Genomic DNA, 60,948 nt, shown 5'->3' with positions numbered 1-60,948 from the left:
AAATACATTATATATTGCTATTTTTTATGATTACTTAGGGTTCATGTTATGAGAGATATTACAAAGGCAAGATTTTGATTTTTACACTTAAATTCAAGGCAATTAAATTATATTAAGTAGTGTGTTCAGCTTTTATTATGATACCTTTTACTAAAAGCTCCAGACATATACCATGCCACATAATGAACTGTATACTTTAAATCACATTCAAAATATCCGGGTACAAATCATACAACTCAGACTCAATTCATTAATTTGAATAAAGTTTATTGATTAGAGAATAAAGATACAGTTAAGAGCTTTCTGGTGCATATAAAGAAAATGTAAGAAAATTAGAGAAAAATCAAAAGATACATTTAATGATTTGGTTTTATATATATATATATATATTTTTTTACATGCTGTCCTATTTGCTACATTTGAAGTCCGATATGCACCTGGAAAATAAACGTAAAAAAGATGTATCAATAAGCAATCACAATGCATTCAGTATGGCAGCATTTAGAATATTTTAGATGTATCTCTTGTCTGTACATACAGTGGGGCAAAAAAGTATTTAGTCAGCCACCAATTGTGCAAGTTCTCCCACTTAAAAAGATGAGAGAGGCCTGTAATTGGCATCATAGGTAGACCTCAACTATGAGAGACAAAATGAGAAAAAAAAATCCAGACAATCACATTGGCTGATTTGGAAAGAATTTATTTGCAAATTATGGTGGAAAATAATTATTTGGTCACCTACAAACAAGCAAGATTTCTGGCTCTCACAGACCTGTACCTTCTTCTTTAAGAGGCTCCTCTGTCCTGCACTCATTACCTGTATCAATGGCACCTGTTTGAACTTGTTATCAGTATAAAAGACACCTGTCCACAACCTCAAACAGTCACACTCCAAACTCCACTATGGTGAAGACCAAAGAGCTGTCGAAGGAAACCAGAAACAAAACTGTAGACCTGCACCAGGCTGGGAAGACGGAATCTGCAATAGGCAAGCAGCTTGGTGTGAACAAATCAACTGTGGGAGCAATAATTAGAAAATGGGAGACATACAAGACCACTGATAATCTCCCTCAATCTGGGGCTCCACGGAAGATCTCACCCCTGTTGTGGGTCTTTTGAATTTACATCTCAAAAACATGATTTTATCAAGGCATAATCCTATATAACAGCAAGTCCGCATAGCCGGACGTTAAGGGTTAATTTGTCTTGGTTGAAAAGTCGAATGACCATCCAGCTAGAGAAATGTAAACGATGGGTGAAGGGATTTTTTTTTTCCTCCTAGAGACAATATACTATTTGAAGTTCTACAGGTGGTCAAACACCATTATTTAGACTTCGATGGCAGGTAAACATATACAAGGTCTGGACATGACAATAGAGGAACCAAACTGATTGTCTGAGAGCTCACACGGAACTTTGCAAAGTGTAATGAAACAACAAACCTGTCGAACTATCACAATATGCTATTGTCCACCAAGGTTGAAAGTATACATGTCTGTTTACCCTGACTCCAACACAATAGCCAGGTAAACAGAGGGCCTTTCCTACCTATGGGAATGTTTAATTCTGAAACAGAAGTTAAATTCAGGACATTTTAAAGCTAAAAATTGAATGTATATAACCACAAAGATATTACTACAAAAGCATAGTATCTAGAGATGTTATAAAGAATAGGTTTCACACACCACCAAATATTCAGCAATGGGAATTATATATCACTAACTTGAGTATTGAGATGATGAAAAGTAAGATATATTGTAAGTTAGCCTCAGCTGTATGTCTTATCAGGAAACAGACAAGATGGTATTTCAAGAAGGAATAACTGAATATACATATATATTCCATGGTCCCTATTTAGAATATTATAGGTATGATCACTTATATATCTGGAAAAAGACGTATATTTAATTCCTGAAATTACCTTAAATTCCACCCGAGGTATGAGTCATCTCAAATACTCAAATTGTTCTATGGTACAAGACTGCCATCTGGCGGGCAGGTGAGAAATAGCTTATGTACACACATTTCTCAACTAGCCAATCAAGAAGCCTGGTGGGAAGGTATCTTAGAACAATGGATTAGTTGGTATAAAAGCCCTTGTACCTTTCAAAAAAAAAAACCTCATCAAAAGAAAAACCTGACTGAAGAAAGACCTCATTTGAAGAAAATCGGAAGACATCTGAAGAGATCTCTCTATAACCCCTCTTCCACCCTTTCAAACTTCCAAACTTTACTAAATTGCTAAACCTCTGTACTCCTTACTTCCTACATTCTCCCATACTAAATATCTATCACTTGCCCTATGATATAATTTTAAAAGGCGCTCCATTGCCAGCTGATCCACGGGAGAGTTTCATAGTCTGAATTCCGGGTGTGGTGAGACTATTAATTTAATTTTGCATTGCCTATCTTCTCTGTTGTGTGGAATCATAGAATTACCTTAGTGTATTACAACTATATTGGGTAGTTATATATATGTAGAGAGATCCTGTTTTACTGTTAAAATTGTTTGGTGCCATATTATAATTTTTTTATATTTCATAATTTATTAAATATTAATAATTAGAGTATATTTTATCAGAGAACATCTTCTTTCAATCCTATGGCCACGGTTTGTGAGAATATAACCTTTGAGATACTCAAAATTATTAGTTATTAATAAATTTAATTTTAATCAGATCATCTAGAAATTTTTATATTGATTTCATTAGTTTGATACCTTATTATTGTGTATTATATTGGTAGGGTATATCTTTGATTGTGTGTATCAATATTCATTTATCACCAGTCTTTTGCGTTTTGTGTTAATATATATATAATTTTTGTACATAAATAAATTTTTATATTTATCTATTATAAGGCAAATTTTGTGTGTATGGTACGAAATCATACTGGCTAAAAGAATTCAAGGTATAATAATAAGTGGTGATCAAATTATCAAGGTGTCCAAATTATTGGTTTACTAAATATTTGCCGTATTTTAATGGCTGGAGGCACTGTAATATTTCATCTAAGGGAAAGGGACACGCCCTTTATAAGTAAAATATATCCTTACATAAACCACCACACCCCGTGGGGTCAAAATGATCACAAGAACGGTGAGCAAAAATCCCAGGACCACACGGGGGGGACCTAGTGAATGACCTGCAGAGAGCTGGGACCAACGTAACAAAGGCTACCATCAGTAACACACTACGCCGCCAGGGACTCAGATCCTGCAGTGCCAGACGTGTCCCCCTGCTTAAGCCAGTACATGTCCGGGCCCGTCTGAAGTTTGCTAGAGTATTTGGATGATCCAGAAGAGGATTGGGAGAATGTCATATGGTCAGATGAAACCAAAATAGAACTGTTTGGTAGAAACACAACTCGTCGTGTTTGGAGGAGAGAGAATGCTGAGTTGCATCCCAAGAACACCATACCTACTGTGAAGCATGGGGGTGGCAACATCATGCTTTGGGGCTGTTTCTCCGCAAAGGGACCAGGACGACTGATCCATGTACAGGACAGAATGAATGGGGCCATGTATCGTGAGATTTTGAGTGCAAACCTCCTTCCATCAGCAAGGGCATTGAAGATGAAACATGGCTGGGTCTTCCAACATGACAATGATCCCAAACATACCGCCTGGGCAACGAAGGAGTGGCTTCGTAAGAAGCATTTCAAGGTCCTGGAGTGGCCTAGCCAGTCTCCAGATCTCAACCCCATAGAAAACCTTTGGAGGGAGTTGAAAGTCCGTGTTGCCCAGCGACAGCCCCAAAACATCACTGCTCTAGAGGAGATCTGCATGGAGGAATGGGCCAACATACCAGCAACAGTGTGTGCCAACCTTGTGAAGACTTACAGGAAACGTTTGACCTCTGTCATTGCTAACAAAGGATATATAACAAGGTATTGAGATGAACTTTTGATATTGACCAAATACTTATTTTCCACTATAATTTGCAAATACATTCTTTCCAAATCAGCCAATGTGATTGGATTTTTTTTCTCATTTTGTCTCTCATAGTTGAGGTCTACCTATGATGCCAATTACAGGCCTCTCTCATCTTTTTAAGTGGGAGAACTTGCACAATTGGTGGCTGACTAAATACTTTTTTGCCCCACTGTAGAAGCTTGAAAAAAAAAAATCTTTACAGCTTTTTTTAAAGTAAATATTTTAAGAATTGCTGACAAGCAGGGTTTTTATAACGGGGTCGGTCATAAACGTCTGGTCAGGCCAGTCAACCGTAATGTACTCTGAGCCACAAATGTGCAGCTCAGACCACATTTCTGCACCCACTCTGTGCTGTGATGAAGTGACTCCTTTGTGCATGTGCAGGAGTGACATAATCGTGATCCTGCCATTCAAGCAGTTGGAGACAGTGAACCAGGAAGCAAGAACAGACAAAGATGGTAACACTAGAGTTCAGTTGGAGTGGTGATAGCACAGTAATGGAAGGCTTCATTTGACAGGTAAGTCTGCCATAATGTGCTAATATGTGGTGCATACTAGCACATTATGTTATGATGCCATTGCAATCAATACCTTCTCAGAAAAGACAATGAAAACTGAGTATCAGAACACTTGTATGGCAAACTGAGAAAATTTAGGTCAGTTCTTCAGCCTACAGACCCAGTCATTGATGGGGTCTTTCCTTATGGAGACAATGAAGTCTATGACTTTTGGTTGGTGAAGATGGTGTTGGTAATCACAAGTCAGATGATGATTATATGTGTTGTGCACCAGAGAAGCTTATAGTGGACAGAAAATGTAACATCTTTATTGCCAATGGTATTAAAAAGAAAATAAGGGATTTTAGTGCAAGTCCTCCACCATCATTCTCTAATCTTTTATCATACTACTTGCCCCTGCTGTGGTTTTCCTATTCTGATCACCACTCTATCATTTCTCCACTCTATGAAGTATTTCCATCTACTTTCCCTTTTATTATGTAAGTTGCTGTACCTGTTTCTCTTCCCTTCAACCCCAGATGATTCCCCCTCTTTGATGCTCTGAGCCATTTCCCAGGCATTAATCATCTTCTCATTATCCTGGTCACCCTCTTCAGAACACAAATCTGATTTCCACTGAGTAGGTGAACTTGTTTGTCTAGATGCAGTCCACCCTCCCAGATTCAACACAGTACCATCACTGCAACTGCCATTGCCCAAGGAATGATGGATTTGGAGCCTTTTAGATTTAACTGTCCCTTTGGAACCTCCCTCTGAGCTTCAAAAGATTATTTCAGCTTTCGCACCTCAAAACAGCAGGCTCAGAACAGTTACCTTATGTTTATTGCTTGCCCTTGGTGGTATACTAAGAATGATGCAGCCGTAGGTGGATATACACGGGTATACCCCATTATTTGCATAAACACATTCACATGGACAGTCTGCTTCCAGTGTCTTATGTCAGTATGCATGTGCATGTTTATGTAAGTACAAGCGTATAACCGCATACAGCCGCATCTGGTACTTGACCTCTTCCCATGACAGTGCTCGGATCTAGCAAACAATCGCCAACCATGAGTATTGCTACATTACAGAGGGTGTGACATCGCCACCTCACCTAGCATCTGACATGAGCCCACATAGAGGATTCTGGTGACAGCTGTGACAGAGAAAGTGTTGGCAAGGTGTGTATCAATGTGTCGGGATGACCTTTGCACAAACACTGTCACTTTGCCATAAATAGGCGTGTTGACAGTGGAGAAGATTTAATGAAACCGCTACAGCTGTGCATGGTAACCAATCAGTTTCTAACTTCAGCTGGTGCAATTAAAGCGGAGCTCCACCCAAAAGGGGAAGTTCCGCTTTAAGGACTGCTCCCCTGCTCCCCATAAAGGATTGGCACCTTTGGGGGGCGGGGTGGTGGGGGAGTGGGTACGAGAATTTGACAGGTACCTGCTCCCAATTCTGGTCGGATCGCCTAGGCCAGGGCTTGAAATTTCCACTCACCTGCTTGCATTGGCGAGTGGAAATTATGGTGGGGGCGAGTGTGTCCCTCAGGGCCGTCTTGCTGAGCAGTTTTGGTGCTCATTCCGGATCTGTCACTGGGAGCCGTCAGACTGCTCAATAGTTGAGCAAAATGAAAGCAAAGGAAGGAGTGTGTGCTGTGTTCTCTGTCTCCCCCTAGAGTGCAGTACCCGGCTCTGTGAGTGAAGGTAATGGTACACTGCAAATTGTTATAGGGCTGTGTGTGTGTGTGTATGTACATGTATTTGTGTGTGTATGTATGTACATGTGTGTATCTATACATGTGTCTGCGTGTATGTACATGTATGTGTATGTTTGTGTGTACATGTGTCTGTGTACGTGTGTGTGTGTGTGTGTGTGTGTGTGTGTGTGTGTGTGTGTGTATGTATGTATGTACATGTGTCTGTACATGTATGTGTGTCTGTACGTGTGTGTGTGTGTACAGGTGTCTGTTTGTACATGTGTCTGTATGTAGACCTACATTTATGGCTGGTTTGGTCAGGTTCAGTATTATGTGGTTATTATGGGTGGTAGAGTATGGGGCATTTGAGGTATTGCTGGGTTGGATAGTAGGTAGGATATGCTTGGTAGAGTTATGGTTTTGTAAGTGAAAGATTTTGGGGGGCTATGGTTGTATGGTGTGCATAGTCTAAGTATGATGGAGTGTTTAGGGGACATTGGAGGCCCTGATGTAATGTGGGTACATTTAACAGTATCATTTCATGAAATAATTTACGAGGGCATGTTTAGGGGCAGAATAAGGGGTGTAGCAGGGTAGGAGTTGGGTGGTGCAACTGGTGGCGAGTAACTCTTAAGGCCTGGCTAGTAGCTCAGGACTTGAAATTTTAAGCCCTGACCTAGGCGATCAGAAACGGAAAGTGTCCTCCCTCCTTCCCTCCCTGTAGTCTTTTGGGACACGTAACAGGTCTCAGAAGACTACAGGACCATACATGAAGTGGAGCGCTACTCACGCATGCGCAGTGGGTACCCAGCTGTGAAGCCGCAAGCAGTCATAGCCGGGTGCCCACACTGAAGATGCCGGCCTCCAGGAATCCAGGACGGCCGGTGAAACGGGCTGCGGGGGACACACCACGGGACCAAGGGACAGGTACATGGCTGTTTTTTAAAAGTCAGCATCTACAGTTTTTGTATATATATATATATATATATATATATATATATTTGACAGGATGAGTGGAACTCCGCTTTAAGCTTTGACAATATAACCTGGAAGTTGATTGGTCTGTATGCAGAGCCGCACCAGATTTTGCACTCTCCTGTTTTAGTAAATAACCTTCAGTGTCTTTTAAAGTTTTAACATAATTTTTCATTACAGTTTGAGGGAAACAACTACATGAGTGTCATCCCAATATAAAATATCAATAATGTTTTATCTGTCAGGTACAGAAGTATGGGAGCTGCAACTGCTGATATAGGTTTAAGCACTTCATGGCTTTAGGCTGTAAATTTACAGTTGAAGCCGTTATACCAAGATCATGGCTGCAGCTCTCAGTAAAGAGTGCCTGTCACTTACCATACTATCACAAGGGATGCTGTTCATCCCCTACTATATCAATAAAGTTGAATTGAAAAATAAAAGAACAGTATAAAAAATATAAATTTGAATAGAATAAATAAGTAAAAAATATCTCCTCCCGTGCTCACGCACAAATGTGAACACATATGTAGGTCCAACAAGCATAAGAAGATGGTGACTGCACATTACATGTGAGGTGTCACTGCAAACATCTCCATGAAAGCTATAATTCTTGTGCCGGACCTCCTATTAATTTGGTAATTAATAAAGACTATTAAAGGGTTGTCTTTGGATACTTAATTTAATGTTCCATAGTTTGAAGCCCTTCCACAGGCTTGCACAATTTTAAAGTGTGACTTGTTAGGTATCTATTTACTCGATGTAACATCATCTTCTATATGTTACCAAAAATTGGGTATTTTATTTTGTTTGTGTGCACCAAAATTCATTACAGTTTATTTTTTTCTTTAAAATGTGCATTCAATAAACCTCTGTACAAATATCATATGAAAAAAATTGTAACAACCACTATTTTATTCGCGAGCGCCTTTGCTTTCAGAAAATATCAAATATTTGAGGGTTCTTAGTTCAGTTTCAGAACTGGCCCAGTAGGCAAATGCTTAAAGGGACAGACTCTGGAGCAGTCAGTGTAGTGCCCATGGAGGGGACTGAGCTGAAGCTGGGATTTACATTGGCAGTGTGTGGCCTCAGTTTGCCATATCAGTAAATGCATGGATTGGGATGTGTTCCCATAGAGGACTGACACTTGTAGCAGTTTTAGAAGCTGACTGGACTTGGAGAGGAGCAGCCAGCATAACATGGCCGTGCAATCAGAGTAAGTTCAAAAGGTTGAACTCACATCCTGCATGTTTGTCCAAGGATAGTAATTCACTAGGTAGCAAACCCTGGGTCAGGATAACTGTTCTGGAACCTGCACCTTAAACATCAAGTCATCAGTGGCTGCCCCAAATTCCTGATTTCACAAGTTCCCTTTAAGATGAAATGTCTGATTTTTTTTTATTATAGCCTGTTTTTTTATTTTATTTTCTTGAAGAAAAATTCTGTTAGTTGTTTAAAAAAAATGTATAGTTATAAACTCACCACATGGATGTTAGTGACATGATTCCTGATTAAGCTTTTCCTTTTCTGTCCCCTTTCAGTATAGCTTTTATTATCTTGGTTCTTGTTGGAAAGCCGCTTAATGAAAAGCCGCTTCTTCCTAGTAAGCCTATGTTGCCTAGTAAGTCTTTTAGGGAGTCTTGTACAATGCCGTCTTCTCCTAGTAAACTGTGGAGCTAAGAAAAAAAAGAAATTATATATAACATTTGTGAGGACATAACAAAATGAGATGCAATGTTATAATGACTTACTTTAACTGTAAATATAAAGTAACCGTATTTGCTCCATTTCAGGCAAAATATGAACTATTAAGTGTACTTACATATTTTAATTTATGTGAATACCAAAGGAATCAGTAAAATGTCAACTAATTTACCAATATTCTTGCACATGGAATAACCTCAACATGGAAAACTGGAAAGCTGTGTGATACCTGGCACTGACTAATTACAGCTGTAGATCCTAGGATAAAATAGGTACAACTTGCAAGAATAAATGATAAAAAGTAACAACAGGAAATATAAATCCCCCGAAAATATGACAAAGTACTAACAAATTGATAATTCATCAAAAACATAGGGCTTACCTTCACTGCACCTTGCATTTGTCAGGTTGTAAATAAAACTTTTCCTTGGCTGAGTTAATGATAATTGGATGCTAATAGAAGGTTCGAGTCTCTGCTTCTACAGAGGCGTAGCGTGAAGTTTTGGGCCCTGATGCAAAAGTTGACCTGATGCCCACCACTACCACTCACCACTTCCACTGCAATCCAAGATACTTCCATTATATGCCAAGATACTCACATTACATAAATAATGACATGCCACCTCCCCTTACCATCCTAGTATTGACATGCCCCTCTCTTCTCCCCATCCTGGTAATGACATGCCCCCCCACCATCCTGGTAATGACATGCCTCCTCCCCCACAATCCTGGTAATGACATGCCCTCCCTCCTTCCACCATCCTTGTAATAGCATGCCCCCTCCCACCACCAACCTGGTAATGACATGCCCCCCCTCCCACCCCCATCCCGGTAATAGCATGCCCCCTCCCCCCACCATCTTGGTAATAACGTGCCCCCCACAATCCTGGTAATGACATGCCCCCCTCCCCTCACCATCCTGGTAATGACATGCCTCCCCCACCATCCTGGTAATGACATGCCTCCCCCACCATCCTGGTAATGACATGACCCCCCCACCATCTTCATTATGACTTTCCCCCACCTCCCACCACCATCCTGGTAATGACATGCCCCCATCCCCCCACCATCCTGGTAATGACATGCCCCGCTCCCCCACCATCCTGGTAATGACATGCTCCCCTCCCCTCACCATCTTGGTAATGACATGCCCCCCATCATCCTGGTAATGACATGCCTTTCCTCCACCCACCATCCTGGTAATGACATGCCCGCTCCCCCACCATCCTGGTAATGACATTCTCCCCTCACCATCTTGGTAATGACATGCCCCCCATCATCCTGGTAATGACATGCCCCTCCTCCCACCACCATGCTGGTAATGACATGCCCCCCCCCACCATCCTGGTAATGACATGTCCCCCTCCCTTCACCATCCTGGTAATGACATGCCCCAATCCCCTCACCATCCTGGTAATGACATAGCCTCTCTCCCCAAATTATCCTGGTAATAACATGACTCCCCACCATCTTGGTGATGACATGCCCCCCCTCCCACCACCATCCTGGTAATGACATGCCCTCCTCCCCCCACTATCCTGGTAATGACATGCCCCCCTCCCTTGCTGCTCAAATTGACAAAATAAAATCTGGGGCCCCTGGAGCCTGCAGCCCCTTGGAGTCCCTCAGGAGGTGTTAAGGGATTTTTAATATATTTTTTCTGTAAGTGTTGGTAGGCCAGGTGCTATGGGGACAGTGTGTCTTTTCCTAGCTGTCACTTGGTGTTCCCACATTAGCGGACACCCCAAAGTGGGGAAGTACAGAAAATCCTCATTAAGTGAATGATGGGGACAGAGCAGTGTCTCCTGCCTAAGTTACAGCGGTCCTGTCCCAGCTCTCAGGCAGTGCTTTCCTCCTGCCTCACTTTGTTTTGTGTGACACAGAGGCAGCTCACTGTCACCCCCCCACCATTGTCAGCATACTGCCACCACACTTCCCTTTCCCAGACTGATCACAATCCTCACGAGTCCACTCAGTTCAGGAAATTCATGCTCACATGGTTTCTCCCCAGCAAATAAGAGTGGGGGGGAGGATGTGGACTGGGGGTCTGGGGAGAAGGCAAACTGGAAGCTTGGAACTGGATTACAGAGCTCAGATGGGGCCCTGGGAGACACAAGGCGGATTGGACCTGGATTCTGTCTCCGGGATTTTGTGGGGGAAAATTACAGCATGTAAGATGACAGTAGGGAGCTGCGGGCCCCCTGGAGCTACACATAGGGTCAGAATTGTGACCCCTTTTGACGGCTGATGCATTGACTATGTACGAGGTGAATGTCTGAGCTGTTTCAGAAGCTTGCAGTCTAGTCATCACTGGGCTTCTTGATTACTACTGTTTTTTTTTTATTTTTGCTAAATGAACAAAAAAAGTCTGAAAATTTTGAAAAAGAAACATTTTTGTTAGTTTCTGTTATAAAATGTTGCAAATAAATAATTTTTCTCCTTCAGTGATGTGTGCTGATGAGGCTGCACTGATGGGCATTAATAGGCTGCACTGATGGGCACTGATAGGCTGCACTGATGGGTACTGATGAGGTTGAACGATAGGCGGCACTTATGGGCCTGCACTGATAGGTGTCACTGATGGGCACTGATAGGCAGCACTGAAGGGTACTGATAAGTGTTACTGATAGGTGGCAGTGATGAGGAGGTACTGACATGCAATAATGATAGGCACTGACAGGCAGCACTGATGGGCACTGATAGGCAGCACTGATGGACACTGATTGTACTGCACTGATAAACAGGGCACTGATGAACAGTGTAAATGTCCCCTGTCACAATCACTGGTTACTGACGCTCCTCTGCTCATGCTGAGACAGAGTGAGCAAAGGACTGTTGATAACTGGCAAGTCTATTTACATTGTGATTAGCTGTGATTGGCCCTTCACCACAATCTGTGATTAGCTGTTTCTGAAGGCCCCAGGGGGCGCATGGGAGGAGCGGTTCAGGGAGGACATCTACAAATGCCCTCCCAGAACTGGACAACCCCTCTGTATCCGTCTTTTGGTTATAGCGTAGTTAATAAAGACACAGGAGTTTTGGATACAGAGGCAGATATATAAATGCAAAAAATGGATTGAAAATCTTAGTCAGGTGTTAGAAAATGAGTACAGTATTATTATTATTATTATACAGGATTTATATAGCGCCAACAGTTTGCTCAGCACTTTACAATATAGCGGGAGACAATACAGCAACAATACAGTTCAATACAAGAGGGCTAGGAGGGCCCTGCTCCTTGGAGCTTACAATCTAGGAGATGTTCTGTTTAGAAAAGACATTCTAAGCAATTTAATTAAACCATATTTCAAAGGCCAGTATCAAAATTTTACAAATTGACTTTTTATTCCAAGAACTGTACAAAGGAAAAGGGGACATCTGTTAGGAATGGAAATAAGGAGATTTTATCATCAATTTAGGAAGAGTTTCTTTAAAGTACCAGTAGTAGTGGATAAACTGCAATGCTCTTTCTGTATGAGTTAGTAAAGACATGAAATATAAAATAATTAAAATAAAGGAATGAATAATATTCTTGCATCTACTAATATTTACCACCTGAGTACCACCAAACTCTGAGAGGTGGAAATCCCTCCAAAATAAGAATATCCTTCGTTTTCAGCAGAACTAGCATTTTAACTCAAAATTTTGGATTTTCTTTTACCTTCACTTTTGTTGACAATGGTAAATGGGACTAATAACAAGGGTGAATCGCCCTAGTGGGGGTCACAGACCATATACAAAACCTGACAGAGGATCTAATCTCTCTATACTCTATCCAAAACTAAAAAAGAAGCACACAGGAAGGGAGCCAAGGCTGTCAATTCACTGAAGGTCCTTCCCCTGTCACCTTTTTACCAGTTGGTATCAGGAAAACTTGTTGGAAATGACTCACGCTGATAACAGAGGAACTAGGCAGTGGAGAGAAATGACACTCAGTGCTTTGAAAGAGGCAAATAAACACTTAACCTCCTTGGCGGTATTCCCGAGTGTAGCTCGGGGTAACATTTCAGTACCACAAACGGTAACCCCGAGCTACACTCGGGAATACCATGCGGCACTGCTCCGGCATTTGTTCTTCACTTACCTTACCCTGCGTTCCCGCGATGTGTCCCCTGCAGCGTCCCCGGCCATCTCCTCCGGCCGATGCCGGCATCCGGCTTCTGTGTCCTGTCCCTGTGACGTCGGGACGTACGGGCGCCGCTGGCGCCGGGAAATTTAAAAATTTTAAAAAATGTCTTTTTTTTTTTTTACATAGTAAAACATTGCTGTCTCAACCAATTTCACATACATCTTGTCCCTAATGCTTTGTCCTGTGCCCTGCCTGCATTTTGTCTGTTCTTTCTGCCTGGAAACTGAGAAATGTCCATGGCATCCAAAAAGTGTCCCTTTAGGTCAACAGCAGTTTAGATCAGCTAGGAGAACAGCAATAGTAAATCAGAACCACATGCAGAATTGAGTGATAATGATTTGTGGGGAAATTCGTCATCAGACACTGAAAACGATTTTGCGACTTTGCTCAGCAATGTGCTAACTTGGCGCTATATTTCACATTTCAGTGTTTTTGGTTTGATTATATTATTGAATTAAATGTATTATTATTATATTAATATTTTTTATGATTATTTATAAAATTATAATTTATGATTACGTGTTTCAAATTTTATCCTACCCGGGATGTTTACTAGACTCTTGTTCGGACAGATTTCAGTGAGTTATTCCTAAGAATTACAGGCCTACAATAAAAAAACTACATATTTCCATGCAAAAAAATGGTACCGCTTTCAGCACCAAAAATCGGAAATAATCATACCGCCAAGGAGGTTAAGAAATATATACTTTGTTCAGATTTCATGAATGAGGTTTACAACCCATTTAAAACAGAACAGACATATATGTGAGGGGTCTGGTTTGTTTGTTTATAAGCATCTAGCACAGCTTTAAAAATGACAATTGAATTATTGACAATTTCGTTTTAGAGAATTAAACAGCACGAAAAGATTTCTAAAGAGAAGTTTGGTTTAGACCAGACTAGTCTTTTAAGTAGAGAGGAGTGTTATAGTTAACCTAACGGTTGGACTTGATGACATATGTACTGTTTTACATTCAATAATAATGATAATAATGTTACTATTGTTAGAGTAAATGTCTTTTATCTCAGACTTACACTATTTGAAAAATATCATATGCAAAGCCAAACGTATAAGGAATGCCTTTCAAACTTACCAGGGAACATAACGAATTATCAACGGAAGGAAATTTCTAAAATAAAGAAAAGATAATTAAAACACTAAGGTACAGTTATTTAGTAAGTAGATTTGTTTTAAGTATTCCATTGTTTCGGGCTGTAATCAACAACATATAGAGTTTAGACACATTTTTATTTTTATTTAACAGTAAAATAGTGAGGTGGTATTTTTGATCTACAGTTCATCCAATATATTATTTGCTGAATACAGCAGAATAGATAATGTGTACATATATAATATATCAAAAGAACATCAAAAGGATATTTTACCTCGGTAAGTTGCAGTAAACACTTTACCACAGGCTTCAGTAAACCACCAAGTGATCCCACTAGTTCTTTCTTAAAATATATAAAAAAAAAGTGTTAAATTCTGTTTTGAGCATTAATATAAGATAGCATTATTTACTGTGTTCCTTGCTTTACATGTCTTGTATATTTTCATAGGTTTTATATTTGTTTTGTTTTTACTGAAACATTTATTTATTGCACTGACTTTGGCATTGTTGGTGCAGTGATGTCTGACAGCTTTTGATACATACGGTATAATACTTGCTGTGAGATTGTTTTATTCCCCCATCAATACAGTCAGTGTTGATGGAAAATTTCTCTCACAATGCTATTGTGTTCTGCTGGTGGGGAGCCTTCTCCACCGACAGTATACAATGATCAGTGCTGGTGGCTATAGCTGGTGGTAGTGATTGAATGAAAATAAACCTGACATGCTGGTTGTACTGAAGTCGATCAATAGATCTTTTGCAGTACATCCAGCCTGCCCATAAATGGAAAGAAATTTGTCTGGTTCCTGCTGAGCCGGCCAAATTTCAGTCTATGATCAGCTTTTGGGAAAGCCTGTTTTAGCAATGACTTATGAAGAATAAATAAATTTCCCATTTCTCTGCTAAAAAATTTTAGTGGAGTGGGGATTGAAAAAAGGCAGTTCTGTCATTGAACCGCAGTTCATACCAATGCGACCTCAAAGTCTTGCGATTTTAAGTTCGACTGTGCTTTGCAACTTCATTGCGATTTGCTGGCACTTCAATGCGACTTTAATGATACATGCAATGCAAGTCACAATGAAGTTGCACAAAAGTAGTGCAGGGCCATTTTTTGGAGTTGCTGAGCTTTGAGCTGAAGCAATTAGAATGGAGCCATTGAAAGATATGGGATGCAACTTGTCATGCAACTTCAAAGTCACAAATCACATGACAAGTCTCATTGGTCTGAATCGGGGCTTATAGAGACTTCTGAAAACTTTAATTTTAGGGATCTGATAGACAGTGAGAGCGGTTCAACCTTCTCATTTTCTGGCAAGAGATTTGCTACAATTCTAAATCATTTCCTTGCCTGTTCTTAATTACACAAGCTCTTTGCATGGCTGGATTTCTGCTTAGTCAACATAGGCCATGACTTTGGGAGCAAGGTTTCTGGGGGCATCAAACAGCCACCCAGAGATCATGATGCACTCAATAGGGCAATCCACTGTATCATAAAGGGCTGTAGACTGCTGCCCTGCATATGACTACATTCTGGTAGCGCTCTCATTGTTGTGACTTTTTTGTAGGTGGAATAGTGTACTGTGTACTTATAATTCATCCACACTGGGACTGTACACCTAAAACTGAACTGCTAATTGCCTAACCTTCTAATCATCTGTTTCAGTTGTTTTTATTCAAAGTGAGACAGTTGTATTTATCTTCTCTACCCCTAGCCTTAAGCTGAATTACACTTTCAGTTTTTCTTCATTCTGTCATTGGGCTTAGAGAAAAAGAAAAATAACAGATTCTTTCATCTGCACTAGCGAGGTGCAAGGAAGATTCCGTAAAGAGAAACCCTGTGAGTGAAGAACTCACTGGAAAAGAAGTCCTCAAGAGAACAAAGCTGCGGCTTAAAAACAGCATTTATTGAAAATGACATACTAAGTACAAAAAAGGACAATGTCCTCCACTCTGCACTATAAAATCATGACGTTGCTATATGGTAAAACACCCACCCGGGCACACAGGTCCACACTCCACACACACACGACACACTCAGATGACCAGTGAAGTGAAAGAATATGAGGTCAAATGACATCTAATTGGAATCAATGGGAGATGGAAGCAAAATGATGATTGAGTGATATGGACATGGAAGTCAATCGGGATGATATGGGGACTGATAGGATAAAACTTCTGAATAGTAAAGGCAGACCCGATCGGTCCTCAGAGGTTGCATATATGTGTATATGGTGGATCCTCGTGATCCCATGAAGGGCAGTCATCAAAAATCCTCATGTATAAATGATAGTCACTGAGATAAATAGTGAAGCAGCACGCTGCTCTCACAGGGTAAACAAAATACCACCCAGTGGATGGATATGGCTGGACAACCAGAACGGTGCACTTGTGTGGAGAGGAGGCAGCAGTTGCAGTTCACTTAAACACAGACCAGTCCCTCAATCCTCAATGAGGCCATATAGATGCATGACAGACCCATATAAGTCCCGTGGGGAATAGTCCACTGAATTATCCATGGATGGAAGCAGTAGTGGCAGTATTGCCTATATATAGCTTATATACAAAATTATGGTGAATCACTGTGTGCCAGTGATAAAAGCACAGACATCTGACATATGTAGCTCAGCCGAGCAGTTGCGATCGATGGGGGCTTCCCCAGTATATTAATGCCTTAGTCCGAGAACGATGTCTGCTCCTCCAACCAAGTGCTGTTGTCTATGATGGTGTCTTCCCACTACTAAGATCAGGATGTGGAGGCATGCCATGTAACCATCCGTGGAGGAGAGGTCTACAAGGTGATCCGGTGTGTCCGCTGCAGTCAGGTGGTGAAACCTCGTGGAGGGACCTGGATGCCGGGGACGCAGGCGCCACAACACTGTGAAGTCAACACGTTTCGCTCACTGAGTCACATGAGCTTGTTCAGGATGCGGTGCTCATGATATTAAAGATTCCCCACCGGAACATTATATTTTGACAGTGGCAGGTTATATGGATCAGCAGCTGCAGCTGATTGGCTGCACCCACTGATCGATTAAAATTTTTCAAAATGTCCCTTCGACAGAAGTAGAATAAGCATTTGGCTTCTGTTGAGGAAGGAAGCCCACACACTGATCTAAATTTCCGACAGTACATGGCCAGCTTTAGTGTGACTTGTGTTGTAATGAGATTAGGCCTTGTTAGTATACTAGAGTTAGTTAACTGGGTGGCAGGAAGTATAAATCTGGTATCTGGTACGTATGAACCCAGTTCTTTGAAATCATCATCATATTCTCAGTTTAGAGCACAAATTTCAACCAGTTGCATACAGTATGTATCCCAAGAGATATTTCAAGCATTTTAGGGCTCATTCACACTATGGTGCAGAGACATCAGTTTTTTTGCATGCCTTCTTCAAGGGCACAACAAAATCAATTGTTCTCTATGTGCCCTGTTCACACCACAACATTTTGTGCAGATTTTTTTTTCACAGACTTCTGCAACGTATAAAAACTAATTGAAGCGTGCATGAACACTGATGTAAACTGATGTCTCTGCAAGTAAAATCTGCATGTCATTTTCCATCAGTTTTTCTGCAAGTGCAGTGTGAACGAGGCCTCAGGGGTACTTCTACTTTTAAAAAATGATCTATTAATAACATTGCATTGCTTTAGCAAATAATAAGCCAGATACTGTACATAATAAACAGTATATTACTTTGTCTTTGTAGTTGTGTGAAAACATATATTGGGCCTGTGGCTTTGCACATGTGTCAAAGGCATCAATTTGAGATGCTCCTGAGATCATTTAGAATTGATTGCCAGGTGCATTGGACCTGCAGTTGACCTCCTGATCTACAGTTGACATGCTTAAAGCATGCTCTGCAGTCCTATAAACCTGTAGGGTTCAAAACCTGTTTGAAGTGAACAAAAGCCCATCCATACAGACCCTTGTACAGAGGGTACTGATGGTAAATGTATACTTGTCAAGTGGTGTACTAGAGGATACAGTAATGATGTGGGAGTTGGTGGGAAATACCTCCAAGTACAGAGGAGGTCACAAGAAATGGACACCTCCAGAAGTGTCTGTTTCAGAAGAAGCCGTAGCTGGGAGTTTCGCTGTATCAGATCGGTGTTCAGAAGCATGAGAAATTGTATAAATAGCTCCTTTCTTCTTAGTAGGCACAGTTTTTTTGTCAGTTTTGTTTAGGAGTCAGTTTAAGGTGAATTGTGTTAGAGGACCAGTGATAAAACCCAAAGAAAATCGCATTCTTTATATACCGTATTTTTTGCACCATAAGACGCACTTTTTTCCCCCAAAAAAAGTGGGGAAAATGTCAGTGCGTCTTATGGAGCGAATATGGAGTGGCCGGTCCGGTATTTCCACTGCCGCCGTGTCAGAATACCGGGCCGGCCGCTCAGCTCTACAGCGGGACCTTATAGAGATGACTGCTGACCTTTGGGGAGGGGGGGGGAGCGGGTACCTGAATTTGACAGATACCCGCTCCCACTTCCGTGGAGTTGTTCTTTCATCTTACCCGTTCCTCTATCCAGCGGCGCGGTCTTCCCGGCTTCTGTAGTGTGGGCATGACAGCCGGGTGCCAAGTGCGCATGCGCAGGAAGCGGTGCTTTTTGTGAATGGTAAGGCGGCACCTGGGACACATGACAGATCCCAGAAGCCGCCGGACCAATCACAAAGCGCAAGTGCTTCTCGCTCATGTGCACTGGGCACCCGGCTGTCCTGCCGAGCGCCATTACAGAAGCCGGGAAGACAGCGCGCGGCTGGATAGAGGAACAGGTAAGATGAAAGAACAACTCCGCGGAAGTGGGAGCGGGTACCTGTCAAATTCAGGTACCCGCTCCCCCCCCTCCCCAAAGGTCAGCAGTCATCCCCTGTACTATCCACAGTCTCTGGTCATCCCTGTGCTGTCCGCAGTCTCTGGTCATCCCTGTGCTGTCCGCAGTCTCTGGTCATCCCTGTACTGTGTCCGCAGTCTCTGGTCATCCCTGTACTGTGTCCGCAGTCTCTGGTCATCCCTGTACTGTGTCCGCAGTCTCTGGTCATCCCCTGTACTGTGTCTGCAGTCTCTGGTCATCTCCTGTACTGTGTCCGCAGTCTCTGGTCATCCCCTGCACTGTGTCCGCAGTCTCTGGTCATCTCCTGTACTGTGTCCGCAGTCTCTGGTCATCTCCTGTACTGTGTCCGCAGTCTCTGGTCATCTCCTGTACTGTGGCCGCAGTCTCTGGTCATCCCCTGAACTGTGTCCGCAGTCTCTGGTCATCTCCTGTACTGTGTCCGCAGTCTCTGGTCATCTCCTGTACTATGTCTGCAGTCCATTAGTTCAGAATTTTTTTTTCCTGTTTTCTGCCTCTAAAACCTAGGTGCGTCTTATGGTCAGGTGCGTCTTATGGAGCGAAAAATACGGTACTTTAATATTTCTAACCTAAAATGTAATTAGAACAGAACCTGCTGAAAAGGTTTCAAGTATAATTTGTAACAATGGACATTTATTTAATTACATTTTGGAGAAATCCTTACCAATGTCTTTGTAGTAATTTCACGCACTCCTTTAAGAACACATCCACTATTTTCCTAATTTAACATAGGTAAAAAAATGGGTTTATGCATAATTATGCATTGTTTTATATTGCATTAATTCTTTTGAAAATTCACAACAAAAAAACACACACACATAAATAACTTTTGGAACATGTTGGGCTCCTTCAACAGCAATATATAATTCTCATCTTTAATAATTTGTTAGCAAATAAAGGATATAATTTATACTCCAAATTTTATGAATCTATGGCTTATTAATACAGTAATCTAATATGTATATTGTTCTTCCTATATTCTTCATCTTTGCTTTCACATGAGTTAGCTCACATGTAATAAACAGTGTTGCCAACCTACCAGATTGAAATTCATTGACATGACACCCAAATTGTACTGGCACAGCCAAGTTTTTACTGATGTTTCCAAAAGTGAAAGAATTACAGTTTTAAGTGCAAATTTCAGTATTTAGCCTACAAACAAGTACAAGATGCAATTAACAATATGATTAAGGTAGATATTAAAGCGGAGTTCCACTCAAAAGAGGAAGCTCCATTTATTTGCCTCCCCCCCCACACCTCAATGGCCATATTTGGCAGCTTTTGGGGGGGAGCGGATACCTGTTTTTGACAGGCACTCGCTCCCACTTCCAGCTCAGTTCGCCGCGGCGAAGTGAGCTGGAAATTCGGCCCCCTCCTCCCTCCCAGTCTCCTGGGAACTTTCACAGGTTCCAGGAGACTCCCGTACTAATTAGGAGGTGCAGTGTGACTCGCGCATGTGCAGTGGGCACCAGGCTGTGAAGCCGCAAGCTGTCACAGCCTGGTGCCCACAGTTGAGATGTCAGTGCCGTGGAGGAGAGAATGGAAGAAGGGACCGCGCGGGTGAGAATATCGCTGGACTCCGGGACAGGTAATTATTTGTTTATTAAAAGTGGTCCCTTCAGTCCATTCCAGTCCAAACAGCGCTGAGAGTCCAGCTCCTGGCTTGCCTTACTCCCGTCCTGCAGACCGACACATGAGGTTCCAGCTGCTCTGCTCAACTACCTTGTACTATGACATCACTTGACACACTCAGGCACCGCCTCCGCCAGACCCTCCCCACAACCGATGGCTCCTGAACACAGTGTAGCAGGCACTCGGATGGTCTCAGGTGCCTCTGGATCGAAACTGCGCATGCATTTACTGGCAGGAGAAAAGTGCCCAAGCTGCCAGTAAAAATACTGATGGTTGGCAACACTGGTAATGCAGTCCACAAGAATACCAACAGGAGTATGGGCTTTAACTCTTTCTCTGCCACAGATATAAGTCCCTGGTAGCACAGCCGTGTAAACTTACTCCCAACTGCTATACGAGCTGAGAGTCTGTTTACAGCTCTTCAGCTGTTGGCGTTCTAGTGAACATGATTCAGGTGAACAGAAGGTGTCACCTCCTTCCCACTACCAGGAGCTGTTGCTCCTGGGGGCCTAGGACACCTATGATAGGTACAAGGAGAGCTTTAGTCAATTCTAGGTTTAGGGCTGTCATTCCCCAGCTGTTGTCAGAGGGGAAGAAGCTGATCATTCATAAACTGCATTTGATAAGCTTCAATTGGGTGCAAAGGTAACATTAGGGGTCTAAGAAATCTCTGATGGCTCTTTAAAGAGGACCTGTCATGTTCATTGTGCTATCACATGGGGGCTTTCAGTCCACATATATGATAGTAATAAAGTTAAGGGGAAAAGGTTAAAGAAATATAAAAGTCTAATAAAATCACTAAAAAAACAACTCTATAATGTCTAAAAATGTTTAAAGCCCCCTTTCCCCACATGCTCAAGTATGAACTTAAAGATGCACGTCAGATGCAACTACACATGAAAACTTCAGCTGAGCTAGAGCTACTCATATTAGGTATCACTGTGCACGCCAGAGTGAAAGCAATAATTCTAGTACCGTTATTCAAGGTTAACTCTAAACCGATGATCTATAAGGGCTTTTTTGAGTGTGGTCCATGAACAATTTGGGCTACCATAGTGTGTTGCCCTTTTGCAGGCACACACAATTTTAAGGCTTGTTGTGTTTGGTATTCATTTACCCAATACAACTCATCTTTTATATTTTACCAAAAAATTGGGTAATGATGTGCAGGCCTAAAATGGGCATTTTGCCATGCATGCATGCAAAAAAAAAAAGAGAGCAAAACAACTCTGGCAGTAAAAGGGTTAAAGTATGCCTTTAATCAGAATTAGATGTAGTTTTTATTTCCTTTTTGCAAAATAATATATGAGATTGTTTGTCAGATTGCAGAAAAATGTACATGTAGTTGTAATATATGGATTCTGCGTCCCTTATGTAACACAATCACATCTCCAACCTTAAAGGGCTGGTTTTGATCTACGAAATGATTCGCTTTACAGGAGAATTTTCCCTTAGTTTACTAAATGTGGTGAAAATTCACTTTGCAAACAATATCTAATAACATGCAAGAAAATATAAAACTGTATTTTCACTTGCACATGGTATGATGATGGGAGTCAGCAGAACCTCATTCATTAAGCTAAGGGAAAATTCACTTGCAAAGTGAAAAGGCTATTTGCCTTGGGTAAATCAAACCTTTGATGTCTGTCAAAGGGGCTTGGGGAATACCTTTTCACCTGCAGGGGCAATCTGACCAATGTATCACCAAAATAATATTGTTTAGAAGTATGATACAATTCAAAAGAACACGTCAGAAGTGATGGGATCCATCCTAACTGGCTCAAAACTTTTCAAAACTTTTTTTTTGTAGTAAATGATCAGTATTCTATCTGTAGTCTAGAGCAGTTATATTTCATGACAGGTTTGTAATAGATTGAATTTGGATAGTGCATGTTTAGGTTCATTTCTGGGACTTGTGGGTTTATTCAAGAAGACATTGAAAGTAAAGAAAACACCCACAGGGAAAAAAAATATATTTTAAATATGTTTTTAAAATATTCTTCCCAAATATATTGACATATATTTGAAATACTACAATTTTGGCCATGTTCAATATATTTCAAAATATATTTATATATATTGAAATGTGTTTTTTATATATTACAAAATATATGAAAAATATATTTTTTTTAAATATATTCTTCAAATTTGTTTTAACATATAAAAAAGTACTTTGAACATATATTTTTTATATATTTGTAAATGCATTCCAAAAATGTAGATTAAATGTATTTTTAAAGACATACTGTATATTTGAAAATGTATTTTGAAAAATATTTTTCAAATATTTTGTAATATATAAAAAACACATTTCAACATACAGTGTGTGTGTGTATGTATATATTTTTTAAATATATTGAATACAGCCAAGATTGTAGTATTTGAAATATGTGTCAATATATTTGGGAAGAATATTTTTAAAATATATTTTAAATATATTTTTCTTCCATGTGGGCAGGCAATCTAGCAACCAATCAGATTTTTACTCACTAGAGTAGATCATATGCATATATCATTGCATGGCATTGCACACATATACTTCACTTTGCCACTCCTAGCACATATTGTTATATAGAGCTTTTCATTGTAAAATGTTCTTACCATGATATCACAAAGGGTTATGCTAAATTCGGATTGAGCATTTTCCTATGAAACAGAAAAAACTATAACTACTTTGTTATTTTACCACTTCTTAAATTATTTTTTTTCCAGTACAATGATCATGGCATTTAAAATACTGATAATAATTTTTTTGTTCACTGCATTTATAGTGCAAATCAAGGTTAAAGTGACCCAAACTTGGCCAAACATGTTTCTAAAATAACAACAATGCTGAAATGCAGGCATAAAAAAGTTTCTTTAAAGGCAAAGTACAAACAAAGCTCTTTTGGCTATACTTCTCCTGTGGATCGCAGGAGTGCAGTTCGCTCTGCCTGACTGACAATCACAGCTGTCTGTTCTGCTTACACTTAGAGCATCGGACCAATGTTGCATCCACCTAAGTAAGTATGATTTAGAGAAAAAGAAAATCCTATACTTCTCTTTTAAGTCAGTCTTACATCATTGTATTTTCTCTGTGGAACCCCTTTAGGTCCTGGGCCCAGGCTGTATATGAGGCCTTAATATCAGTCTAAATTGAGATTATACCATTTCCCTCCCAGCACAAAGCCCGTCCCCTGTTACTCGTCTAAAAATGCCAGATCCTAAAACCCAGCTTCAACTCATTTGCAAATTATACCACCGGGGCAGGTCTTACTATGAATGGGAAGAATAAATGAATAAAAACATTCACTACATCTCAATACATACACATTTCCCCATGTTTTAACTTTTACAAATGTTGCACGTATACAAAAATACGTGTTACTCTGCCAAAAATCCAGTAACGTCCTTACAGGATGTCTCCAACTTACAAGACAACCTCAATGCACTGTTTAATTGGGCAACTATGTGGCAAATAAGGTTTATGTTGATAAATGTAAGATTATGCACTTGGGGGCCAAGAATATGCATGCATCATACATACTGGGGGGGTACAACTGGGGGAATCAGTGATGGAGAAGGATCTGGGGGTTCTGGTAGATCACAAGCTTAATAATGGCATGCAATGCCAAGCTGTGGATTCTAAAGCGAGCAAAATCCTCTCTTGTATTAAAAGAGGTAAAGACTCCAGAGAGAGAGATATCATATTACCCCGGTACAAATCATTATTAACACCTCATCTGGAATATGCAGTTCGGTTTTGGGCACCAATTCACAAAAAAAACATTGGGGAACTGGAGAAAGTACAGAGAAGGGCAACTAAACTTAAAGAGGCATGGAGGAGCTCAGCTATGAGGAAAGATTAGAGGAACTGAATTTATTCTCTCTTGAGAAGAGGAGATTACGGGGGGATATGATCAACATGTATAAATATATCAGTGGTTCATATAGTGAACTCGGTGTAGAGTTATTCACCTTGAGGTCATCACAGAGAACAAGGGGGCATTCTTTATATTTGTATGAAAAAAGATTTAATCTCCAAATACGGAAAGGTTTCATCACAGTAAGAGCTGTGAAAATGTGGAATAGACTCCCTCAAGAATTGGTTCTGGCCAGCTCAGTGGATTGCTTTAAATAAAGACCTGTATTCTTTCTTGGATACATAGAATATAACTGGATACTAACATTTAAAGGTAAAGTTGATCCAGGGAATATCCGATTGCCTTTTGGGGGATCAGGAAGGAATTTTTTCCCCTGCAGGAGCAAATTAAGTCATGCTTTGCTAGGTGTTTTGCCTTCCTCTCGATCAACTGTGGGTATAGGATTATAACTTTATTTTTTTTTAATGGTTGAACTGGATGGACTTTTGCATTTTTTCAGCCAGACTAACTATGTAACTATGTAACATTTTGATGTCCATTGACATACATTTTGCATTTTAGTGCAATGCAACGCAATGTTATGGTATGAATAGAACACATTGCAAAAAATTGTTTTTGCGATATCCTTCCATTGATCTGCATTTTACAGCTTCACTAAAATGCACTGGTGTGAATTGGCCATTAATCAACATTGAGCAGCCTATGGTGACAAGACTGCTCTTTAATAGATACAGTATAGTGAGTGAGAATTGTCACCCTAGGACAGAAAGTGTGTTACTGGAAGAAGCACCATGTGCATATAAAGGAAGAAGCCTGAGAAATAAAAATGAATGCAGCCACCACATCTAAGGATTGGTAAGCTGCAATATGTGGGTTTCCTCCGGATACTCCAGATTCCTCCCACACTCCAGAGACATGCTGGTAGGTTAACTAACACCTGTCTAAATTGGCCTCAGTATGTGTATGTATGAATGTGAGTTAGGGACCTTAGACTGTAAACTCCTTGAGGGTTAGAGACTGATGTGAATGTATAATATATATAAAGGGCTGCGTAAATTGACAGCACTATATAAGTATATGTAATAAATACATGGGTGTAGCAATATGGGGTCGCAGTGGTCACAATTACAACCCCTTCCATGTTTCAGGGGGCCGTGTGGCCTTCCTGTCAAGCTGTCCCATTAGCTTTAACATGTTAAACTCAGTCCAGAAGCACTGCTGGGACGCCAGCAAGTTCTTGCTGTAATGCTTCACATTCCTCCTCCTCATCTGCCTATAGTAGGTGGCCCAGTACATGGGGCTGAAGTCCCCTGAGCCCAGTGGTACCAGGACCCGAACCTGCTTGCAGTCTGTGCTGCATTAGGCCAGGCAGGGAGAGAGTGTGCACAATGCCGGGCAGCTGGAGGAGGCAGACAAGGGCTGGTCATCCGGCTTATGACGACTCAGCTCCAGAGAACTGCTACATGACAGAGGTATAGGTCAGAGGGATGGGTACAGGGGTAGGACATGCTCTACAGCATAGTGACTGGAGCAGAGCTGAGATACGGCTACAGGGAGTAGCACCCAACTATATACGCATGTGTGTGACACCTAGCTGTGCTATATACCCCATATACAGATCAATATACAGTATATACTGTGTGTACATGACTACAGGCACCCAACTATATACACCTGTTCCTATCACCTGGCTGTACAATATACCTCATATACAGATCTATATAAATACTTTGTGTACATGGCTACAAGGGGCAGTGCCCAACTATATAGACATGACCGGAGATGAGGGGTTGCAATAGCAATCCCACCCATGCTCTAGGGGGCCCGTGCGACCTTCCTGTAAAATTAGGCTTTACACTGTGTTCATGGGAAGAGCTTTAGGGGCCTCCGGGGGTTGCACTGGTGACCCACCCATTTTCCAAGGGGCCTGTTCAGCCTCTGTCCCATTAGGTTTTCTGCTCTGTTACTGGGGAAAAACGCTTTCCGGGTCAGCCTGCATTGGTGATTCAGTAAACTCAGTGCCTGGGCCTTCTGAGTTTCCAGTTTCACTTATACAGGGTGATGGGGCAAGCCTTTTTCCTCAGTCGTGCACTCTCTGCTCACCCCCCCCACCCAGCTCAACGCAGCCCCTCCCTCCCCACCCTGCTCAATCATGCACTTGCACACATAGTAGGGGCAGGCAGGCCACATTCTGAGCTGTTGGGTGAAAGCAGTGGACATGTATGTGAGTCTGGAAGTCAGATGACCCCCCCATAGGGCCCAGGCTGGGTCTTCTGAGTTTCTTCTTTTACATACTAGCCCACCACTTTCACCCAACAGTTCAGAGTGTGACCTGCCTGCCCCTACCTTGTGTGCATGTGCAGCCAGCAGAAGAAGTATTTTGGTATGCGGCGGGAGTATCTTGGGGCACAGTGAAACCAACGGGTGGTAGTGGGGGGCCCCAGGTCAACTTAGCATCGGGGCCCACAAGCTTCAAGCTACATCTCTGCTGCAGTATATTGCATTTATTATTAAGACCAGTAAAGGGCACTTGGGCAGAATTTGAAGCCTCGTACAGACTGGGCACAGGATTCAAGGTGCTTCACAGGAGCACAGAGATCAATTTGAAGACTATCACAGGTTCTTGTAGTCCCCACATGGTGCCAGCTCCTCAGCACCAATGTTACCTATATTGTGTTTCTGTTAATGCGGCTCTTCTAAGCCTGGTTTAATTAGCCAATAGAAATAAAGCATTTTTATAAATTGAATGCAGTAGATAACACACACTCTTTCCAAAACAGTGAAACATTACAGCATTCTTGCTCTGCTTGGACAATATCCCGCTCATTCTTATTTATTGAATAGTGAAGTTGCTAAGCAAAATACAATTCAGAGCTCTGTTATTCCCTGTTAATTCCATTTTGGTGGTTGCTGGAGAGTTGAACCACCAGATGCCTATATTCTTTGAAGATTTGGGTGGAAGCTTTCTGTGCCTGTGTTGCAGGGCTCAGCATGTGCCATAGCCATTATGAGCAGTAATGAGTGGTGGGAAGCTACAGAGGAGCAGCCAAACCTTCAAGATGGGTGAGGACAGAGCCAGAAACCAGCCCACAAGTTTTGATGAAAGTGAATGTAATGTATGTATTGGGTAAATAAAAAAAAAACCTTACATAAAAAATGCAATTGCAGATCATATGACATATTACCTCACAATAACATTTCGCCATATTGATTGTTGTTTTTGGAGGCATAGTCTGAAATGAAATACAACAGTTCACAAAACAATTCATATCCACCAGTCACATCCACAAAACAATTTCAATCCATCAAAGAAGATCTCTGGTCACAGTATAACATCAGCATTGTAATAGCAATACAAACAATAGTTATTTTTGGGAGTCCAGTATAAGATTACCTAAAATGTCTCCTTAGATGTTGTGAGTGCTACCCCCCCCCCTCAGCGAAAGAGAGAAAGACACACCTTCACAGCTGTGGACATCCCCAGGAATGACAATTGGTCTCTGCATTCACCCAGACACATCAAGCAGCCGCAGCCTCTCTCGGATCCCACCTGGTCCCCATGCCGCATATGTCCCTTCTTCCAGGGGGCAGTGCTGCCCCATAAAAAATGCTGCCCAAGGCAAATGCCTTGTTTGCCTTGTGGTAAATACACCCCTGCATGTAGCAGTTATTCCTGTACTGACTGCACCTCCTCCCCTAAGCTCCTCTGTAATTCAGAATGAAGGCTCTGTGAAATGTGTGAGACAGCCATACCTACTCACAGGACATAGTGAATATATGTCACAGAACTCAAGGAAGTAAATGTGTTGGGATCTTCACATGCAAGGTGAAAATTAATACACGATTTTACATTTTGACCAGAGATACTGTACAGTCTAAATTTAAATAAGCACAAATGGCAGTAGATGTTCTGGACCAGGGGTCTCCAAACTTTGTGTCAGTGGGATGAATAGTGCTCCATCATTGGTGTCAGAGGGAGGAATAGTGCCCCATCCTTGGTATTAGTTGGACGTATAGTACCTAATTGTTTATATCAGTGGAAGGAATTGTGCCCCATCATTGGTGTTAGTGGTAGGAAAAATCCCCATAGTTGGTGCCAGTGGAAGAAATGGTGCCTCTTTGTTGGTATCATTGGGATGAATAGTACCCCGAGGACCGGAAAGAAGCAAGCAAAGGGCTGCATTTGGCCCATGAGCCACAGTTTGGAGACTACTGTTCTAGACTTATTGGAGAGAAGAAAAAGCATTTGAGACAAAATTTCACTCAACTTTGTCTCAAATGTAGCACAGCCAACCAGCTTCTAAATTCCATTTACCTAAGCTGTGAATGATAAAAATGTATTGGTTGCATCAGACAAGCTGAGGTAAAACTTGTCTCAGACACTTTTTATTCATTCCCTTTGTAACAGTGCTCAGCCTTGTCACTGTGTTAGAAGGATTAAATGGTATCTAGGTGTCTTCCCTTATAAGTGGTGTCACTACTAATACTTACACCCGGGTGACATCCGCCAGAGGAGTGACACCGGTCGGCAGGGGCACTGCTAACATCGCACCAGTGACTGATCCACGTCTCTCTGTCCCCGCCTGTCTCCCTGTCTCATACAGCAGAGTGGACCGACCGAAGCCACGTGCCCTCCTCGGTTGTTTTACATGTACACAGGAGAAGGAACACCGCTGTGAATGTCCCATGCTGATCCGTTTGTACAAAGTTTATTATATTGTAGAGGGACAGAGTGACTGGGATGGGGGGCAAGTTAAAAAAGATGGTGGAGTGATTGTGTGTGTGTGGTGGGTTAGATATGTACTGGGGGAGGGGGGAATACTTTGGGAGGGGAGAGGATTTATGATAGAAGTGAGGGCTGGATTTGAAATCTGACTCCTCACAAAAAGCACAAGCCCTCTCTGCTCCCAAGGTGCTCCCCCCAGCACATATCCAACCCTCCACCTCCCTACTAGCACAAGTGGAGAGGGTGTCTGTACTGATCGAGGGGGTCTGTACTAAAAGGAGGGGAGTCTATACTGAAGGAGGGGGGGTCTGTACTGAGGGAGGGGGACTGTATTGAGGGATGGGGATCTATACTAAAGGAGGGGGGTCTGTACTGAGGGAGGGGGACTGTACTGAGGGATGGGGATCTATATTGCAGGAGGGGGTTCTGTACTGAAGGAAGGTGATCCATACTTAGTGAAGAGGGAGGTCTGTACTGAGGGAAGGGGAAATGTACTGAAGGAGGGGGGTCTATACTTTGTGTAGAAGGGGTCTGTACTGAGGGAGGAGGGTCTATACTTAAGGTGGTCTGTACTGAGGGAGGGGGTCTGTAATGAGGGAGTATAGTCTGTACTGAGGGAGGGGGGGTTTGTACTGAAGGAGGGGGATCTATACTGAGGGAGGGAGTCTATACTTAGTTTAGTGAGGGGGTCTGTACTGAGGGAAGGGGATCTATATTTAGTGGAGTGGGTGGGTCTGTACTGAGTGAGGGGGTCAATACGTAATGGAGAAGGGGGTCTGTACTGAGGGATCTATTTCTGTATTGAGGGAGGAGTGTCTATATTTAGTGGAGAGGGGTCTGTGCTGAGGGAGGGTGGTCTGTAGTGAGGGGGGACTATACTTGGTAGGGGGGGGTGACACCATGTTTTACCGCACCAGGTGACACCAACTCTAGTGAAAACACTGTTCTTTATGCTGGTTGAGGGGCTATGGAATATCTGTTCTAAGTGGAGAAAACAGTTTTTTTTCTCCAGGATTGGTAAGACCTGTCCTGAATCTGCATCTGAGGCCTGATTTACATGAGTGCAGGCCAAGCATTTTCTATGGCATGGCAGCCCATTCATTTCAATGGGCTGCAGTGCCATGTGAACAGCAGAAAAAAGGCACATGCACCTTTTTAAAAATGTGGTTGCAGGGAAACTGCATGGTTTCTTTCCAACCTGTGGTTTCTGCATCCACGATCAGACTGCAGGGCGAGATGCGTGGGGGCGCCATTCAGAATGAATGGCAGCCCGGTGCGTCTCGCAAGAGCAGAGTGATTCGGGAGCCAGTGGTTGCGGGTGTGGGAATCACATCGATTCCTGCACCTGCAACCAGCCCACAGTGTGTGGGCTAGTATTAACCTAGCCTTACAGAAAAGCAGCATCCTGATGGTGCAGGTGTGCACAACCATTTTACTCAAGGGGCTGTGATTCTGGGCTCCTTTCCCATAGATACACGCTGCTGTTGGAGCAGTGTATGCATGTGTGAGCAGATTGTTTGTTCCTTGCATCAAGGAGAGGCCATCTGACCAAGCCATTGCACAAGAGGTATTGAGAGATGGTGTGTCACTGGGCAGGAGCCTGTGCAGACCAGCTGGGCATTTCATTTGTCACAAAGCTGACTGAGACAGTGTGGTGAGTCTGTTCAGAAACAGGCTCAGGGACTACGAAGTCTGGATAGCCAAGAAGCTAGACATTTTTTGTTCTGATGCTGAAAACTCCTGTAAAGGTAAACCTGTGAACTATTTTGAACTTCTCTTTTAGCTAGTTCCTCTTTTTGGAAGTATATAGAGCAATGGGTTATGCATTAGTTGATGGCTGCGGTAGCAATGATCAGCTTCTGCCTGTTTTGTTCAGCTGGCTCCTGGCTGTAAAATAAAAATGATCCAGCAGCTGTACAGCCAATGATCACTTTCACAGTGCAGGTGGTGCGGTCCTCCCCCTGACAACCCTCTCCTGCGTGGTTCCCGGGCTCTCCCACTCTCAATCTTCTCTGCCCAGAATGAAACCGGAAGTGCTGATGATTTTTGTCACTTACAGTTTCAGACCCATCATTCTGATACAGCCAGAGTAGCTACTAACCAAGCAGATCTCTGCTCGGTTAGAAGATTTGGTGGACAGGGGAGACTTTGAAATCTGTTGCTTTTCATGATATCACAAGGGCATTCGAATTTAAGACTTGGCATGTTTGATATCTATTTACTCAACACAACCTTATCTTTTACATTTTATCAAAAATTGTGTAGCGCCCTCTAGGTTTATCTAGATAGGCATAGTTTTTTTTTAGTCAGATGCTGGGTAGCTGCTTGGGATGAGTCAGCCTGGGAGTGAGGCAATAAGTTCACTTCAGGACAAGTTGGAATGCTCTACAGGTCGGGGCTTCTGGAGCCCTCCCACCCTTCCAGAAACTTAGAGAACTTTCTGGAAGAGGGGTGGAGGAGGGGAGGAAGCACAGATTGGCATGTTTGAGGGAACTTGGCCAACCCCTAGGCAGGAGGCTGGGCATGGTGATCAAGAACAATCCTTAAATGTGGCAGAGCCTGGGAACAGTGGGCAGTGTTGGGAGGCAGAAGGACTGAGAGGAAGGCTAGAGTGTGGAGCTTGGGAGGGGGCCCAAGGGACGAGAGCCTACCTACAGGCTGGTTGCTGGACAGAAGGATGTCCCCTGTCCCACCATCTCCTAGGAAGGACAGCCAGTCATATGGGAAGGTGACAAGCCAGCAAAAGGCCTGAAAGCAGCTTCAACCCACAAAGCTAACAGGACAGGACAGTGTGAGTACCTCTACACTCCCTGGGCTAGATAAAGTGAGAGGGAAGTCAGGTGCAAAACCCAACTAGTTCTCATCCAGGATTGATTAATTGTAAGCTCTTGGAATCCCTTGCCCTGAGGGGAATACTCTCAGTGCAGCTGGGTGAAGAGGAGGATTCATCTGGGGTTTGAAGAGGTACACCAAGGGGACTTTAGTGTTCCTTAACAGAACAGAGACAGTTGCTATCTTTGGTTTTACATCTTTTTGTACAGGTCGCTAAGAAGGTTGTCTTCAAGCTTTGCAGTTCTTGGGGCATCTCATATATCCCTAGACCCCATCCAAGTTGTCAACCCCCTTTATAAAAAAACAACTAAAAACTAGCTCAAGCACTGTTTTACTGACTCTGTGCATGCGGAGATGTGAAGAAAATATGTGTTGCCTGGCCATGCAAAGCTTAGTGGGGCTCAAACCTCAGAGGCCCCTGAGGGGGTAGTGCTACATTTGGGTAATATATGGGTAATACAATTCAGTTTATTATACTTTGTCCTGAAAATATGTGTTTGATAAACAGTTGGGCACATATTGTGCAATGTAAAAAATTGACTATGATATTTTTATTCTACAAGGCATCTGCTTTCAGAAAATATGTAATATTCTGGGGGTTTTATAATTTTATGGCCAAAAATGCTGATATTCACATGTGTACAAAATATGAAAAAAATACAATAGAGAAGACGTGGTTAAATTAAAGTGGGCCACAGGCCCTGAAGTACTTCCCTGGCTAATCTAAACATGATGGAATGCACTACATGAAATCCCCCCCCCCAATATCACACCCTATTATGACACTAGTCATACAGTAAAACACGTAATTCACACAGTACACATTTCACTGGTTACAATGGCATGCTAAAGTCAAGTCTAAAACGTTGTCAACTGACAAATGATTAGTAATTGCATTTATCCAGTGTTGGGATGCAGACAACCCTAGCACACCTCACTTTGATCAGCAACAGCTAAACTGTAATGCCTGGTCACTAATCTGCTACTGTTTTGTAGCTGTCACTGTCATCACTTTGTTCTGTCCCTGTGTACATTTTCTCAAACCGTTGACTGACAGCACTGGGAAAATCAAAAGAGCCCTGACTGGTTCCATGTGCTGCTCTCCCTCTCTTCCAGTGTGAGTGCCGCAGAAAATCAGGATGGATTCAGGAATGTTACTAGTAGGATGTGAAAAACATTTCACAAATGTTATTGAGTGCATAGTTTTGGACTAAATAGCGTTTGTTATATCTGCCTGGAGTTCAGCTTGAAAATAGCAAAAATATTTATTATTATATTTATCATTCAGTGGGATAAATCTATAAAAGTCTCTTCAGTAACAATTGTAGGCATTCTGGCATCAGAGCAGCCAAAAAGATTCAAAAATGAAATCATACATTCTCTATTCTAAGCTTCATGATATAGTCTATGCTTTTCTACCATTTCTAATTTACTGACAATAATTTGTATATTTATATATATGTAATAAAAAAACATACCAAAAGGTAATTCTTGAAACAGCCTGATCCCAAAAGTGTCGCTACCTATTGAAAGATATTATTTTTAATTAGCATATATGTATTGGTAATTAATTAATACATTATGTAAATCTTCAAATAATATAGTAAACAGAGACATGCATAGGTAAAATTAAAATTTTTGTTATAGTTACCTGTAATTCAATACAATAATGTACCAAAGAAGCTTAATTCACTGAGCATTGCATAAGAAAATATTGTATTGTATTTAACCAATTGGTTATTGAATTTAACCAATTGTATTGGTATTTAACAAAATAAAATGCTTTAATTGTCAATATACAATTTTGACTTTACCAAACAAAGAGCATCATCAGCACCAGCAGGAATTCCCAGGGCTGCCTAAAAAAACAACAAAAGCACAAACATGATTATAGTAAAGTGCCAAATTATTCCTCACTGTGCACAGTAATATTTCTATTGACTTTGTACCCCCAAACCCCCATACCTCACTCTTTCCATGTATATGCCAGCTAAATGACTCACATAATCATCACTTTCAGCTTTACTTTCTTCAGAGAGGTACTCTTTATAATGGAAGACGAGGAAACTGAGAGGTTTGATTTACTAACAGAATAGAGACTGTTCACTTTGCAAATTGAATGTTCATTTAGCTTAGCAAACTATGTGAAGGATCTTCCAATGGGGGCACAAGTTCTGGTGACCTTGGTGACAACCAAGGATTCTCTAACTTTGAAGGGATTTATACTTACTTCCTGTTTTAGCTGAGGGACAGGAAATTAAGGGAAATCCCCCCCAAGCTGACAGAGATGGCAAAAAAAGAAAAACTGACAGGGGTTATTACACCCCTTTACTCTATCCAAAATGAAAAAATTGCCTTTATGTCTACTTAAAAAAGCTTTACTATATGCATTAGGCCAAGTCAACTATCATTTTCCAAAGTGAAGAGTCTTTATTCCTTTAGTAAATCAACCCCCATGTGTGCACTGCTAAAACATTTAACTAAAATCATCATTCATTCAATCCATTTCCTTTGAGCCCAAGAGCACAGCCCAGAACAACACCCACCTGTCTTTACACAAGGTGGAACAACCTCAGATTTTATTATATTATAAGGGAGCGATGCAGAGGCAGCCAGAATTGGGATAACTTTATAACTAATACTTAATTATTTTTTATATGTTCCCGTCCAATAGCACAAGTTTAAAAATATTTAAACACTGCTGGTTAACTTTTTAAGTGCCTCTTCTTTGCTTAAAACCCCTTACATGCTCTTCCTGTTTTGTGGTATTTAAGAGGGGGGTGTGAAGTAATGTTTAACCTGTACTGTGTTTGCATTTCTTCATTATCAAGTTTTCATCATTAGCAAATTAGATCCGAACACTGTCTGCCCTAACAAAGGTTAGAAATTTAAAATTGCACCTGCTGAGCAAGCCTGTGGTGGTTGCGGAGGTGATCAGTGCTGACCTGCAGCAGGTGACCTTAGCATGCTTTGGAAGTTGGAGGGAAGATTGTTTTACTGATGGGTAGCCGGACCTAGGGATGGCTCATACTATCCTATGTGGGAGCTTACAGACTCAGATACACATTTGATGCTTCTGCTTTAGAGAGTCAATACACTCTGTTTAAGCTTGTTTAATGGAGCACGTTGTGGTGAATTATGTGAAGAGGTATTGCAATCTATGGATGAAGATTCTCACTGTCTTATCACTTTGCCATTTCAGGACCTTTTATAATTTAACACGGTATTCTATGGGCTCACTTTTAAGATATGCTTTTGGTGTTGATTATTTTGTTGAATTAGCGCAGCGCTTTTATTTAAATTTGTATCAATTAGTATCAATTGGTGTTCTGGCAGCTTCACAATTTTGTGAGTGCAATTCAAAAAATTTTTGTTTATTTAATATAAATTATTGAAATGTGATGCATATGTTTTGGGCCTAAATTTTGCAGTTCTGGTCTCCTGAAAAACTTATATTTGCTGAGAACAAAACTTAATTACATGTCTTAATACTATGGGATTGATTTACTAAAACTGGAGAGTGCAAAATCTAGTGCAGCTCTCCAAAGAAACCAATCAGCTTCCTTTTTTTAATTGAGCAAGCTGAAGTTAGAAGCTGATTAGCTACCATGAACAGTTGCACCAGATTTTGCACTCTCCAGATTTAGTAAATCAGCCCCTATATGTCTTTGTTATTCCTCTCCTATTTTGTCCATGTACCTACTAACTCCATTTTATAGAAGCATTTAATAGCTCATATTATGTTGATCAATGAGCTTATTTAGTTAAAGAAGAGGTATGAGTATTCATAACATAGTTACACTGGTCCAGCTTGGAAAATAAAAAGCTTTTTCTGAATGATGCCTGTGCCTATTGGCCGTCCTTCGAGGTTCATATTTCAGCAGGGCAGCCACATGGCATGAGTCCTTGAAGCAAGTGGAGATTACTGGAGTACTGGTGTCTAATTTAGTGATTTCCAGCTTCCGGGGGCTTTGGCCAGGTATGGTATATACATAGTTACATTGGTCCAAGCTGTATAAAATACCCATAAATCGAATTTATCTTTAGGGAATACAAAGAAAATGATGACATGCAAAATGGCAACTGCACAGCTAATTTCAGATGATCACAACTGATCACATATGAATTGGTTGTGTTGTGTTGCCCTTTTCATGGTCATTCTTAAACATAAATCTGCTGCAAGTAGTTCTTTTCCTCCCCCTTTGCCTGGTTCAATATCTTTAGTCCAGCTGGGATTAGCAAACAGAACTGAATCTAGTACATGAAAACTTACCACAAGGCAATAAACAAGTGGACCCACTGATTCACATGTGGTTTCGGCAACTTCCCTCAAAAGGTCGTCCTATGAAAACAGTGCAACAGAATTAGGTATGTGTGAATGTCAAAGATTTAAATAAATACCTTTAAGGTGTAGCTTTACAGATTACAAAAAATTATGTGGAACAAACAAGCAGAGCCATACAAAGCAATGTGCTTACAGTGAAGCACACACACAGTCCAAGTAGTGAAACAGCACACAGTTAACCCTTTGATCACTCCAGATGTTAACCCCTTCATGCCCAGTGCCATTACTACAGTGTCAGTGCTTTTTGTTAGCACTGATCACTATATTTGGGATGTCAGTGACACCAAGTCAGTTCCCCCTAGTGTCAGAATGCCCACCGCAGTCCCACTATAAGTCGCTGATCGCTGCCATTACTAGTAAAAAAAAAATGTAGAAATTATTCCTGTATATATCACCATATGTAAACGCTATAACTATAATGTAAACCAATTAATTTACACTTATTGGGATTTTTTTTGCAAAGACAAGCAGCAGAATACATTTTGGCCTAAATTTATGACGAAAGTTGATTTTTAAAATTTTTTTACTGCACATGTTTAATAGCAAAAAGTCAAAAATTTGGAGGGCAAGTGGTTAATCACTTTATTGCTGTCACAAGGAATGTAAACATCCCCTGTGACAGCAATAGACATGCAAAATGTATTTTTTATGGAGGGATCTGGGGTCTGTAATACCCCAAATCCCTCCTCTGCACTTGAAAGCATGCAAAACACCCAGATTGGTATTTTTGAATGCTTATACATTTTTACAATTGGCCCATAAAGATTTTATGTAAACCAGAAATTATGTCAGATCATTGCTTCCGGCTTACTATAATGGAGAGCCAATCAAAGCCGATGCTGGCTTTGTTCGGCTGGCTGGTAGCTTAGGACTCCTCCCGAGACAGCCGTGAAAGGCTGTTGTACAAGCAATTGCACAGCTAGTTAGCCACTCCGATTGCTTGTACAAAAGTTCCAAGAGTGGCCCCAAAAAATGGTATCAGAGTGATGCCTGCAGCTGTAGAAATTATTTCAGTATTACCATCGAAATTCCAGCAATGTATGGATACGTTGCTGGTCCAGAAGTGAATAATATATAAAATCTTTTGTACCACTGTTTTGTTATATTTTATGTAAGAATGCAGCTATTTTTTTAAAGTGTTATCAATCTGTAGAAAAAAGGTTGCCATCATTTTTTTCATATAAGTGCAAAAAGAAAAACAGTAATCATGAGTATTCACCTTTCTTTGTTCTGAAATCTGTAAATCATTAATTTTTGCACTTAGTACATCACTTAATTGCTCATTGAACTGCTTTAATGGGTTGATCTTTGCCATGGTGCAAAGGATATGTACTTTGAATACCAAACCATGAGGCAGTGTGTTTAAAAATCACGATTTTGCCTTGTGCGTGATTGGAGGATTGAAGTGACTACCACTTTAAGTGATCTTTCTCTAATTCATTATTGAATCAGCCCCACTGGTTATGATAGGTTTGCTGCTACATGTGGTGTGAGCTAAAAAACATTGCATACATTATATTTAAATTATATTTACAAAATATAGGTAGATGGAGAGAGACTTACAATCTTTGTACCAGGACCAAGAATTAATTCAAGATCACAGCCTATCTTCCCCTGCAAAGAGATGAGAAGTCCATTATTAGAGTTTAAAAGATATCTATGGTCACAGTTAGAGATGAGCGAAGAAATGAAAAATTCGATTCGGCTGATTCGGCGAATTCCAGTGTGAAATTCGATTCGATGCGAATTTCTCCGCTACGAAGATGACTTATTTAAAGGGTTTCTAGGCTTCAGAGAGCCTTTAAATTAGTGCAGAACACTGTACCTTTAATTTAAATGCCCTTGGAGATGAGGAAGGAGAAGGAGAAGGATGAGAAGAAGGAGAAGGAGAAGGATGAGAAGAAGGAGAAGGATGAGAAGAAGAAGGATGAGAAGAAAGAGAAGAAGGAGAAGGATGAGAAGAAGGAGAAGGATGAGAAGAAGGAGAAGGATGAGAAGAAGGAGAAGGAGAAGGATGAGAAGAAGGAGAAGGAGAAGGATGAGAAGAAGGAGAAGGATGAGAAAAAGGAGAAGGAGAAGGATGAGAAGAAGGAGAAGGATGAGAAGAAGGAGAAGGATGAGAAGAAGGAGAAGGATGAGAAGAAGGAGAAGGAAGAGAAGAAGGAGAAGGAGAAGGATGAGAAGAAGGAGAAGGATGAGAAGAAGGAGAAGGATGAGAAGAAGGAGAAGGAGAAGGATGAGAAGAAGGAGAAGGATGAGAAGAAGGAGAAGGATGAGAAGAAGAAGGATGAGAAGAAGAAGGATGAGAAGAAGGAGAAGGAGAAGGATGAGAAGAAGAAGGATGAGAAGAAGGAGAAGGATGAGAAGAAGGAGAATGATGAGAAGAAGGAGAAGGATGAGAAGAAGGAGAAGGATGAGAAGAAGGAGAAGGATGAGAAGAAGAAGGATGAGAAGGAGAAGGAGAAGGATGAGAAGAAGAAGAATGAGAAGAAGGAGAAGGAGAAGGATGAGAAGAAGGAGAAGGATGAGAAGAAGGAGAAGGAGAAGGATGAGAAGAAGGAGAAGGAGAAGGATGAGAAGAAGGAGAAGGATGAGAAGAAGGAGAAGGATGAGAAGAAGGAGAAGGATGAGAAGAAGAAGGATGAGAAGAAGGAGAAGGATGAGAAGAAGAAGGATGAGAAGAAGGAGAAGGAGAAGGATGAGAAGAAGGAGAAGGATGAGAAGAAGGAGAAGGATGAGAAGAAGGAGAAGGAGAAGGATGAGAAGAAGGAGAAGGAGAAGGATGAGAAGAAGGAGAAGGATGAGAAGAAGGAGAAGGATGAGAAGAAGGAGAAGGAGAAGGATGAGAAGAAGGAGAAGGATGAGAAGAAGGAGAAGGATGAGAAGAAGGAGAAGGAGAAGGATGAGAAGAAAAAGGATGAGAAGAAGGAGAAGGAGAAGGATGAGAAGAAGGAGAAGGATGAGAAGGAGAAGGAGAAGGATGAGAAGAAGGAGAAGGAGAAGGATGAGAAGAAGGAGAAGGATGAGAAGAAGGAGAAGGATGAGAAGAAGGAGAAGGAGAAGCAGAAGAAGAAGGATGAGAAGAAGGAGAAGGAGAAGGATGAGAAGAAGGAGAAGGAGAAGGATGAGAAGAAGGAGAAGGATGAGAAGAAGGATGAGCAGAAGGAGAAGGATGAGAAGAGGGAGAAGGATGAGAAGAAGGAGAAGGATGAGAAGAAGGATGAGAAGAAGGAGAAGGATGAGAAGAAGGACAGTTCTGTGACAGTTTCTGTCTATTTCTGACAGTTCTGGGACATTCACTCCATACAGCGGTTTCAACCGCTGTATGGAGGGAATGTCATAGAACTGTCAGAAATAGACTATTAATGACAGTTCTGGGACTGTCCTTCCATGCAGCGGTTGAAACATTGTATGTATTTGTTTCCATAAATGGATTCATTTATGGAAACAAATACATACAATGTTTCAACCGCTGCATGGAAGGACAGTCCCAGAACTGTCATTAATAGTCTATTTCTGACAGTTCCATGACATTCCCTCCATACAGCGGTTAAAACAGCTGTATGGAGTGAATGTCCCAGAACTGTCATAAATAGTCTATTTCTGATAGATCTGGGACATTCACTCCATACAGCTGTTTTAACCGCTGTATGGAGGGAATGTCATGGAACTGTCAGAAATAGACTATTAATGACAGTTCTGGGACTGTCCTTCCATACAGCGGTTGAAACATTGTATGTATTTGTTTCCATAAATGGATCCATTTATGGAAACAAATACATACAATGTTTCAACCGCTGTATGGAAGGACAGTCCCTGAACTGTCATTAATAGTCTATTTCTGACAGTTCCATGACATTCCCTCCATACAGCGGTTAAAACAGCTGTATGGAGTGAATGTCCCAGAACTGTCATAAATAGTCTATTTCTGATAGATCTGGGACATTCACTCCATACAGCTTTTTTAACCGCTGTATGGAGGGAATGTCATGGAACTGTCAGAAATAGACTATTAATGACAGTTCTGGGACTGTCCTTCCATACAGCGGTTGAAACATTGTATGTATTTGTTTCCATAAATGGATCCATTTATGGAAACAAATACATACAATGTTTCAACCGCTGTATGGAAGGACAGTCCCTGAACTGTCATTAATAGTCTATTTCTGACAGTTCCATGACATTCCCTCCATACAGCGGTTAAAACAGCTGTATGGAGTGAATGTCCCAGAACTGTCATAAATAGTCTATTTCTGATAGATCTGGGACATTCACTCCATACAGCTGTTTTAACCGCTGTATGGAGGGAATGTCATGGAACTGTCAGAAATAGACTATTAATGACAGTTCTGGGACTGTCCTTCCATACAGCGGTTGAAACATTGTATGTATTTGTTTCCATAAATGGATCCATTTATGGAAACAAATACATACAATGTTTCAACCGCTGTATGGAAGGACAGTTCCTGAACTGTCATTAATAGTCTATTTCTGACAGTTCCATGACATTCCCTCCATACAGCGGTTAAAACAGCTGTATGGAGTGAATGTCCCACAACTGTCATAAATAGTCTATTTCTGATAGATCTGGGACATTCACTCCATACAGCTGTTTTAACCGCTGTATGGAGGGAATGTCATGGAACTGTCAGAAATAGACTATTAATGACAGTTCTGGGACTGTCCTTCCATACAGCGGTTGAAACATTGTATGTATTTGTTTCCATAAATGGATCCATTTATGGAAACAAATACATACAATGTTTCAACCGCTGCATTGAAGGACAGTCCCAGAACTGTCATTAATAGTCTATTTCTGACAGTTCCATGACATTCCCTCCATACAGCGGTTAAAACAGCTGTATGGAGTGAATGTCCCAGAACTGTCATAAATAGTCTATTTCTGACAGATCTGGGACATTCACTCCATACAGCTGTTTTAACCGCTGTATGGAGGGAATGTCATGGAACTGTCAGAAATAGACTATTAATGACAGTTCTGGGACTGTCCTTCCATACAGCGGTTGAAACATTGTATGTATTTGTTTCCATAAATGGATCCATTTATGGAAACAAATACATACAATGTTTCAACCGCTGCATTGAAGGACAGTCCCAGAACTGTCATTAATAGTCTATTTCTGACAGTTCCATGACATTCCCTCCATACAGCGGTTAAAACAGCTGTATGGAGTGAATGTCCCAGAACTGTCATAAATAGTCTATTTCTGACAGATCTGGGACATTCACTCCATACAGCTGTTTTAACCGCTGTATGGAGGGAATGTCATGGAACTGTCAGAAATAGACTATTAATGACAGTTCTGGGACTGTCCTTCCATGCAGCGGTTGAAACATTGTATGTATTTGTTTCCATAAATGGATCCATTTATGGAAACAAATACATACAATGTTTCAACCGCTGCATTGAAGGACAGTCCCAGAACTGTCATTAATAGTCTATTTCTGACAGTTCCATGACATTCCCTCCATACAGCGGTTAAAACAGCTGTATGGAGTGAATGTCCCAGAACTGTCATAAATAGTCTATTTCTGATAGATCTGGGACATTCACTCCATACAGCTGTTTTAACCGCTGTATGGAGGGAATGTCATGGAACTGTCAGAAATAGACTATTAATGACAGTTCTGGGACTGTCCTTCCATACAGCGGTTGAAACATTGTATGTATTTGTTTCCATAAATGGATCCATTTATGGAAACAAATACATACAATGTTTCAACCGCTGTATGGAAGGACAGTCCCTGAACTGTCATTAATAGTCTATTTCTGACAGTTCCATGACATTCCCTCCATACAGCGGTTAAAACAGCTGTATGGAGTGAATGTCCCAGAACTGTCATAAATAGTCTATTTCTGATAGATCTGGGACATTCACTCCATACAGCTGTTTTAACCGCTGTATGGAGGGAATGTCATGGAACTGTCAGAAATAGACTATTAATGACAGTTCTGGGACTGTCCTTCCATACAGCGGTTGAAACATTGTATGTATTTGTTTCCATAAATGCATCCATTTATGGAAACAAATACATACAATGTTTCAACCGCTGTATGGAAGGACAGTCCCTGAACTGTCATTAATAGTCTATTTCTGACAGTTCCATGACATTCCCTCCATACAGCGGTTAAAACAGCTGTATGGAGTGAATGTCCCACAACTGTCATAAATAGTCTATTTCTGATAGATCTGGGACATTCACTCCATACAGCTGTTTTAATCGCTGTATGGAGGGAATGTCATGGAACTGTCAGAAATAGACTATTAATGACAGTTCTGGGACTGTCCTTCCATACAGCGGTTGAAACATTGTATGTATTTGTTTCCATAAATGGATCCATTTATGGAAACAAATACATACAATGTTTCAACCGCTGCATTGAAGGACAGTCCCAGAACTGTCATTAATAGTCTATTTCTGACAGTTCCATGACATTCCCTCCATACAGCGGTTAAAACAGCTGTATGGAGTGAATGTCCCAGAACTGTCATAAATAGTCTATTTCTGACAGATCTGGGACATTCACTCCATACAGCTGTTTTAACCGCTGTATGGAGGGAATGTCATGGAACTGTCAGAAATAGACTATTAATGACAGTTCTGGGACTGTCCTTCCATGCAGCGGTTGAAACATTGTATGTATTTGTTTCCATAAATGGATCCATTTTTTTTCCGGTTTGGAATTATTCTTATTTTCATCCTACTTCTTCTTCTTCTTCTTCATCCTCATCCTCATCCTCTTCTTCTTCTGAGGATGAGGATGAGGATGAAGAAGAAGAAGAAGAAGTAGGATGAAAATAAGATTAATTCCAAGCCGGCAAAAAGTGTATGTGCAGAGCTCCTCTAAGTGTATCTGCAGAGCTCCTCTAAGTGTATCTGCAGAATAGAGGAACTCTGCACATACACTTTTTGCCGGCTTGGAATTATTCTTCTTTTCATCCTACTTCTTCTTCTTCTTCTTCATCCTCATCCTCATCCTCAGAAGAAGAGGATGAGGATGAAGAAGAAGAAGAAGAAGAAGTATAATGAAAAGAAGAATAATTCCATGCCGGAAAAAAGTGTATGTGCAGAGTTCCTCTATTTCTGACAGTTCTCTCACAGCTTCTTCACATGTACAGCGGTTGAAACATCTGTATCCTAAATGGAAACTAATAGATACAAATTGTATCTATTAGTTTCCATTTAGGATACAGATGTTTCAACCGCTGTACATGTGAAGAAGCTGTGAGAGAACTGTCAGAAATAGAGGAACTCTGCACATACACTTTTTGCCGGCTTGGAATTATTCTTCTTTTCATCCTACTTCTTCTTCTTCTTCTTCTTCTTCTTCTTCTTCTTCTTCTTCTTCTTCTTCTTCCTCATCCTCATCCTCATCCTCTTCTTCTGAGGATGAAGAAGAAGTAGAATGAAAAGAAGAATAATTCCAAGCCGGCAAAAAGTGTATGTGCAGAGTTCCTCTATTTCTGACAGTTCTCTCACAACTTCTTCACATGTACAGTGGTTGAAACATCTGTATCCTAAATGTAAACTAATAGATACAATGTTTCAACCGCTAAACATGTGTTCCTTCTGTCAGAGAACTGTCAGAAATAGCGGAGCTCACTGCAGGGACACTTTTGCCGGCTGATCGGGAAATGTTCGATTCGCGCACCCGAAGTAGGCAAAATTTCGGTTTCGACACGAATCGAATATTTCCTGAAATTCGACTCGAATTCCGGTTCGCCTAGTTCGATTCGCTCATCTCTAGTCACAGTATACTCTTTTATTTTATAGAATTTTATAGAATTGTAATAACAATGGAAACAATGGATATTTTTGAAAATATAGGCGTAATTGAAAAATCACCCTTCATGTTATGAGTGCTGCCAGTCTGCTGACTGTCTCTTTATACAGCTTCCTGGATTCCCTGCATGCTTTGCAGCTTCTCTTCTGCTGTTTACTTTCAATCCATAAGGACTACATATCCCATGATACCTTGCTGCCTGCAAGTAGTTATGCTTGTACTGACTCCGCCTCCTGAAACTCCTCCTCTCAGCATCTCTGTAGTTCAGAAGGCAGGCTCTGTGAAATGTGTCACACAGCAGTGCTACTCACGGGGCATAGTGAATATGTGTCACAGATTTCAAGGAAGTAAATGTCTGAGAATCTAAAAAAGGTAAGTTTACAGGATTGGTCAGACTAATAGTAGGAATACAGGAGTTCGCCTCCTTGCTCCCAGCCTGAGTTCGGACAGTGAAGGAGCAACAGAAGACTGATGAGATCATTCCTCTCTTCCCTCTTTCTGTCAGTATGCCCCTTATAAGTGCACATGTTCATGCAGAATATGGAAATAGCCCTACTGCTGTGCCTCTCTTTCCCGGGTTAGATCTTCCCTTCAAAGGCTTGGCTTATACCAATTCAAATTCAAGTACACTAATCAATTTTTCTTAATTTATATTACAAAATGGATTTGACGTTATTCTTTTAAAGAAAATTTTTTTTAATTAATTAGTGTTTTCTTAATGGCTGCCAGGAGTGCAGGGCAAAGCAACAGGTTTACTTAATTTTCTCCCTGTCAAGCAGCTTTTTTCTTTTTCTTCACCACAATTCTACTTCCAGAATGAAGAGCGTAAGCCACAACTAAGTGTAATCAATTTCCAACCCATTTTTGTCTATTGGTTTACTAGAAATGATTAATTCATTGTGATCGATGGCTGGTTTATATCTACCACATTGCCTTAAAATTGCCTGCTGTATGACCAGCGTATTACCACCAAGAGTGCATACGACAGTCACCTTTTATTCACATAGTTTAAATCTATTTAACCTCCCTGGCGGTATGATTATTTCAGATTTTTGGTGCTGAAAGCGGTACCATTATTTTGCATGGAAATTTGGCGTTTTATATTGTAGGCCTGTAATTTTTAGGAATAACTCACTGAAATCTGTCCGAACAAGAGTCTAGTAAACATCCCAGGTATGTTAAAATTTGAAACGCAAAATCATAAATTATAATTTAATAAATAATCATAAAAAATAAAAATATAATAATAATAAATTTAATTCAATAATATAATCAAACCAAAAACACTGACATTTGAAATATAGCGCCAAGTTCACACATCACTGATCTTAGTCGCAAAATCTTTTTCACTGTCTGATGATGAATTTCCCCACAAATCATTATCACTCAATTCTGCAAGTGGTTCTAATTTACTATCGCTGTTCTCTAGCTGGTCTAAAACCGCTTTTGACCTAAAGGGATGCTTTTTGGACGCCATGGACATTTCTCAGTTTCCAGGCAGAAAGAACAGTAAAAATGCAGGCAGGGCACAGGACAAAGCACTCGGGACAAAATGTATGTGAAATGGTTTGATACAGTAATATATTACTATGTGATTTTAGTGATTTTAGTGAATGTCACTTTTTGTCATTTTCAAATTTCCCGCCAGTTCCCTCCCCGTACGTCCCGACACTCGCAGGGGAAGGAACCCAGATGACAGATGTCGGCATCCGCCAGATTACATTGCCGGGGACACTGCAGGGGGGACATCGCGGGAGCACAGGACAAGGTAAGTAATCGAGGGATCCCGGAGCAGCGCCACATGGTAAGCCCGAGTGTAGATCGGGGTTAACGCTTGTGGTACTGAAACTTTACCCCGAGCTACACTCGGGAATACCGCCAGGGAGGTTAATTAGAAACAAAGTTCTCTTGAATATAATAAATAATTTCCTATTTTCCTACTGGCAATAAAAGCGAAAAAATATCTATTCTTAAACAGGTAATTTATACATAAAGTATTAAAATGAGTATTCCATACCACTGATTTTATGAGCTTTCCAGCCAGTTCTTTAAAACGCATAGATGGGCCACCTTTCTAAAATATGACACAGAGACAAATGTAATAAAAGAGAAGTGCATATAAATAATGTTATTGATCATAGAATACACAGCACACACATTGTATAAAATGATTTTTGTCAGATACCTAAGTAAGAATATTTTAGAGAAAGTTACAGTTATTGTAACAACCGATTGCATCATACAGACGTTCTTATTAAGCCCTGGTTCACACCAAATGCAGCTTTGAAATTGTGCTACTTCATGTGCGGCTTGCCGAAATCTGTTCGACTTCATGCACAGATGTCAAAGCAAGTCACACAGGAAATAGCAAAAAATAGCACAGGAACCTTTTTTCAAAGTCAGTGCAAATTGGAGTCACACCCATTTGAACGGTTCCATAACCAGCAATAGGGTGCCACTTGTCATGCGACTTTGTTCTGTCAAGTCTCTGGACAAGTCCCACCAGTTTGAACCGGGGCTTAAAATTAAATCTGTTAAAGACCTCCTCAACAGACCAATAACATTTTTGAGGAATGCCTTTAGAAAGATGACGGCTGTTTTTTGTGTACCTGTCTGCTAGTATTTTCTGTAGCAAGGTCCACTAGACAATCATGGCAAATGAAAGAGAAAGTGTCTTCACAACAAGTCTTTCATGATGATGAAACATCCAATCAGATCTGTTGCAAGTTATTAAGAAAGGAAGCAGTGCTTGCCAAGAATAAATGAAAACATTAGAGACATTCAAAGGAATTAAAAACTGCCAACAATTTTATGGCGGTAGTCCCCTTTAGAACTTCCTGCACCTAAATCAGGCAAGCATTTGCACCATTGTTGGCAACATTACTGACACTTGTGGCAAATTCAGGTAGTTCTTACTACTGCCACTTTAGGAACTGGTCTCTATAGCAGCAGCAAATTATTAAAGAATTACAGCCAGTTACCAGATTACAAAACTGGTTGTAACTAAAACCAACTCTGAGATGGTGTACAGAGGTATGCCGGTACTCAGAACGGGCCATGCCTGTGCTGGGAAGCTGTCATGACAGCTTCCCACACAGTACAGAATCACAAGCCTTATGTAGAATTCCCTGAGCGAAAGTTAAATGTAAATGGGGATACAGGTAATGCTATTACACAAATATGAGCAATGTCCATATTTTGGAAATTACTTGGGTGGATAGAGCCTGTTGGGGAACTGAGAGACTAGTCAAGAGACTAGTTCCCCACCAGGTTCTCTTTACATTTGATTGACAGTACATAGCAGTGGGCAGATTCAAAAGCTGCTATTGGACTGAAAATTGGCTAAGGGTATGCCCACTGCTGTATGCTGTCAATCAAAAGTAAAGTAGACCTGATGGTCTACTCTCTCAGTCTCTACTAATGATTGTGAGCCAGTAGGACCGGCTCCTGATCATGTGACCACTTTGACAGCCAGTCACAGTGGTCATGTGATTGGCTGGTCCTTTCCACCCCCCAGGCGTAAAGATCCTGTTCAAGGGATGCCAGGGCAGAGAAAGGGTTAAAAAAACATGTACACAAATAAGTGGGTGGTGGTATTAAACATTAGCTGTTCAAAGGGGAATAATAATAAAGCACTGAATATGATGACCTTTTCCAAATATTCACTATATCTCTAGATCAGGAAGTAGAGGGAAATCTCCCCAATGGGACACAGACATAAAGGAAACATATTTGTAAATTACAAATAGTATGATAGATTTTGAAATAATTTATCCTTATTTATATTTAATTAATCTACTTTTTAGCTATTTTAGTTTACTCTCCGGCAGGTAAAAGGATAATCCTAACTCAGCTGAGGACACTGGAAGTTATTTTTTTCTCAGAAGTAATAATTAAGTTACCTCTTGTGTACATAACTCACATACTGGCTTCATTTGTTGTCTTCACTTGGCACTATCTGTATTGTAGAAATTGCTTCATGTGTTAAATAATCTAATTTTTGTATACCTACAGTACTGTAGATAACTGGAGTTGAATGGAACTAACTAGTACTAGGTATACCATGATCTGGGTAAATGAGAACCTTCACAGACATTATTTTGTATAGTAGTGCTTTCATAAACAGTGCTATTTAAGGCTCGGTTCACACTGCCATGACTCAGGATCCACCTTGTGAAACTCTAAGCCGCATGACACCTGAAATCCCATGTTAGTCAATGAGAGCTGTCTTAATTAACACTACTGAAGTTGCTCCGACTTTAGAAAAGGTTCCTGTACTACTTCAAGGCAACTTCTATCCGACTTGTGTCCATAGACTTTAATGGAAGTCGCCTCATCAATATTGATGTGATTTGGATCCGACATTACAGGAAGATTACCCAGGCATTCCCTGAAAGTTGCTTCAAAGTCGCATCAAAGTCACATCAATCGCATCAAAGTAGTGCTCAAGTCGCCTAGCAAAGTCACACGACTTTTAGGTCGCAGTAGTGTGAACCGAGACTAGCTAAGGGCCTGTTTTGAACACCTTGTTAAAGTCATAATAAGGTTTACCTTACAAGATTTTAATTCACAGAGAAATTCACCAGCATCTTTCAAAAGGTCTGCAGATAGCTGAAAAGGAATAACATGTTAGAGATGAATATATCCTACACTATTAATAAAGAATGCATTATAACAGTACAGGGTAAAGTTTGCTTGATAAGAAGAACCTTTGAAATAAATGGGGCTGACTTAGTAAAGCTATAGAGACTATTAGCATCACTTACCTTAGTAAAAATTACACTGTGTTGTTCACTTCGGTGAACCAATTATGTGCAAGTAAGAGTTCATGTTTTATTTCCTTTGCACATGATTGGGTATTGAACATAAACACAACTACCATGCGTTATGCAGACTATACAAGGATCGAAATTCAGCCAGTTGAGAATGGATCGGCCGAATTTTGATCCATGTACAGAGTGGATGTACAACCTCTCTATTGGAAAATTGCTGCTCAAACCACTATAGCTGGCAGTGCTGATCAGTATATTCTGACAGAGGGAAAGTCTCCTCACTGTCAGAATACAATAACTCAGCGGGAGGATTCCCCCATCCACATTGAATGTTTGGAGGAGGAAATCAAGTCATTCTTTTTCTTTCAACCAGAAGAAAAATGAATGATCTATATGGGCTCCTTTGGGTTAACAGCCTCTATTTTTTGTAAAGCTTTCATAAAAAAGAGTTCAAGTTACTTGCAAAATTAAAATAAAAAATACAATATATATGTGATATGGTAGCATTTAGAAGTGTTTGAGCAGTTCTACTGGATTTCACTTACCCAAACAAAGCTTGACACAGATTCCTTATGAACTATATTCAAATAATGCTTAATGACAAATGAAGCAAATACGTAAAAACTTTATTGTATCATGTTTATTTTCATGGTAATTACTACTTTACCTTCAATGCGTCTGCTAGACAATTTGGGGAGGTGGGATTTGGAGTTAGAGGGTTTTTTGTAGGATTATCGGTAGGGGAAGGTGTTGGACAGTCTTCATCGCCACTAGCTATAATGAAACAATGATAAAAAAACAGACACAGTTTAATACTGCATAAAGACCCCATATAAATATCCACATTTTTGCAGTGATATAAGACAGATCTTGTCTATTGATTGATAGTACTTACCCTGATAGAAGCTGAGACCGAACAGCGCAAAAAGTAGGAGGATTTTCATTGTGCTGATTGGTAAGTTCTACTCAGTGAGTGATTATCTGTACATCTCAGTTCCTCTTTTATACTCGTTAAAGTCAGTGACATCAATAAACACGTGATATAGTGCCACACGCACTGGCACATGTTCAAGACACCAAAAAGCTTTCATGTTGATGAAACATCCAATCAAATCTATTGGCAGCAGCTAAGAAAACAAGCTGTGATTGCCAAGAATAAATGCAAACACGTGAAATTGTTTTAACTCTGTTTCCTATCATCTCAACCTTTTGAACATTATTGCTTTTTGTACTACTATTTTCTGTATTTTATGCGTTATATCAAACATTGGGGGTTTTAATTACCAGGCCAAACCATTCATCTTGGAACTTTCCTCTTTGATTCAACCTGGCATGATTTCTAAATTTTTTGAGGAATCTACTTTGAGTTTTAAAGCAGAATTAAGGTAAAAACTTTTTTTTTCCTTTTAGGGAGGATTATGACACCTGTGAGTTGTAGGCAGGTGCCTACAGATAGGCTGTTGTTAGTTAGGGGTATTTGGGCTGCCCTGGGCAGGGAAAGGTTAGTACTGGGTCTGCTGGTTCTTCCAGACTTTTTCAGGGCCTGCCCTCCACCATGTGGAACACGTACAGTTGCAAGAAAAAGTATGTCAACCCCTTAGGATTACGTGGAGTTTTGCATGAATTGGGCATAAAATGTGCTCTGAATGTCATGTACAACACCTACTTTATTTCTTATTAAACATTTTTTATGGTAATGCACTAGGCCTGTGCGCCCTCTGTTTGTTCTTTCCTTACCAATTAATGGCCTGTCAATTAATGTCAAATTAATTACTAATTAATGTAAAAAATCCCTTTGTACCACCTAGTAGGTCCACATCCAGTGTCATCATGGTCATAATAGTGTAGAGGTACCCCCGTGAGGGCCGCTGTGTTTTTTTGTACTCCTACGCTCTGCACAGTCAGGCAACATGCATTTTCCACACTTTCATTCACAGTCAGTGCACACTCCATGAGCTCGGTTTTTGTTATTTTAATAGGGGAATATAACTTGGATAGGGTAATAGGGATTATGGGATGTCCAACTTAATTGAATCAAAGCACAGGGACAACTTCCTTCCTATTTACCGAAACACATCCTTGACTGAACTTTTCCTTGAAAGCCATCAGTCATTGCAGATTAGTAGCAACAGCCCCTTAAGGGCGAGGAAATCGCAGCCCCTCTGAAATCAACTTAGCTTCTTGTAAACTACATGCAGAGATGTCTCCTCACTCCTATAGATCTGCTCCCAGCTTGCAGACGCTACCAGCCCTCCTGACTGCTCTGAAGATCTCCCAAGAGAAGGATAAAGGATTAAGCACAGCGTTGTCCTTTGCGAGATTGCTACATGTGGCAGTCTCTCCCCTTGTGAATCCTAGGGTGTGCTGATGTACTCACTCTGCCCTCTTTGCTCCCACTGCTCCCAGGCCTTGATCCTGTTCATGCTTTACTGCTGAATGGACCCTCCTGAACCATCTTGAGTCAGCCCCCCCACCAGACCTAGGGGAGCCCTCCCAGGCCACAAACACACTCCTCAGCACTCCATCTTCCACCTGATTTTCCAGCCGGCCTGATGATCCCATATTTCTGGGCTGGTCCAGCACACTACCAGGGTCTCCAAACTTGGGTTCAGCTAGACTTCCACAAACATGCAGATTATGTCTCCACCTCTTCTGCCTACTGCCTTCTGGAAGGTTCCCATGGTCCTCCAGAACCAGGTGGAGGTGATAGAGTCCACACCTGTTAAGTCATCCAGCTTGATCTGCAGTAACCCAACCTTAATCACAGGCACACACAGTTACCATGAATTGTACACAATAGATTTGCCTACATTACTCTAGTAGCACATTAGATGGTACTACAATAGCATTTAAGATTTGTGGTACTTCTACTATATGAGGGAGTGTTGCTGATTTCCAATGATGCATGATTGTTGCTAGTGCCAAGTAGTGTCAAGCTACTAGTAAGTAGTGAGCTCAACCTTAACCCCCTTTGAAATCAATAAGAACTGAATCTATTAAATTAACAAATGTCTATTTTATGGGCTAATAGGCAAGAGGGCATCAAAAATAGCATGGGGGTGTGCACTGCCCTGGGAAACATGTACCAATGCAAAATAAAAAAGCAGTGAACACTGGCATTTTCAAAGGAAAACAGTTTCAAGAGTGCTGGCAAGTGACTTTGACAGCTGTCACTGACAGATTATTTGATTAAAAAACAGTATGCAGAAGCCCCAGTGTCTGCAAAGTATTTGGAAGACATTTTAGAAGACAAAAGCTGGCCACGAATGTAATTTGCTCGCAAGTTAAATTGTTACATCGTTCATGAATGTCATATCTGTTGTAGCACATCCTACAGCAAGATTGAAAAAAAATGTATAGAGTCCCCCCAGAATGCTTGCCAGATACTTTGAGTCTAGTATATATTTTAATGTGTTAGCCCATACAAAAGAAAAAAAAACATGAAATCCTCAAGGAAATCCATACCAGGAACTTTGGGTCTGGTTAGAACCTTAAGGTAGACTCCACACACAAAAAAACCCAAACCAAAACAAAAAGAATACATGCAGTCCCTAGAAGTCCATACCAGACCCATAATCCAAGAATACAGCCTGACTGGCCAGTAAAGGAGGGGAGACAAGCATGCAATTCCACCCTCCTGAATCATACCAGGCCACATGCCCTTCACATGAGAGGGGTGCCTTGCCAAAGAGGGCCCTGGCAAAGCACCTTGTCCCCATGTTTATAAAAATAAGGGCTTCTTCCCCACAATCCTTACCTGGTGGCTTTTTAAGGCTGCAGGTCGGGGGCTTATTGGAATTTGAGCCTAATATTGTCCCCCATGTGAATGTATATGGGGTACAAAAAAGTGTTAACCTAGAAATAAATTTACACATTTGACAAGTCTTTTATTAAGAAAAAAAAAAAAATCCCCCAAAAGTCCCTTATTGTTATTCAATTCTCAATCACGTTATCTAGTGATGCCGATCCATATTACTGTAGTCATGATGCCCCATGGTTGTTGACCCGCCAAGAGAAAAAACACACCACCACTGAGACACTTCTTGCTCTTTTTCTTGTCACCCACTAAATTGAAAGTATGGTGGGTAACAGCTGTTAGATAAGTGGGGGGTCTCCCGGTGATTTCAATGACCATATAGTGTATGTAGGTATTGAGATTCCCAGCCATGTAAGTGAATGGGGTCAGTGACATCAGTGGTTGTTAAAGACTCAGTGGCACCTGCATTGCTGGATCTTTAACAACCATTGACAGCAGGAAGCTGTCATGTATAATAGTGGTAATAAAGAGGCGTTCCAAAATTTTATCTGCACTTGTGTGTAAGAACAAATCTTGAGCTGATCCCGACTGGAAAGCAATGAGATTTAGCATGCCCTTCCTGGCTTTTGAGAGGGACCTGGGTATCATTGACAAGAGAGCCACCTGAGGGGAGATCCTAACTTCTAAGTTGCACATTGTTTTGTTAGACAGAGAAAACAGTTTTCCAAAAGGGTAAGAATAGGTGACAACCCTAACAGGTGTAAATAAGTACCAAATTCATTGGACCATGTTCAGCACTTGCTGGGGGTAATAGTGTAGATATGACTTAACTTGATGTTCATCTAGTACTAACTCTTTACCTAAAAATAGAAAGACACGTATAGCGTATGTGTTAGAATAAAAAAATTCTTCCAATCATCATGAGAGAGGGCCTGGTCCAGGTACTGTTCCCCTTAGATAGGAAGGGAGGTCTACCTCTCTCAGAACTTTTTAAACCTGTGAAACTATATACGTGGGTTTTGTGTCAGAAAGTAGGGCCTAGAGTGGGGTGGGTTAATAGATGTTGGTATATGTTGCTTAACTTTGTAGATGAGGTTACAGAGTTGTATAGTGATACCCCAGTCTTAAGGTCTTGTGTTTATTGTCGTAGCAGGAGATCTTGTCTAGGTCATAGATAGAGTAGGTATAATGTGGAGAAGTTGGGGCCTGAAAACTTTAGAGATGTCTTGTACTTTAAGGCCCTCAAGTCCTTGGCCAAAGACTGAGTTATCAAATAAGGGAATGAGGTAGCCATGAAGGTGGAACAGCTTTTGGGGTAGGATGGGAATGGTCAGAAAAGGGAGGGAACCCTTTTTGAACACTGGGAGGGACTTAACCTGGGAAGGGCTATCAAGGTCAAAAAGGCAGAGGTCTTGCTCCAACTGGATCACTCTCTTAATAGAATGGTGGTGAAAACACATTTTCTTTCGAGGAGAGCTACCATGTGGTAAAGGTCAAAGTCTGGGAGTCCAATTCCACCTTCTTGTTTGAGTTTTGTGAGCATGGAGAATTTGTGAGTATGGAGAATTTCAGTGTAGCACTACCCTTGTAAGGGCCACTGAATTTGTTTTGGGCCCCCCTAAGCTCTGCACAGCAAGGCAACTCGCATTTTCTTCCACACTTTGCACACTGGAGTCAGTAAACAGTCCTTGAGCTGGTTTTTCTATTTTTATTAAGGGGTTAACAACTTGGATGGAAAGGATCTAGAGGTATAAAGGATGCCCAAGGAACTTTAAAACTTGAGGACAACTTAGAGAAACTATGTACAAAAATATGGACAAAAATATTCACTCCTCAAATAGCATTCAAAAACTATTTGGTGTACCTTCTCAGATCCCAGATGAATCTTCCTCTTCACCCAGCTTCCTGAGGGTATCCATGCACAAGGGGGCCCAGAAGCTTCCAATTTAAAACAAGCAGCCTCAGAGAAGCTATTTGGGCTTTTCCACCTGACTGCCCTCTTCCCTTCTCCGGCTCAGGGGGTGCAAGAGTACTCACACTGTCCTTTCCTGTCAGCTTGGTGGGATGGTAGCTGCCTTATGCTGGGTTTGCAGCTGCCTTATGTGCTGCCTTATCTGGGTTGGCAGCTGCCTTATGTGCTTAGGGGGTGCAAGAGTACTCACACTGTCCTTTCCTGTCAGCTTGGTGGGTTGGTAGCTGCCTTATGCTGGGTTGGTAGCTGCCTTATGCTGAGTTGGCTCCTTCCCTGCTGCTCAGGATGTCTTCCCTGGGAGATGGTGGCAGAGTGGAGATCCTCTTCTCCATCGACCAGCCTGTAGGTGAGCCCCCTCCATGTTTCACCTGACATTCACTGACTCTGCTCCCAGGATCCACCACATTTGAGGGTTTCCCCGGTCACTATGCCCAGCCTCCTGCTAGGGGATTGGCAATGGTCACTCAAATATGCAGATCTGGGCCTCCTCCCCTCATCCACCCCTCTTTCAGGAGGATCTCTAAGTTTCTGAAAGGGTGGGAGGGCTCCAGAAGCCCAGACCTGTTAGAGCCTCACAGGCTGTCCTGAGCTGACCTCACTACCTCACTGCCCAGGCTGACTCATCCCAAGGCTGCTGCTCAGCCTCTATTTAACAAAAACTACCTAACTAACCTCGCGGGCGTTTCATTAGTTTAGGTTTTTTGTTCTCCTAAACAAACTCAATAAAAAGAGAATATACATGGGAAAAACACAGTTCGGGTGAGAATTATGGGTATGGCATTAAAAATATAAAGGTAGTGAGGTAAGATATCCATCTTTAGATTTAATTCTGCCAAACCAAGATAGGTTTTCTGTTTTCCACTTAGAGAAATTGTGAAAGATTGCAGTTAACAGTTTTCCATAATTTAGAGTACACAAGATGGTCAACTCAGAGGGAATAAGAGTACCTGGGTACTGTAGGTGATGGAGTCTGCTTTGCATTTTAAAGGGTATGTGTTCTGATGCTGAATGGATTTGGGAAGGGTGATATTTAGAATTTCTGGTTGGTTAGTATTAACTCTGAAGTTGCTGAGATCATTGAAAAGTTAAAATTCTTGTAGGGCGTTGGTTATACTAATGATTGAGTAAGGAACAGTAATAAACTATCAGCAAAAATAAATTTTTGTTGGCCCTTCCTTGCTAATCTGGAAACCTATAATAGATTTGTTGGCTCCCAGTGCTACAGCTAAATGCTCCATCACCGAAACATATAGCAGTGGGGAAAGTAGGCAGCCCTGGCGAGTGCCTTTATGAATATGGAATGGGTCATAAAGGATACCATTTGTTCTTATCCATGCCAAACACTTCTGATATAACACCATAATTTTGTGGATGAGGAAACTGCTCAATCCAGCTTGATGCAGAGAGGCTTCTAAGATGGACCAACTAACCCAATCAAATGCCTTCTTGGCTTTAAGAAGATGAACTTGGAATGATTTGGATTGGACATGAACAATGAGGTTGAATACTTGGGAGATGTTGTCTGAATAAAACCTACCTGATCATTGTAAATCAAATGAGGAAGATGGGGTTGGCCTCGGTTTGGACTCGGGTCATCTCCACAAGAATTTTTCATTGATGTTGAGTAGTGAAATGGGTCTGCAACTACCACAATTGGAAAGATTCTTCCTTGGCTTAGAGATAAGTGTTATTTTTGTTTCCAATGTTTAGAGGGGGATCAGGAGGGATTAAATGGTGAACAACATTACAGGGTTTAAAGAAAATGGCTATAATCTCTTTCAGTACCAGGGCATTTGTTTATAGGGAGATCAGAGATAGTGTACAAGTATTCGTTTAGAATGATAGGGGAGTCTAGTTCAGCACTGACTTCAGGTGATAGGGTGAGAAGGGCTGTGTCACACATATAGATGTCAATTTTCAATTTAGGTAAATTTGGAGGGAGGTCGGAGTATTTGTTTTTGATATTACATTAGTACAGTATGAAATAAAACTCCTGAGAGATTTTGTTAGGTTTATAGACCCCCATGTTAGAGTGTTTGGATAGATGATATGTAAGTGGTCCCATGTCTGCTATTTAATTCAGTTGCAAGTAGGCAACTTCATTTATCTTCATATTCATAGTGATTATGGTATTTCAACCAATATATCCAGGTAATGCAATTCCGATCCACCAGGGAGAGCCAGAGTCCTTTGATAACGTGCAATCACACGAAACATGTCAGGAAGTTGCTCTCGGTGACTTTTACCACGTGGACTCTCCATCTGGCTAGATGCTATTGAAAGTGTAAGTGTCACTACGAATTTTATACTGTTTTCAAAAAAAAAAGCTGTGTTGCACTATGGAACTCTTTGTGCTTGGGCTCTTTTTTCTGTGAGCCCACTTCCTAAGGAGCCCCTGGGATGATACGCTAATTACTGGCACCCTGTGGGAGTTTTCATCTGCTTAACATCCATCTGTGATTCTTGAGCCCTTGATCCTGGATGACATTCAGACCGCTGGCTCCCCCTGGTGGATCGGAATTGCATTACCTGGATATATTGGTTGAAATACCATAATCTATAGAGGCGTTCTTCACCAGCTGATTCGGGTTCTGGATGTCTAAACCTAGATGACCTAATACCATCTATTATATGCGCTATATTAAGCGCTATCTGGTTAGTGCACTCTACAGCTATATTTTCTCACAGAAGTCACCATATTTTAACTAAGAATATTAGAGAGACTGTCACGGTTTATCACCTATCTGTAATAGTGTGGAATACTGAATTATTCCTTGAATCATTATTATAGAGACTTTATATAGAGATTTGTTGAAGATATATATGTTCATCTTTTAAGCGCTGCGTGGTATATAAATTTTGAGTGATATTGAAGGTTTTTGAGGTGATTGCCTTTCATGCTAGCTGCTCCTGACACATAGATCTAGCGCTCGTTTTTTCCTTTGATATTTCCATACTTGGTCACTGAATCACTTTCACCCTGTTCTTCTTCAGAAATGCAACAGTGGCTTTAGATGTGTGTTGTGGATCATTGTCTTGTTGAAAAAGTGCACGACGACCAAGGGCACGGAGTGATAATATCATCTTCTCTTTCAATAAAGAGCAGTATCTGTGAATTCATGATACTATTAATGAAATGCAGCTCCCAGACACAAGCAGCACTCATGCACCCCACAGAAGGACACTGCCACCACCATGTTTCACTGTAGATACCATGCATTTTTCTTTGTATGCCTCACCTTTTAATTCACACTGTAAAAAATACCATTATAGGTCCAGTTCACTTCTGGTTTGTTTACTTTGTTGCCACTCAAGCCCTGATGAAGGGGGCACTTAGTACCTCAAAATGTGTTGGCTAATTTTTGAATTGACCTTTAATGGAATAATGTTGTATCTGGACCTCTTAGTAGTGGTGTGGTGCTTTAGCTTTAACTCTTTTTACATAGACTAGCTCATGGCTCAGATGCTATCTTAGAAATATCACAGTGCCACCACTGGTAGGAGGTGCAAATTGCAACCCACTATCCATGGTCAGCACATCAACCACTGCACGAAACCTCGACTCTGCCAATTGGCGGTACTTCATAATAGCTAAACCTATTGACACATCTACACAACTGCCTAGGGAAGCTCCTAGAGTGGGAGTGCAGTTAAAAAATAAGAGGGACCAGAGTGATCTGTCCAGCATGGCTAATTTAGGCACAATCTAGGCAGACAGAATACTGCCATACATCAGCTACCTCCCAGGGCTTCTGTACGGTCATACCAACTTCATCGACAGGTCTGCAGCATCGGGACACCTCAGATTATTATTGGGACAACACCTGGTTGGTTTTCATTTTATTAAAAATATCATTAATATTAACTTCCTGTGAGTGTTCACTAGGGTAACTTCATCCAGTTTGATCAAAGGTTTACACATGTAGTCCTTACCTATACAAAAGATTAAAAAAAGAACAGTAAATAATCAAAAGCACAAAGTATACACATAGTACAAATATAAATAAAACAATCAATAATTTTAGATAACCCAAATTAAACCCTTATTTCATTAATTAAACAATTTTTCAAAACACAAAAGTTTACCAAAAACTGGCTGATCCTGGGAGAGTTGAGAATTGTAGGAAATGATCTAAAGCTCATCGATTTATTTAGACCCGGATGTTTTGTGACCTTTAGGTTATTCAGTAGATCTATCTGGTCTCTCGTTGGAAGAGGTTTTCATTGACACTCCCACTCAATGATGGGGATATGCTCAAGTGCTGAAAAAGTAAATAAGGGACACATTTTAAAAAAAGACGCTTGTTTTTTCCAATATAAAAACAGCTAAATAGGCATTTCATTAAGTAAACGATGCCAGGTGTACATGTACCTGTCTAATATAGATATCCTATCTTGCACTGTATAATGACTCTTGACTAACTGATCTCTCTAGGACTGTGTTCTCCTAAAGGTAACCTGTGGGTGGGCTTGTACATATTTTTTCCTGTTGAAACAGCAAATAAGAGGGACTAATATTTCTCTATTATCTGTCCCATTTGTTTATGCTGTTTGGAGAATTTTATACTTAGCCGAACTGGCTGTGCATTTGGTTTAGTGCATGTACCAGAAATCAAGGAGCTCCTGTCCTTATCCTGCATAGGGATCTGGTATGGATTTTTATTGAGAAAAATGTAATTTCATAAGCCTTAAGCTGGCATAGTTGGGGGCAGGCATGGGGGCTGGGTTGGGAATGGGTCGGCGGCCACCTTGAATTTTTAAGGGTCAGTGTGTTCATTTATATTTGGCTATTTCATGTCTATTATGCACCTGTGTTTTGGAATAAAATCTTTACCTACTACACTATGAGTGCTTCCCTATGTCTCCTGTGAGGAGCTTCTCCAATCCTTACAGCCCTAAGTGATCCCTGTGTCAGTTCCTGTGAAGGGTGAGGCTTATCCAGATACCTCTGTGACCTGCCGGACCACATTCCCACCACAAGAGGGCGTAGGATCTCTACCTTTCCCAGCCATTTCTTTGACCAGACCTGAGAGGAGAGGGGAGCCTTCAGGAGATATATATATACATATATGCGTATTACTTATACGCTTTCTGGTTAGTGTGAATTTCTACCATTTGCACAGGGAATCACGGAGCACCTTTTTATTGGACTGTGTTTCATTCATACTTCTCATTATTTTCTAAGAGCGCTGCATTTATACTTACATGAATTTTGGGACTTCTTATGCGTTTTCCTTTATGTTCAGCTGCTGTTACTGTTGATGAGCGCTTACTGTATATTTTATTATCCTTTTAAAGCTATGTTATAATTGCAGTTTTTTTATATTTTGGACTCTTTATTCTAAAGAAAAATGTAATTTCATAAGCCTTAAGCTGGCATAGCTGGGGGCAGGCATGGGGGCTGGGTTGGGAATGGGTCGGGGGTGGGGTTGGAGGCGGACCTGGGCAGATTAAGGTTTGTGCCTGGCTAGTAGGTCTAGACTCAAAATTTTAAGCCCTGGATAGTACATTGTCATCTCTGGGGTGATACAAAACCTTTCATTGGTTGTGAAAACAAAGTTTTGAGTCATGACCAAAAAAGGAGATGTAGTGTCCTGTTATATCTAAATTTACAGAACACTTGTAGAAGCATTTAGGTCATTTTTAGGAAAATAGAACAATGCAATGCAAGTCAATAAGAAATGTTATAATCAAAATATGCCTTCCATGTCATGTCTAAAAATGCTTGTGATTGTGATATGTGATAGGTGATTGTAGCCGTATTAGTGCACTTGCAACAGAAACAATTGAGTACTGACGTGATACTTTTTTCATTTGCACTAACATACAATTTTGAGTACAAGCTTTCGGGGTATGTCCCCTTCTTCAAGGTCCAGGCAGTATCAATGTGAAATTATCAATGCCAAAATAATGATACTGCATTTCTGTTACAGGAGATAACTTAAAAGTCACTGCTAGAAGAAAACGCTAATATTTCTAAACCTTCTAGATGAAAATACATTTTCCAAGAAAGAAATCTATTCTGGAAGAAGCTTTGCAACACAAATTTCACTCATCATAGTTTTTGTTGTCTTTTTATGTTCAATAAAGTTATTCTAACTTTACAGAGTACTGGAAGAAGAAGACAAGAAATCTCAAGGCATCGCATAGAGGAAGAACTTATAAAAACAATTGACTTTTAACTACTGATGAAATTATTTATTCATCAGATATATTATTGTTTTTTGTGTGTACATTTTATTTTGACGTGATATGTTTACCATATCAAAATAAGATCAGTTTTCACATTAACATTTACAATCACGCACTGATGTACTTTCAGAATTGAAAGGGTTA

General features: G+C 40.9%; 1 protein-coding gene across 1 annotated transcript; it reads right to left on the bottom strand.

Annotated features, from left to right (window-relative positions):
• Positions 1–250: 250 nt before the first annotated feature.
• On the bottom strand, positions 251–49,843 carry LOC149467545 (uncharacterized). Its single transcript, XM_089671568.1, has 15 exons — positions 49,779–49,843; positions 49,551–49,657; positions 48,663–48,722; positions 46,129–46,185; positions 37,868–37,918; positions 36,233–36,301; positions 33,774–33,818; positions 33,438–33,482; positions 27,587–27,634; positions 23,140–23,184; positions 19,571–19,624; positions 14,331–14,399; positions 14,039–14,074; positions 8,594–8,787; positions 251–437 (listed from the first exon to the last, which is right to left on the bottom strand). Exons 1-14 carry the CDS (start codon positions 49,825–49,827, stop codon positions 8,623–8,625), a joined length of 900 nt encoding a protein of 299 aa, XP_089527694.1. The 5' UTR covers positions 49,828–49,843; the 3' UTR covers positions 251–437; positions 8,594–8,622.
• Positions 49,844–60,948: the final 11,105 nt, after the last annotated feature.

Source organism: Staurois parvus, unplaced genomic scaffold (assembly GCF_062004578.1).
Source record: "Staurois parvus isolate SC_StPar_1 unplaced genomic scaffold, SC_StPar_1.0 ptg000106l, whole genome shotgun sequence".
Taxonomy (NCBI): Eukaryota; Metazoa; Chordata; class Amphibia; order Anura; family Ranidae; genus Staurois; species Staurois parvus.
Note: the sequence above shows the minus strand (reverse complement) of the source record. Positions and strands in the feature narration are given on the sequence as shown.

Coding starts and splice junctions, on each gene's coding strand:
- LOC149467545 (XM_089671568.1), bottom strand. CDS start 49,827: ATGAAAATCCTCCTACTTTTTGCGCTGTTCGGTCTCAGCTTCTATCAG. Junction 49,658..49,778: donor CGGTCTCAGCTTCTATCAGG/GTAAGTACTATC, acceptor GTTTCATTATAG/CTAGTGGCGATGAAGACTGT. Junction 33,819..36,232: donor CACTTGTTTATTGCCTTGTG/GTAAGTTTTCAT, acceptor TTGTTTTTTTAG/GCAGCCCTGGGAATTCCTGC.